The 72,089-nt window shown below is 38.3% G+C and overlaps 2 protein-coding genes and 1 long non-coding RNA gene across 3 annotated transcripts; 2 read left to right on the top strand and 1 right to left on the bottom strand.

The window, feature by feature from the left end:
• Positions 1-47,726: 47,726 nt before the first annotated feature.
• On the top strand, positions 47,727-48,290 carry LOC147475120 (uncharacterized). Its single transcript, XM_086585279.1, has one exon. It carries the CDS (start codon positions 47,727-47,729, stop codon positions 48,288-48,290), a length of 564 nt encoding a protein of 187 aa, XP_086441405.1.
• Positions 48,291-48,323: 33 nt separating this feature from the next.
• On the top strand, positions 48,324-49,055 carry LOC147475119 (uncharacterized). Its single transcript, XM_086585278.1, has one exon. It carries the CDS (start codon positions 48,324-48,326, stop codon positions 49,053-49,055), a length of 732 nt encoding a protein of 243 aa, XP_086441404.1.
• A 9,200-nt stretch (positions 49,056-58,255) lies between these two features.
• Positions 58,256-58,763, bottom strand: LOC147475118 (uncharacterized). The gene is made up of 2 exons (XR_015207166.1): positions 58,603-58,763; positions 58,256-58,503 (listed from the first exon to the last, which is right to left on the bottom strand). It is a non-coding gene; the product is annotated as an uncharacterized LOC147475118 (long non-coding RNA).
• Positions 58,764-72,089: the final 13,326 nt, after the last annotated feature.

Here is a 72,089-nt window from a genome sequence, read left to right as displayed (position 1 = left end):
AGATAAACCTTACATGTAGAAACTTTGTTACTATATGAATTTAGAAAATGCAAGTGGAAATTTGTTAGTAGTATAATATTATTAGTTAACTTACTCTTCATTTAGGAGTTCAATTTCTTTGATTACGGTATCACGCCCGTTATTTTTCTTGATCAATCTTGCTTGGTTCCACGTGTAGATTCGTCCAACTATATCTGTAAAGAAAACATCAAATTTTTTTTATTATATTTTGATGTATAAAAAAATATAAAAATTTGGCTGAAATCAATTATATATGATGTCTGGTATTGAACTGGTTTGGTACATCAGAGCATATTCTGGAAATGGAAGATTATCTGTATTTTGAGGTTTAATTTTTGTAGTCCATTTGAAGTATATAATCCATTCTCCAGCTATTAAATTATGGGAATTAACTGCTTTGTAAAGAGTGAACCCTTCGATATAGTAAATGTGATTTTCTTCAATTTGATGTCTGAACTTTGTGTCAACAGTTAACGGGATTTTTGCATGAATTCTGTGGCCCTGATATTGGTAAGAAAAACAACAAATGGGTTAGAGTCAGATATTAATGTTAATCATAATTAAGTTGTTTAATAAGTTTAATGTAAATAAATAACAAAACGAATTATATACGTATATGTTCATCAAATAGTAGCATGTCTAAACTTTTGAATTGATCTATTGTATAGTCTGTTGTTTCCCAAATTCTAGCAATTCGTACAATTATTTTCCAGTTGCCATTACCAATAATATCATTAGCACAGTGATGGTGAGGATTAGACATTTTGTTAATAATGAGAAAGATTGAAAGGTGGGAAATTTGGGATGAAGATGTAACTGTGATTTTATTTAGAGTGAGTTATACTGTTATGTTTGATATTATATGGTATCATTGAGACTGCTTGAAAGTATACGTGGATATATATAGTATTGACATGGTCAAAGTAAGGTTGATCACCTATGCGATAGTGTTTGCAGAGGATAACTAATTTAATGTGTTTGCATGTGAATTGTTCATGTATAGAATCTCAAGCCATGTGATGAGCAGTGGAAGTAAATATGTTTTAAAAGAAAAGGATAAATTGAGCCGCTCCATTGGAATTGCAAAAAGCCTATGAATATAAGGCAAATAGGTTAGTGGGTAGGATATGTGATCAGGTGGATGAATGTGGTTTTATGGTGATGTGTAGATTTGAAAGGGTAAGAGATAAATTATAGATGAGGTGATGTGGCAATATAATGAATATATGGTGGAGTGGGTACGCATGAAATCTGGGGTAGTGCAAAAAGGGATAAAGTTAATAGATTGTCACGTGGGAGGAGGGAGGGAAAGATATATGGTTACCAACATGATTTCTATCATATGTAGGTAGACAATATGGGAATGAAACAAAGTGACGTGTGGAGCAAGAAGGAGCCCTGAGTGTGTAACAATGTGGTGTATTTACTTGACACGCATTGCGTACATTTCTCTGTGTTTGGATGTTATGGTTTTCAGAATAATTTGTTTGTCTCGTAGCTTTCAATAGTTAGGAGAGTTAACTAAGGAAGGTTTTAACTAATGTTTTATACTTCTGGGTATATATATGAATAGCTATATATAGACATACGATATTAGATGCAAAAAAATAATATAAGTTTACTTATATTGTTACATTTTTATTTCTTGAGTTTGATACCATTTATTTTCAATATAAAAGAGTAGTATAAAATAGAAAACTACTTAACATGGTTAGAGGCCGTTATGGTTTTATTATATATTTAGAATGAAAATATTTTGTTATAATGATTTATCCTTTCATAAAATTTGGATTTTGATGATATAATTGACTTGTGGTGAATTTAATACTGGGTATTACTTTTAAGTGTTTCAATATAGGTGGCTTTTATTTCATCAAAGTCAACTTCATCGAATTGTCAAATGCTTAAGTTTGGGGCATATTTGTTGTTAATGTCCTAATCTGTTCAAAATATCTGGATAATAAGAAACAGGCATTGACAACGTTGTTTCGAGCATTGAAAAGTTAGAATGTAGAAGAGAAAGGCATATGAACAGGAGATGGTTTTATTCATACAATCAAGATGGTTGAAGAGGTATGAAACCATATATAATAATGAAGTTAGTGTTTTTAGAATGAGAAAAATATTGAGAAGCAAAATTTCTTTTTGTTGAAGAGGTGTGTGTTGTTAATTTGCTTTTAAGTATTTAATTATTAGAATGGGTTAGGTTAAGACATGGTTTATTATGTATTAAGTGTGAAGCTATAAGGGGAGGACGCAGACTTTATCAATGTTTTTTGGTTTTTGGAGAGTAGCAATTAGTTGTGGAAGCTCTGTTGTGATTGTTTTGATTTTTTTAAATAACTAAAATGAAGTTTGGTATGTAGAGTTTCATCAACTATTCAGTGATTGTTTTAGTTGGTAGCTGTACTATTATAAATGAAGGTACCATTCGACCTTCTCAATCTTTGACTAACTGACGTAGAAGCAAGAGATGGGAGTTAATGACAATTTCCTTTGGAGTTGAGAAACCATAGGCTCTTCATTTGTTTGGTATGAATTTACTCCATAGGATTTTAAATATTAAATGTTAAACCGTGGTTACTAATAGAGAATTTCAAGAATTTCAAGGTTCATTTTTCAGATAGGTTTCATGAGCTCAACCTGGTTTGTTGTCTCGTCGAAGCTATGATGTTGGCACCAGCACATATGCACCAGAAAGGAAGGTCATTATGAATATCTAAAAAACCTACTTGACCATAAACATGTTTCAAAGTTAAGTAAAGGTAAATTTGAACAACATGTCTGGGAGTGTCTAAAGTTGAATAAATTGCGCATATGGAAACCTATTTTTGACATTCTAATATCGTGGAGGTCGTCTTAAGCATGTGAAGCCAAAATAGGAGAAGTGAATCGAACTGAAGTTATAGTAAAGTAACAAAAGTTAAGCGAAAACAACACTGATGCATTACCTATTAGTTGCCTCCTGGAGTTGACATACTGAAAAGGAAATCTAACGGAAGTTACTAAAGTAATAAAATTTTATTGAAAACAATAATGATGCACTACTTAGTAGTTCCCTGGTGAAGTTTACATATTGAAAGAGAAGGAACAAAATAACAAAAAATATCAATGTCATAGACATGGCTGCAGGAGTGAGCAGATGATTGTGATTACTTTCATAGGTTGCTATTCATCCACTTTCATTATTTGGACTTGTTTGCGTACAGGGCATTTGGTGACCATCATAGCCCAAGAATAAGATCAAGGGCATGAGTTCCCTTTCGCTATCTTTCACCTATACTTTCTTCACGTACATCTATTAATCAGTCATTTGAATGCTGAAATCCATTACGCGGCCTAAGTAGACAAAATCACAATTAAATAGGAATGAAAGTTTTCAAATAGAAGCAATATCCATATATTACTTACTATTTCAGCTCCAAATCCAACTCCAACGAAGACTCGCAAAGTGGTGGTGGCAGGCCGGCTGTAGATATAGAATTAAGAAATTCTTGATGATATAAATGCCTTCAGTCATTGGCAACATATTGAAATAAGTAATATGTTTGTTCTTCTCCTGGGAATAGACGGATGACTGAGCAATGTAATCGGACTCGTGATCATTATCGGACAAAGCATGATATCTACTTTTACTTTTCAGTAACATATAAATTTTCTACCCCAGATAACCATTTAAGTTTGATAGAGTTACCTCTGTAAGTCTGTTCCTCAGTTGCTGAGCAATCACAGGGCTTCATATTCAAAGCATACTAGCATTTTTTAAAATACGTAGCAATTAATTTCAGGAAATATGTTGCACTATTTGGTTTAAAGAAAATGATGCATACCTAGTTGGTAGTAGTCACATGTCATCGTTGACCATCATCACCTTTGTAGTCACATGTCATTCTAATCATCAAACAACAACGATAATGATTGTGAAAAAAAATACCAAATAGATCAAGATAATAAAGAATGAAAGAAGGGAATTGAAGAGTTTCAGTTAATTCATCACTGAACTTGTTTGGATTTAATTAAAGAATGCATGCTCTTAAAAACTCGGAATTAAGAAACAAAATTGTTTTCTTTAAAACTCCTAAAGTCTACCCTCCTCTTGTTATATTGAAAATGACAAAAAAGAAGTCTGTAACAATATATGTGAGACATTTTTATCAGCAAAGTGACGACTCTTTAAACAGTCGATGTCTTTGAATTAGACCACCCCCCTGGTCGGTTAGTGTAATTAAGCTTCATGGTATAAGCTCAGTGATTGTCCTTTGTTAGTAGCCCCCTTCCCTGCTCGCTTGTGGCCATTATCAGAAGGAAGGCCGACTTGTTCCCCAAAAAATGAAGGAAGCAAGAAAATGAAGCATAATTTGTTACTAAAAGGGATGAAGTGTGTAAAAACATATTATGTAGCCCTGTCTAGTGCCTACTATATTCACCATGCAGTGCCTAGATTGTTAGTGAACAATAAGCTAATGCGGAACTTGGAATAGTTAGGGAAAAAAATAGTTGGAATTTGGACATAATGCATCATTAAAAAAGAACAATCCAGTCACTGAAAACATAAAAAACCATAACTTCGATTTTGAACATTCGAGGTAATACTATATATTGCAATCAAATTTTAATCCCATTAATTAAACAATTTCTAAACCCATTACTGTAGAATGCTTTTTTACATACCTCGTATTTGTGTTTGTTTAATACCTTTCAGGTTTGTACCCATTCTCCCTCTTCTTCCGTTTTACAATAGGTAGCACCCTATAAAACATACCATAAGGTCGACAATCATTTCCCTATTCAACACATCATATCCTTTAACAAACAAACAATAAAAAACTATGATCATCCCAGAAAAATTCATAAACAAGGATTGAGTTATCTATACCTAGTAGCTACTCATCAAGCACAATATAGATGAAGTCTCAGTCGGCGGATCACTATATGTTAAACTTGCGTGCATGCTTCCAAAATGACTGAGTTGAATGGGAAGGTCTTATACAAAGAGTTAGAACTAAAGTCTAGTAAAGATGTATAGCCCTACTATCATAGAAAAGAAAGGCAAACAAAGCTTAAGTGTTGTAGCATAAAATAGTCATAACCATTCCATTATATTCTTTTTCAAAGTTATGCAACATAATGTCTACCATCTCAATCTAAGTCGACAGCCATCGCATATATTTAACACTATTTAACAAACTATAGATAATATATTTGTTTAGTTATGTCACTTTTCATGTGTTTTCCTTAGGCCCGAGTGGTTCCTAATATTGTCATAGCCATTGTGCAAGTCTTGTCGCTAGTTCTACAGCATAAAACTTTTTCTGCATGTTTCTAGAAAGTGTGCATGGAAGTTTCAACTCTTTCCATCTTTACTTGGTTTATGTGATTGCAAAGTTCAAAGAGAAAAAACTACACAAAAAAACAGACGCCTAAGGTGTGTATCATCATAGGCAAGAGTTTAAACTAAGAGTCCCTAGTTGGTAAGGTTCCCAAGTTTGTTTAAAACATAAGTAAAGTAACCTCTAATAAAGTAATAAGCAATTACTTGGGAATGTATAGTGCTAAAATTATGAAGCAAAAACTTCACTATATCATTAACATTTAGATCTACATGCATTCAATCTACGTTAAAATTCATAAATTCCTTTCAAATGGAATTGTTATTACCTTGAACTTCTTACTCTATTCCAATAACGGGAAACCACGGTCAATAGCTAAGATAAAATAACATACAAACATACCTTTTATAAAGAGCAGGGAAGTCCTCTTCAGAAGTAATATCGTATATACTAAACCTCAACTACGAAACAAACCAACAAAAACACATGAAGTTCACATTCTCAAATCTCCCGCAGTCATCACAAAATAGAATTAAAAAACAAAAGTTGGGAAAAAAAAAGAAGATAAAACACTTTTAGATACTACAATTTGCAAGAAAAACCCGAAACCTAATTTCACGCTTCTAAAGAAAGTAATAAATCTTCAAAAGGCTCGCCTTCAAATTATGATCCTTTAGGCTTCATAAGAAAAAACAAACCAAACCCAATTCCTCTAATAGATAAATTGTTGAATGGGTTAAATGAAATTTGGTGTGATCAATGCAAAATTGTAAGAAACTAAAAAAGAAAAGAATAAGACGAAATATCTAAAGAGAAATAATCGGAAGCAGAGAGAGAATTAGGGATCTCTATTTTTTTTTTTTGGCATGTAGCTTTTAGGAGAAAGCGAATGAGGGGAGAGTTGAGAGAGATAAAAGGGTGCATAAGAAGAAAGATGTCTGGTTTCCTAGCCTTTTAATTTGGTACAAATGGTAACAAATTTGGTGTTAATGTGAAGAAGTACCTCGTGAACAATTGAATAGTGCCGTAGCTGATTTTTGACTTTAATTTACACAAAAGTGGAGTGGTAAAAGTAAATGTTTTAAGAAAATAATAGGGAAAACAATAACAATAAGGTTTTTAGTGAGCATAGTAGCCGCAACAATTTCCTGTATATTGGAGAAGACACTTTCTTGAGAATGAATTGAGAATACGTAGGCATATAGTATGACATAATTTGCATTTTGGGTAAAATATTGATAGGATGGACATGCCACACACACCACCTGATTTCAACACGGAAAATAGAAACGAAAACGGCATAGCAAAAGTAAAAACACAATTACCACATTTGTGCAGCTTTGACAGCTTGCACTGCAACAACTGCATCTTCAATAACAACACAATGGAAAATAATTATGTAGATTAGAAAATTGATATCGTTAGAAGTGTAAGGTTAAACTATAACATCCAGAACAGACCATTAGAGCTTGAAATTTCATACTAAAAAATGTGGTTAAAGTTGAGCAATCATTTGGACTTGTTTGCGTACATGGCATATGATAAACGTAAAAATAATGTTTTACCAACGAATAAAAGATTAAACTCTTAAATGAAAGTAAAACTAAAACTAATTGAAGACTGTGTTTCTCAAAGATTTATATACTCTCGAATCTATCGAAATTTAGTGGAGTAAAAGATTCGTTCCACTCCTAGTTCTTTAGCATTCAATGTATTCTAATATTGGGAGTCTATCCAAAGTCTAATGAGAGTAATGGTGGGATTATACTACGATGCAAATTCAAATAACAAGATACTAACTAAAATGATTCAACTACGAAATGCTACGGAATACTAAAGTTTGAATCTAGATAAATAATTAGGGGGGATTGAATCCATCTTGAATCCAACTTAATAAACTAGCATAGATTGTTGTAATCCAATTCTTATGTTCTTACGATAAGAATTGGTCATTATAATCCCTAATCAATCATGGCAATCTCTACTAAATAATGACTAGCATGTGAGGAAGTCCAATCCATTCTCATGGCGAATCAACAACCGTCTAGAGTGGAATAGACTCTTACAACAATTTTATACTACACAATCAAGTTTTCATCAAGGCTTCATCAAACCCCTCTAATGGAGGTTTAGCCTTGATTCATCAAACTATCATTTCCATATGAAATTGAATAAGACATAATATAAAGATTTTAACTTTATTAAATTCAACTAAACAATAATTGAAATCTAAATTAACAACTAAGAAATCATTAACAAACAAGAATTGAAAGTAGATCTAAGCAATTTTAAATAACAAAAATTGAAATTATCAAGAACTAACTATTTTATTTATCTAATGAATGATAAACAATGATTCAAATAACTAATCTAAAACAAAGTATGAAAAACTAATTAATTAACTAATTAAAAATCTTCAAAACTAGATCTAGATTATTCTCTAATAGCTACCTTCTATCTAAAACTAACCATATTATTCTAAAATTCAAAACTTGTTCAAACAACTAATAAAATTGACAACTAACTAGATTAATCTATATAAACTAATTTAATGAATTAAAACTAATTCTATATTATAAAAACTAAATTTTATGAACTAGAACTAGGGTTAGATCTAAATAGCTTAAGAGCTAAGCTTTTGTCTCTTGATATAGAAGATCTAGATCCCCAAATTCGTGCATGGGCTGAGGAGCCATGTTTTGGGCCGAAAAATCAAGCCTAAAACCCAATTTGTTGAATCCAAGACTTCCAATTCTGGTTGTGTTAATGTAGCACAAGGTTTTGCCAACTTATACTGCTCTGATCGAGTCAAGGTCTGAACCTTTGGAAAGAGCTTTCTGATCCGGTCATTTTGATATAAAATGGGCCCAAATCTGAGGTCTGAGCCCAAAGATATGACCTTTTGAAGTTCTATTGATTTTTCTTCAGCTTTCTAATCCGGTTTGACTTTCATTTAACATCTTGACTTGGGCTTTTTAAGGGCTTTTCCTCCATGAAACTTGGGCCTCTTCATAGAACTTTCATAGCAATCACTTTAGCTCCTTTTATCACCTAATTAGTAATAAATTTACATTTATTCAACTCCGAAGCCTGGAATACTCAAAAGCACGTAATTAGTGATAAATCCATATTATTAATCACATAATTGGTCTAACAGCTATATTGTTAAGGGGTTAAAACTATAGTTTTGGGCTCTTATCAGCATGTGGTGACCATGATAGCCCAAGAATAAGATCAAGGGCAGGAGTTCCCTTTCGCTATCTTTCACCTATACTTTGTTCACTAACATCTATGAATCAGTCCTTTGAATTCTGAAATCCATTACGCTAACTAGTTAGATGATAAACGTAAAAATAGTAGAATCAATTCTTCTTACTCTCAAAACATAATCATGCAATATAATGAGTAAGGATTCGTTCCACTCTTAACTGTCTAGACTGAAATTGAATTCAACTAATCAAACCTAAAAGGAACAATGGTGAGAGTAATGATTTGATGTGAAATTTCTATACTACCATTCCCAACACAAGAACAATAATAAGAACATGTCATTATGGAATAAGTAATTAACTTTATAAATCTAATAGAACAATAAGAACAAGATATGATTTAATGAATAACAACTACTTATTAATCTAATGAACAATAAAATAATGATTCAATACTCCAGGAATAAACTAATCAATTAATGTAAAACTAAATAATGTAAAACTAGATCTGGATCTAAAAACTAATCTCTAATAGCTACTTTCTACCTAACCTAATTTAACTACCTAACCCCCAACAAAGAGTCAAACTTTTGTTTTTATACTTTCAGATCCAAAAATCGTGCATGGGCTTGGAGCCATGTTTTCAGTCGGAAAATCGGGCCCAAAACCCAATTTCTTTAGTCCAAAATGGGCTCTTCAGCTGCAGTTGGCTTCGACAGATATTTCGTCTACTTTTGTTCCTCCGATTGGGTCAAGGCTTGGACCATTGGAAATCTCTTTCCGAGCCGGTCGTTTTGACATAAGATACTCCCAATTCCGAGGTCTGAGTCCAAAGATACGCCTTCGAAGTTCTCTTGACTGTCGCCTTTGTTTACGCCCGTGTTGACTTTTCAGCTTTTGACCGGGCTTTACAAAGGCTTTGTCTCCTTGAATCTTGGCCTTTATTCACAAAACTCCTTAGCAACCGACCTTTGCTCCTTTATCTCGCTAAAGTGGCACATTTCTGCACATAATGGACTTTGAAACCTGAAATGCATAAAAACACATAATCAGTATTAACTCTTAATTATTACTCACATAATTGGTCTAAAAGTATGATGGTTAAGGGGTTAAAAATATAGTTTTGGGCTCTTATCAAACCACCCCCAAACAGCATTTTGCTTGTCCTCAAGCAAAGATGAGAAATTAGAATAAGTGACCAAAAATGGAGTTTTAACTACCCTCGTTTCGCCGAGTGCGATTACATTGACCATATGCAACAAGGCCTTAAACCACTAGGAATTCCCTAGTGGGCGAATTATTGCCTCATGAGAGTTTTCCAGTGAAGGTACTCACAAACTTCATCTATACTACAATGACTAAGAAATAAAACTATTGTTTCCTTATTTATGTCTCAATTATCTATACATCTCACTAGCAATGAATACAGAATAATCATGTCGAAACCTAAGCTAATATATGCATAATAATCAATCATCTACGAATAAACATATATACAATGAGTAATGCTATGAAATGCGAAGAAGTCCGTTTTCAAACTTTGGAATAACGCCCTTAAGTAGGTTCTCACATAAAAGTCAAGACAAAAATCACTCTAATTTTTTCACTCAAGTTTTGCTACTCCAGTGTGCAGTAGGCATACTTTACCTTACAATCTCAATGACACACAAGGAAGCCGAATTTGATCAAACACATCTGCCACTTACTATCCCACTAACCTATTCTTGAGCTAGAGGTCTTTATTAGGTGTTGCGGGGATTAGGAGATCGTTTAAGAATAAAGGAAACGGATATTCAAAAAGACAAGTCTGAGATAATAGGGTCTTCATATTACGTAACTAGAGAAAACCTTGTTCTTTTGCTTCTACACTTTGTTTCCATCCTTAGCCTTTTTCTTTTGGCTTTTCGACTCCTTTTATTCTATTTTTGGAGTTTTTATTTTATTTCTATTTTTCTTTTTCTTTTCTTTTCTTTGGATGGAAACTTCTTTTCTTTTTCCTTTCTGAAGCAACTAACTAATTTCTATTTACACAGGTTTTTCTCTTCTCTTTTCTTCACTCATCCTATTCTCAGACTTATTCTAAAATGGGTAGGTTGATTTTTTTTTTTTTTTTTATTTTGTTTTGTTTTTGTAACAGGGTAAAGGAATTGTGGTTTATGGAAGGGCTAATGAAAGGCTCGATTAAGGCTTAATTAGCTGAAAATATACTTAGGTCAGAATTTCTAGCTATATCGATCCAAAAGGGCCTAAATTCTCTCTTAGGACATGGTATAGTGGTCAAGCAAGTGGACGCGTGTGATTTCTCTATTCGAATATACTTCTCCCTTTGTGTCATTTCTCAAATGTTTCACTCATATAAGGCTTTGGGCTATATTCTCACAGATTTGTAGAATAAGTACTCTAGCCTAGATTTCATAAACTTTCTTGCCTAACAATCATAGATACTCATGTAATATATTTATAGATAGATGCAAAGATTATTACCTACATATTAACCTAAGTTTCTAAAAACTATTCTAATGCAAAAGCTACATGAGACTTCTAGATTATTAAGAGCATAGAGAAAGAAACAATACCAATATTCCTAAGTGTATAGCATAAACTTTTTATTTTTATTTTTATTATTTTTAAGACAAATAATACGTAATATACAACCTAATATGTGCTTAACATTTACATCGTGTTTCTATACCACCCCCAAACAATTTGGGAGAAGGGGTTCATGAAACAATTCAATAGCACAATTAAATTATGTAACTAACTAATTTTTATAATTTTAACATTTTATAAATAAAAGTGGCGTAATTTACATCCTAAAAGTGTCTAATTTTTGCAAATGTTTCTATCCCACCCCCAAACAATCGAACGCTTTGTCCTCAAAAGTGTAAAGAGATAAGGAAAGAATTTACCATAGAAACGTGGCAAAAAAATTGGCGACTGTGAATGTAAATATTGTAAAGATGATATGGAAATATGAAGCACAATTAAACCGGTATCGCATTTAACTAACACAAACTCTACTGGAGTAAACATGATAGGCTTAGGGTGGCAACAAGATTTGAAATGAATACCAAAATACGCCACCCCCAAACAAAATTGGAAAACTCTTTTTAAGTTTGAAATTTTTTGTTTGGCCTATACTCCAGAAAGTTGGTATTGTACGAAAACTTGGGTCTTTTAAAGTCAGATTCCCTAGACTTACTAATATATGTTTATGTTTTTATTTTATTTAGTTTTTATATGTTTGATTTTTAGAAAAACAAAACAAAATTACGATAAAGAAATAAAAATGGAACTCACTCCATAGAGAAGCACTACTCAATCCACGAGAAAAAGTGCAAGAGATAAATGCGTGAGTCACATGAAACGTAGACTAAGAATCCGACACTTACAACCACTCACACCCAAAAGGAGGGTCCGGTTTGCCTTAATGGTGCACTCCCATAACATAAGATTGGAATGGAGTACAACAAGAATAAAATGAGTCTTTTATAGTCGATACTCGAGACTTTATCTAATATATATGTATTAAAATGCAGTTTACCATATATCAACAATCGAAAAAGTTGTGGGTCTTTCCACAAATAATTAACATGGAATGCACCATCAAAACGTAATTAAGCACCAAGATTTCCTATGACGTAGCTTAGTGGAATGAGAGCAAAGCATTATAGATCTAAAACCTAAACGAGCATACAGTTTTCTTCTTTGTCCTCCTACGAAGGGGATGCCAAGTAAATGAAGCGTGAGAAAATTGATGGTTGTGGAAGATAATGAGGATGTGGATAATTTTGAGAAGGAAAAAATGGAAAAATGAAAAAGTGTCGGTGGCTTGTCCTTGGGTGTTACTTCTTCACCAGTTGGTTTTAGATAGTTATGAAGCATAGGAGAAACGCCAAGGTCAAGTACAAACTCAATGGTTCTTTGAAAAGGTAGAGAGGCGAGGAACATTAAGTGATGATGGAAGGTGAATGAGTGACATGAGAATGTGAGGTGGGTGAATGGTGTTCAACTAGTGTTCTTAGGTCTATATCATCGAGGCCTTGAGATATGCAAGACATTCCTCAATAGGTGGGTAAGAAGAATCACTGGGATAGAGGGCTTAAAAATTCTTCTTCCGTCATGGCGCCAAGAGATGAATGGATGTCAATAGGAGAGAACTCGCGAGGCAGCAAAGAAGGGTTGCAAAAGAGTCGAAGGAAATCCTCCTTGATGTTATCTACGACTAGGGAGTAGAAATTATGATCCTTGTCTTCTTCCATAAGAGGGGTATCTACTAGTGTGGGGACTAAAGTGTCAGCCGCACTAATGTGAGGTACAAAACTCTCAATGGACTTCACTTCCCCTTCTACAGGCAAGCCTAGTTGTCCCTGTTTTTGTCTAAACATGTTAACTTCTATAGAAAGATTTCCAAAAGAAAGAGTCATTGAGCCATCCCGACAATTGATTTGGGCATTGGTGGTTGCCAAGAAAGGACGCCCTAAGATGATGGGAATGGAATCATGAGCAACTTCTGTGTCAAGAATAACAAAGTAATTTTGGATAGTAAAAATCCTGAACTTTGACGAGAATATTTTCAACTACACCCTTGGGATACTTAATAGAACGATCGGCTAACTGCAAAGTCATTTTGGTTGGTTGAAGTTTTGTTAGACCTAGTTGTTTATATAAATAAAAAGGGAGTAAGTTAACACTCACCCCCAGGTCTAATAAAGCAGTTGTTATGAAGGTATCACCTAAGGTGCATTAGACTGATAGGATCGAATTGTGGTCCTTGTACTTAACAATTCTGTTATGTTCAGATAAAGAGGGATATTGTTTAGTTAAGAATGCTTCGTGGGGTATGTTGGTTTTCCTCTTCTTGGTGCATAACTCTTTTAGAAATTTAGCGTGTCTAGGTAGACTTTTTATAGCTTCTAGAAAAGGTAGGTTTATAGTCAAATTTTTAAACACTTCCCTAATCTCATCAAAATTTTCGTCCTTTTTAAACACAACTAGTCTTTGGGGATATGGTGCTTTACCACTATTTTTAGCAGAAGGGATAAAAGTATTATTAGTCTTTGCTTTATCTCTAGCCGTTTTCCATTTAGGTGTCCATATTGGAACCTCTACAGTTGTAGGGTCTTCACTTTCTATTATTGGGTCTTGTAATGTTTTCCCTTTTGGTTGTGGTTTAACTGGTACTTCTACAGTTGTAGGGTCTTCAGTTTCTATTATAGTATTTGGTATGGTATCATTTTTAGCTTGCGGGTAATCTTTAGGCATAGTCACTTGGTTATCAACTACTCGCCCTGAACGAAAGGTAGTGATTGCATGTAGGTCCCCTTGGTTTATATTACCATTACAGTAAATATTGTTTATTTCAAAGGCGGTGTTTGTTGACTTAGGATTAGGCACTGCTTGACTTGGAAACACGCCGGTTTGGTTATTATTTTGGTTAGAAGACATGTCAATAACCTTTTGGCACAAAGACTACATCATTTGCATCGTTTGTTTCATCATATTAGAGTTTTGATCATGCTGATCTTTCATCAAGTTGGAGTTTTGTTGCATAATTTGATTTTGTTTCTCCAACAAGGTCACTACTACTTTGTCTGTAGATGGTTGTACAATTAAAGCTTGTTGAGCGTTCATGTCTTGATGTTGATAGTTATGGGTTATGGGTACTAAACCTCTATTCTGGTCACCGAAGTTCCCGTGTCCTTGATGTTGAGTTAACTGGTTAAAGTGTGATGGTTGTGGTGGTGTTTGTGCATAGACAAGAGGACAATAGAAGTCGGAATGCTCAAGACTACAACATACATTACAACGAGTAGAGTTAATGTTCATGACTGGAGTGGGTTGTTGTTGAACAGAGATGGCATCTACCTTTTTAGTGAGGGCATCGATAAGAGTTTTAAGCTCGGGATCATATTTAACCTCAAGAGAAGAAGGAGAGGAGAGGGAGGAATCGTTACCTCCCCAATTGTTGTTCTTCTTAGATTGATCTTCTAAGAATTTATAAGCTTCCAAGGCTCCTTTACTAAGAAAACTACCCCCAGTCATGATATCTAGAACCTCCTTATGATAATGTGAAAGCCCCTTGAAGAAAGTATGAACAAGCGTGTCTTTCGCAAGATTATGATGCGGGCATTCAATGAGAAGATTAGTGAAACGATTCCAGGCCTCTGAAAAGGATTCATGAGGATTCTGGCTGAAGAAATGAATCTTGTGAAGCATTTCATCTGTCTTCAGTGGTGGGTAAAACTGTTCCATGAATAATTAAACAAGTTAAGCCCATGAGTCCACAGAGTTTGGCGTTTGGGCAGTTAACCAAGATGTCGCCTTATCGGCTAAGGTGAAAGGGAATACCCTCAGTTTAATTTGTTCCGCACCAACCGTGGGATGGTGGAATGTTGTTAGGACTTGTTCAATCCTACGCGATAATGCCGATAAGGTTTTTCATGGTCTAAACCATGAAAAGCGGGTAACAAATTAAAAATATTTGGGGGGATTCGGAAATCCCCCCCTGGGTCTGCTAGAACGATGCAAGATTTGGGGCTATCGCTCAAGGCTTTGTAAAAGTCAGAGAGAGGAGTCTCTCTTTCTTCAACCATTATATCAGGTGGTGTGTGTGGAATAGTAGCTAGAGGTGTAATGGGTGGTATACTAGATAGACGTGTTTGTCGACATTGCCGTGTAATTACGTTAGTTGTTTTTCTTCAACCAGACCTTAATCTCATGCAAGACTAAGTCAAACTTAACTAAACATACAACACTCCAAACAATTCTGATATACTAGTAGAAACCTCTAACTGGAGATGCGAGGTGTGGAAGAAAGGAATACCTGATTGCGTCCTTGCTTCGCTTATGAATAGCGTCTTGTTTACGCGTGTTCAGTGTATATAACAAGTTAGAACACGGAAAAACTTGAAAAATTGACGTTCGAAACAAACCTGTGGAAATCCGGCAAAATCAGCTGAGGGCGCAGGTGCGCTTCACTTGGGCGTAGGTGCGTTAAGTGCAAATTCGAGTTCCAGTGTTTTTGGCGCGGTCGCGCTTCGGTATGAAGCGCGCAGTCGCTCAACTTCGGTGTTTTTTGAGCGGAATGCGCCCGTGTATTTTTTTCGAGGAACTTTCACTTGCTAAAATGGACGACCACAGTTAGAATCAAACAAGGGTGGGTGGGTAGAGAATGGGGGATTGCCCCTTGAATTCAAGCAATTGAATTCTTGTCTTGAACGAGATTAAGATGGCAGCGGCGCCATTTGATAAACGTAAAAAGATAAAGTTTCCTAAATATTAGAATATCCCCGGCAGCGACGCCATTTGATATCCGTAAAAATAGTAGAATCCTAAATATTAATGTTAACAACACTAATACGTAATTCTACCGTTCTTACGTTTAAATTAATTCTTCTTACTCTCAAAACATAATCATGCAATATAATGAGTAAGGATTCGTTCCACTCTTAACTGTCTAGACTTAAATTGAATTCAACTAATCAAACCCAAAAGGAACAATGGTGAGAGTAATGATTTGATGTGAAATTTTTATACTACCATTCCTAACACAAGAACAATAATAATAACATGTCATTATGGAATAAGTAATTAACTTTATAAATCTAATAGAACAATAAGAACAAGATATGATTGAATGAACAACAACTACTTATTAATCTAATGAACAATAAAAACAATGATTCAATACTCCAGAAATAAACTAATCAATTAATGTAAAACTAGATCTGGATCTAAAAACTAATCTCTAATGGCTACTTTCTACCTAACCTAATTTAACTACTTAACCCCCCCCCCCCCCCCCCAATAAAGAGTCAAACTTTTGTTTTTAAACTTTCAGATCCAAAAATCGTGCATGGGCTTGGAGCCATGTTTTCGGCCGGAAAATCGGGCCCAAAACCCAATTTCTTTAGTCCAAAATGGGCTCTTTAGCTGCAGTTGGCTTCGACAGATATTTTGTCCACTTTTGCTCCTTTGATTAGGTCAAGGCTTGGACCATTGGAAGGCTCTTTCCGATCCGGTCGTTTTGACATAAGATACTCCCAATTCCGAGGTATGAGTCCAAAGATACGGCCTTCGGAAGTTCACGACTTGTGCAATCAAGTTGTTTACGCCGTGTTGACTTTTTAGCTTTTGACCGGGCTTTACAAAGGCTTTGTCTCCTTGAATCTTGGCCTTTATTCATAGAACTCCTTAGCAACCGACCTTTGCTCCTTTATCTCGCTAAAGTGGCACATTTCTGCACATAATGGACTTTGAAGCCTGAAATGCATAAAAACACGTAATCAGTATTAACTCTTAATTATTACTCACATAATTGGTCTAAAAGTATGATGGTTAGGGGTTAAAACTACAGATTTGGGCTCTTATCATTAGACAACACCAAAATTAAATAGGAATGAAAGTTTTCAAATAAAAGCAATATCTATATATTACTTACCATTTCATCTTCAAATCCAACTCCAAGGGAGACTCGCAAAGTGGTTATGGTAGACCGGCTGTAGAGATAGAATTTAGAAATTCTTGATGATATAAATGCCTTAAGCCATTAGCAACAAAGTGAAATAAGTAGTATGTTTGTTTTTATCCTGGGAACACACAGACGACTGAGCGATGTAATCCAACTCATGACCATTATCAGACAAAGTAGGAAACATCAGAGATATTAAACCTTGGACAGTGAATGGTCAGCTTCCTATGGAATTAGAATGTGATATGGTACCTTATTTTGTGATATGACTTTTGAGAATAATGAAATAATGCATTTTGTGACCCACAACACACTATCCATTTATTTTCTTGATATTTGTACAGGTATTGTGAGGTGAATTCAATATTTTAGGATCAGACTCAAAATCTTTTACACCCTGTGAACCATCTACGTGACACTTTTTTATTTAGTAGTCTAGATAGTTGGAGTCATGACTGGAAAAGTAAGAGATGCATTTGTTCCAAACCCAAGCACTTTGGAAATGATTGGACCATAGAAGATAATGACATTGATCTAGGGGTGCGGATAGGTCCGGATTTGGATATGCCTGCATCCGAATCCGAATCCAAAATTTGTCACTCATATCCGAATCCAAATCCGTACCCGACAGATGTATGAAATAGTATCCGAATCCGATATCTGATCTGATAACTAAACTGTCAAAACATATTTGTTCTCTCTGATGTTATTGCTTCAACTGAAGAAACTGATTCAACTACAGTTGTTGCTGAGCAAGTGCTTGATTTGAGTGATTTGGGTAGAACCCAACATTAGTCGTAGAGTTCTTTGGAGTTGGGTTTTGAGGAACATTAAGAAATCCTCTCCCAAAGTTGGACCATTCTTCATTCAACCTCATCTTTACAACTTTAGTAGCAACAGCATATAGAAGATCCCAAGCATCTTCTCCACCATTCAAAGGTGTTGAAGGTGGAAAAGACACCATAGATGGCCCATTAGGACTACCTCGACTCGAACCAGCCCAACTTCCAAGTCCACACAGTGTTGATTCAGGCGAACCAGCCATAACCCTTGTCTTTGTGTTTTCTTGGTGAAACAAAGACCTAGCCATTTCCCTGGTGAAACCAGTCAAATAATCATCCTCATCACTTTCAGTTTCATGGGCATTCATGATTTCATGATTTGATAGAGGAAAAAGAATAGTTGTGGTGGTGGCGTTAGTCTCTGGCTCTGGAGAAAGGAGAAAGGAAAAAAGCCCTTCCACGTTTTTCTTTTTATAGTTCATTAATTACTGTTGTTTTGTATTTAATTAATTATTTAATAATTTACTTATAATAATTAAATCGGATCGGATATTATCTGACGGATATCACCAGACTCCGCATATGCATCCGCATCCGAAATGGTTTCGGATTGCAAAATTTATCCGATCTGAATCTGAAATCCAAAATTTTCAAATAATATCCGATTTTTCTAATACAAATTCGAATCGGATTCGAATATTTGGATATCCACTTGAACCCCTACATTGATCCCTGTAAATTGCTAGAATATCGGAAAAACCAATGAGATGATCAAGTGAGGTCTGTATCTCTTCTTCAAGATGGTTTTCCATGTCTGGCCGCTCTCCAAAATCAGTCTATTTACTCCCAACAAATCATTGAACTTTTCAACAATGTTATCTGTGGCACGAATATAATGTGAAACAGCAGGGCTAAGAAGAATGGATCTCTCTTAGGTCCCATGTTTTTAGTGAGATGAAACACTTTAACAGTTTACTAGGGCTTAGAATATGCTATATAGGCATCAATATTTTGTGCAAAAGTAAGAGGAGATTCTTTATGCACCTTGCAAGTTGATTATGCAAACGTCAGTAGGGAAGTTAAAGGTTGAGTGAGCTCTACGACCTCTAGATAACATAGTTGTTGCAAGACCTAAAGTTGACATTACAATGGCAATGCACCCATGATTTCTTAAGCATGGTCAACCTGAAGGATATAAAAATGTCTTCCTTGTTAGGAAAAAAAGAAACACTGGAAGTCCCCAGGCATGGTTTTGTTTTGAAAATTGATTCTTCAAGGTTACTAGGGATATCAATATTAAAATGAGGCTGGCTTAAAAATGAGACAAAAGTATTGGGATTAACGAATAAAATTGAAATAGAAATATCCATTGTGTATCGTATTATATTGTTCGTTAACTAAAAATTTGAGGATTATAAAGAACAAATACCTTCTCTTAATTCATGGAGCAATTTAAGAAGTGACTTCAGATGCAATACTCTCCCTTTCTTGCTCAGTTGTGTTATGGAAAGCCACATAATCCTTTCGATGCTTAATAATGAATTGTTCCAAAGCTTCAATGCTTTCAAGTTACCAATATACAATAAAAATTAGAGATATGAGCAACAAATAAACCAATCGAATCCAATTAAATGGAAGTAGATATATAATGTATGTATCGGATTGAGTGTAGATTAAGTGAAGGGTAACTTGTGTGGAGGCTTGTGCATGGTTAAAGATGCCAATATGGATGGAAGTTTGGACTGTCGAGACAAAACCAATTAAGATATATATACAATCGTGACAGGAGTCAAATGTTTTTACTAACCTCAGGGTACCACCCTAGTGAAATAGCCCCGGAATGTACAATGTCCTTAAAATCGTGAGTTGTTCCCCTGCTTTTTAAGATTGCTTGGCCATGATTAAAAAAGACAACTGTGAGTATTTGCAATGATAACTTTTTAAATTTGATGAAAAATAAAGCATATGGGATCATACCAAAATTAAAAGACAATTTGTAATTGCCGCGGTAATGACTTTTAGGTGGCTTCTTATCGGGTGTGATTGGCTTAAGGACTTGTTACATGTATAATGTTGAGTAAATTCTCTATAGAGATACTGGTTTGCATCCGCGTTAATACAATTAATTGGGAGAAACTGAGTAAACATAGGGCAGGAGTGTTTTTCATCAGCTAGAAGTTCTAGAAGCTCTTGATGTTTAGCGAAGAGCAAATGGTCCATATTCTCAACATGGATTTGTAGAGCAGATAAGCTGGGGTACAATTTTTTAAGAGCGAAGTTCAAGATTCTTGAAAGAGATTCTTGTAGATACAGCCAACGCGCAGGCTGAAACTTGAAGATTTCAGCTTGATTATGTCGTTCATCAGAGTTGGCTTCTAAAGAAACATGATCAGATGTCTTGTACACATATTTGTAGAAATAGCACACACCTCTAGGTTGGTGTCAGAGTCATACTTTATGAACAGCAGGGGTTATATAGGACAACACATATATATATTGTGACCAGAAACTTCATTGTGTAGATAAACAACTCATCCGTCATCATGGGTTGGGTATATAGCATATGTATGATGTAAAGGATGTTTTTAGTGATCCTTACAAATGTAGGTTTGATCAAGGGATTGGGATGATTGGATTGAATTGATCGAGTTTGTATGGACGAACTGCCTACGTATCAAGTTCTCTCTTTAGGTGGGGGGGGGGAGAACTTGAATCAGGTCAGATGTAGTTCCTCCTCTTCTTATATAGGCAAAGATGCCCACGCTTCCTTCTCTCCTGCATCAGGTCAAGTTCTGGACTTGATGACATTCAATAAGCCATGAAGGCGTCCTGCGGTGGAGTAATGGCGTGCGTATCTGAAGCTCCGGTCTTTAAGGTGATAGTTAGGCCATACGTTACTAGCCATTGTGGTGCTGGATGATGTGATCGTTCTGGTCGTCTAACATTCTGGACATGGGAATTCTGGGAGCAAAGTGTTCTAGTGCTGATGAGGTAGCTTCACTTGTATGAGCTGATCATAAGGGACTTGGACGCATAGATGAGTGTTACCGTCCTGGTGTGCTGGACACGTGCTTAATATTGCTGGAAGTGTATATTACTCCTTCACACAGCCCCCTCTCACCAGGTCGTTTGTTATTGTGTAGCAATCTGGTGAGAGATTTAAGTTGTCGTGGATGGCGTGGGACGGTTGATTTGAAAAGTTACAACTGAAATGCCTCGTAATGTGGAGAGATGTGGCATGTTAGGGTTAAATAAAATGATTGCGCTGCTTTGGAAAATGAAGTGGTGGCTTGTGATATATGCCTGGAAAACTGAAGCGTTCGTCATTTGCATCCTTGAATTTAAATGGTACAGGTTAGTTTCTACCATTTTTGCTTTGCGTTTCCTTTTCTTTGCTGCTTTTTTCTTTTGTTAGGTTCGCTAAGCTTTAGAGTCATATATTTGTTGTTGGTGAGTTGTACAAGAAGAGGAAGTATATCTTATTCTAATGATACTCGATCTGAGGAGATTCAAGATGTGTCATTAAGTGAGGAGATAGAGGAGGTTGGTTATGAATCTATGGTCATGGTGGCAAGTAGTTCTAGTGCATCATCCTCTAGTGGGTTGCCTCCTAAGGTTGTAGACAAGTGAGCTCTAAAAAGCTTTGGTGATTTGAGGCATGCGTATGATATTCGTGTAAGCGATCTGGAGATTCATGGACTGGGTGAGGACGCTGACGTTTTTAGTAACGCGTTCGTCCCCCGTGACTATGGTGTGGTTATCTGTGAGGGGCAACTGAGAGCGGGGTTGAGGTTACCGTTGTCTAGGCTGACATGTGAGTTTTTAAATATTTGTAAGAAAGCGCCCTACCAGTTCGTTAGGAACACATGGCGTTTGCTTAGGGTATTCGATCTTTTGAATGAGTGGAGAATACAACATTGGTGTTGCGGATATTGCTGAGCATTTTGTTGTGAAACGATCTAGAGCTAACAAATTTAGCTTATAGACTTTGACTGGAAAGTCTAGCGTTCTGGACGCGGTTAGTAACGAGAAAAGGCCATTTTTTATAGTTGGGAATTATTGCACCTCTGGGTTTAGTGTGGAGACTAGGGTTTGTAATTTTACTGGTACATACTAGGTTGTTTGGTTAAACCATGCCTCTATTTTGTATGTTGATAAGTATGTACTATAACTAACTGACCTTTGACTTTTTTATGTTACAGAGGTCGCTATTTCCAAGAAGAAAGGACGTAGTGTGATAGAGAAGTTTGCTTGTCTGAGTCGTGCTGAGAAACGGGAGAAGTTGCCTGAAGTGGCTAGCTACTTTGTTGAAAGAGGAGGACGCGGGATCAAGGCAAAGAGGAGCCAATAGAAGAAGAGGTCCAGAGGTCAGGACGTCATCAGGTCATCTAGTGGTTTGAGTATGGAGCGTGAAGATAGTGGGATTGTGAGTCGAGAGGCTAGGAAGAATAGCAGGTATACTCAGGAGCGACCTAGCGGTGGGGACGATGGTCATAGGTAGGTGAGGTGACCTGAAGGCGAAAAGTCTGAGGTCGCTGCTAGGGGGAGAGGGCAGGAGGACGCCCCCTTCGACCTGGATGACATCGCCGCCAGCCTTCATGAGGGGAAGAATACTCTGAAGAGGAAAGCTGAGGAGTCTGAAGGGCGAGCTGTGAAGGTCTCTAAAGGGTATGGGCACGTTGTTGGGAGCAGCTCGGGTGCTGGTAGTGTTGACACTACAAGAGATGAGGCTTTTAGCTATGCTTGTAAGAGTAGCAAAAACTAGCTAATCCATAGCAAAAGGTCTTTTGCCACGCTTATTGTAACATTGCAAGGGCGTTGCAGCTTTTGGCGAAACAAAAGATAATTGGCAACACTTAAACCGTTGCTAATACTCTTACTATTTGGTACACACAAAAGCGTTGCCAAAAGCTCCTAAAAGCATAGCAAATAATATTTTCATTTTCTCATTTTTATAATGTATAATAATTTATAAAAATTATTAGCAACATTTTAAGCGTAGTTAAAAGAGAATATTGGCCACCCTTTTTTATGCGTTGCAAATAGTGTTGCATTAGCTATGCTTGAAGGCGTAGCAAAAAATTACTTTTGTTTCACATTCAATTGAGTTTTGGCAACACATTAGCTATAGCAAAAGATGGTTTGTAATCCAATACAGTAACAAGCTTTGGCAACACTTTGAAGTGTGATTAAAATCGGGTATTCATTTGTTGTTGACCACACTTCTAAGCATATCCAAAATTTCTACAATTTACCCTAGTTTTCCATTTCTTCCATGCTTTCCTTGTTTTGTCTTCAGTAACAATTATATACAGAGATATTAAACCATCAAACAAATCTAATCAAACTTTCTTTCATAAGTTCAATAAATAGAAGTTATAGACTTAACCAATTTTAAGTACCATAAATAATAGAACATCACAATATTAATAGTTATCCATCATTACATCCAAAATGTTCATGTCTACTTAAACTCCTCGTAGATATTTTGTCAAACTTCATAACGCATTCGCCCCGCCAAGGGAACCTCAAAATCTCCCTCATAACTTGAACAAATTCTCCCCACAACTTGAATTCTGCATGCAATTGGAAAAAGGGTAGTGAGATTCATATATACCTTGATATGAAATAGCAACTAGATGCACATTTAATGGTCAAGTAAATTAGGCATGAACAAACTATATATAAGACTTTCCTTAAGGATTTTGAATAAGTGTTGTATCGGTTAAACATGCTACAAGATCAGAAAATTTCTCATCAACCAGCCTGAGCGAAAATAGACATATCTTTCTCAATATAGTTTGGAAAGAAACAAATCCAATTAGGTTCTAGACTCATAGAACTACAACTTATCTTAAGACCTTGAAAGCTAAATCTTATTCCGAAAATCGCAGACGTTGACTGAACCTACTGAACTATCAGCATACATAGTAATTCGCTACTCTGGACTAAAACAGTCATAACTTTCACTATATAACTTAGAATGGAACAAACCAAAATGGATATAAAACTGCACTTGAAAGTTTACAGCTTCCTTTCAGACCAATCAAGCAAATTCCACATAAACATTTTTAAGGAAATCGACTAAACACAGAACATGGGCTGGAAAATCTTAGTTAACATAGTTGTACTAAAACAGTTGTATCTTTTTCTATATATATTGGATTGAAACAAATCCAATTGGATATCAAAGTTAAGTAAGAGTTATACAACTTCTATTTGAACCTCAAAACCTAGTTCTTACTCACAAATCCACACAAGTCAGCACAATAGACCACTAAAAGAAAAGACAAACAAAACTAAGTTTATTCTATTTGTCATAACTTCAAACTCTACAAACCCAAGTTTCTAAGTTTTAGAAACATATCAACTCCAAATCAATTTTAGTAGAGAAAACACGAGAATCAACTCACCTAAATCAAGTCTAGTCGAAATTGATTTGAAATCCGCCAATAATCAACTTGAGTTACTTTTCTTCTTCAATTAAAAATTTAGCAATACAACTCCCTTGATGCTTGAATTCCACCTTGGTACTGATTACATGAAGAAGAAGACCCCATCAATGAAAAATGTCCCCTAAAAATGTTTTTCTTTTAATTAGTAATACCCGATAGATTTTCTAGAAAGAGAAAGAACCGAACAGAGAGTTCTCGAGAAAGAGAGAAAGAACGTATGTTTTCTTTTCCAGCACAATCTCATTAGTTATTTCACTTGCCATGCATTAGTGCACCATAGACCCATTATTAAAAGTAGGGGCCCAACTCAATCCGACCCAAACAAATCCCAAAATTTGGGGTTTTACAGAACACCCTAAGATAAAACAAAGCACCCACATACAGATCCAGTATCCATCCTTATTTAACCCCATATTGCAACTTCTACCAAGTCCAAACATTTCCACACAAGGTAATTACACTTCCCCATCAATGTTTAATATGATTAGATAATATATACTACATTAGTGCAAGCTATGCAAAGTACCTTCATTACAACTTTGGTTTTCTTGTTTGATCCAATTCTGAACCTAGTTACTTCCATTACCATCACATTTATTTGGACTTACAATTAAGCTATCGTTCCACATTATACACACAATGATATATAATGTAACATTGAGTAGTACTAGAATAATGTGAATTAGAATATGAGAGAACAAGATCCCAGGCATAGCATATTTCTATTAGAATTACATGACCTAAATCGCATATACTATGAAACTATACCACAAAAACAACCTGACCGAAAAACTAAGTAATTGCAAAAATATTTTGAATCTTGACGTGCTTCTAAATGGTCTTCCAAGCAAGTTTACGAATCTTGATCCAAAAATTAACATCTTATTTAACCTACTCACAACATAACTAACACCTCCAAAATGTTTACAAGATCTATCCTTCAACTGACAGACCTATAGGAAAACACTAACAGCTATGCATAGCCAGCAGAAGAATATATTACTAATTAGAACATGTACAATCATGTCATAGATTCAGAGTGTCGGTGATAGTGCATCCAATCTTCATAGAACTATGTCACATTACTTAAAAGCAGTTATAATGATAGTGCATCCAATTCCAATCTTCATATATGTTGCATTACATCAAGCCTTTTTTAGCAAAACATAAACAATAGCAAGTCATAGCACAAAAATATATTTCCAAACTGAAAATAACAAACATAGCCTAAAATTTAATTAGTTCAAGAGAACACATACAATTGAATAGTTGTTTCCTTTAGTTGGTTTAACTACTAACATCCGTTGAACAATACCAAGTATGTGCAAACAGCCTAAAAAACAATATAGTTAGATATATATTAGCATCTAAATAAAATGGAATGCTAGTGTCAAGTACCTTCCTAGTTTGATCCCAAAGATTTCTCGAAGCATTCTCAATTTATAAGGTGCCCTTAATAGCTCCTGCATCCTACTTGAAGAAAACAAAAACAGTGAGGTGGCAGTAAAAAGTCTAATAGCATAGACAAACAATGAAATATGGCTATACCATATAATTTGTATGAATTATACAAAATATGAGCTTTTAAAACAAAACAAATCAATTTGATGCTATTAAAACAAAACAAAAGGGGAGCTTTTGTAACAAAACAAATCAGCAAACAAACCCACAGGCAAACCCCTATAAGAAAACTAGCAATCCAACCCCAAATCAGCTTGTAATTGAATTTAATAAAAAATTTAAGGAAACAACTAACCATCCTTGTAACTTCTCGAGCCACAATCAAATCCCCAAATTTGCTAACATAAGTCAACATCAATCCAATTCCTAAATCCAAACCCCAACAATGTAAACAAAACAAAATTCATCTAACAAAGCCCCACACAACAATGAGAGAAGTAGGGAAATTTAGAGAAAAGAGAAAGGGAGATACTTCACTTACTGAGAGAGATGTGCGCGTGGGAGGATTTGGGTTTTGATTTCGGGTAGAGAAAGAGAAAGAGAGATAAGGGAGTCGGTGTTAAAGGTAGAACAAAGGGCTTTCCCTTTTTCTGGGTTTGTTTGTTTTATTGCTTTGCTTTGTTTTTTAATTTTTCATGAAAGTTTGGGCGGTTGATTCTAATTTTTCATGAAAAATATGGGAGGGTCACTGAAAAATCAGCGGCAAGTATAATAGGGCGCGGTAGAAAATGGGTTCCAAGTTCCAACTTGCAGCATGAAATGGTGGCTCATAAAATGCATAGTCACATTTTCCTCAAAGTATCAGCAATGCTCAATTCTGTAGCAAAAACTAGTCAGTATTTGCTACACTAGAAAGCGTGGGTGGTGACAGTATTAGCAACACTTGAAAGAGTAGTAAAAAAAATAAGTATTTGCTATGCTCAAAGGCGTAGCTGATGAGATTTAATGGAATATAAAATCAATTTTTGTTTTTTTTTAAATGTAAAATAACTTTAGCAACGCCAGTAAGTGTAGCCAAAACTAGCAAATAATTTGTACTTCTAGACAAGATTAGCAACACTATGTAGTGTAGCAGAAGGTTAACATTTGCTACAAATATTAGGCATAGCAAAAAGTTTTGTAGCAAAAGGTCCATTTCTTGTAGTGTGAGCAAACTAGAGGGAAAATTGTGCGTAGTTCAAGGTCGAGGGCCCAGGTTAGGTGGTGGTACTGAAATTGTTCCAATGGGAAGAGTTCTTCTGGTAAAGGTAAGTACATTTTGGAACACAATCTGGAGTATGTGAATGAGCAGTCGAGCCAAAAATTGTTCGTGAAGAGGTCAGACATTAGTTACATGTCTGCACCTATAGCATCTTGTTTATTGGAGGGGATGCCTCTAGATGGAGATAGGAAGGATCTTGATTCTAAAGGTCAAGAACAGACTTGAGGGCTATGGACCTGGCACATTGTTTGGTAAGTGCTCAAGTTTTTTTGCTGTTTGACCAATTTTGTTACCTGTACATGCTGTGTGTTGGGGTTGTAACCTTGTGTGATTGGGTGCAGCTTATAGTTGGCTACCAAAACCTGAAGACTGCGGCCCAGATCACGGAGATGGAAAAATGCGAGCTTGAAAGGGTGAAAGATGAGCTAGAAATAGTTCGGGTGGTGTAACAGTCTGAGCAGAAGGAGCTCAGCGATCTGAAAGCTCAACTCGCTTCCATGATGCTGGAGAAAATGGTCGGAGTTAATGAGCTGAGCGATCTAAAGGGGAAGTTGGCCACAATTAATGACTTTGTTGAAAAGTGTAAAACGGTCACCCTCTAGGCTAAAGAGGCATACGATTCGATGCGCGCTGACCTAGACGAGTTAAAGCAGAAGCATGAGTAGCTCAAGGAGGAATATGCTCGTGTGGTTATACATGGGATGGAGGCACCCTCAGTCGTAGATGCCAATGTCACTATTTCCCTTGTACCTGTTGCTGCTACTCCCGTTGAGAACCTTCCTGGTGATAATGAACTGGACACTAGCATTGTGGACCCTCTTGTTGTGACTCCGACCAAACATGCCTCCTCCACTGAACTGGACCCTCTTCAGGTTGATACTTTTGAGCATGTTATTTGAGAAAGTTATATGAGTTGTCTCTTCCTTTCATTGCTCTTCCTTTCATTGGCTTGGGCCTGAAATATTAGAGCTGGTTTCCCGGGCTTGCCTGGGCAGTTCGCCTTATTCTTGGTTGTATGGCATGGGCCAGATACATTAAGAGCTTATAACCTTGGGAAACCTGAGCAGTTTGCTTCTATAATGGGTATTTGTTTAATAATAGAACGAACTGGTTTCCCGGATTGTTCTGGGCAGTTCATTATATGATGAATGCTTACTAACCGAGTTGGTTTTTTAGGATGTCCCAGCCACTCAGTTAGTAGATGAACTGGTTTCCTGAGTCTGTTCAGGCAGTTCGTTCTTTTACATTTATGAAATGCATGTTTATTCTCCTTGCTTTTTTTCTTGATGTCTTGAATGCAATTTTCCTGATGTTGTTGCACTTGTCTAGTGTTGTAGGTCCCAACTGGTAAGAAGTGTCCAGTTTATGTAGCCTTTGAGCTCGATTGAGCATCTTGCTCTTGTAGATCATTCTTCACTGAGTCACATTTAGCGTTGTAGGTTTCAACTAGTGAGGAGTGTTAAGGCTATGTAGCCTACGAGCTTGACTGAGCGTCTTGCTCTAAGAGAGCATTTTCACTGGGTTGCGTCTAGCATTGTAGGCTTCAACTAGTGAGAAGTGTGAAGGCTATGTAGCCTGTGGGCTCGAGTGAGAGTTTTGCTCGTAGAGAGCGTTTTCCCCTGAGTCGATCCTAGCATTATAGGTTTCCACTAGTGAGAAGTGTTGATGCTATGTAGCATGTGAGCTCGAGTGAGTGTCTTGCTCGTAAAGAGCGTTCTCCATGTTAGAGCGTTATACTGACATAGGACTTGAGCACGTGTTTCGCATGTTTGAGGAGGCGAAACGTTTGTGAGCAGAAATAGTAACCGCCTTGTGTTGTGGAATTTGAAAAGATGGTGGGTTGTACGGCACGTCGATTAGGGTTTCGATGTATTAATGGTATGTTTTGGGAAGTGAAATGGTTTACCCTAAAAAACTTTTCGTGAGAGGTTTAGGGGTACTGGTTCGTTATTTCCCTCAAGCTATTTTCCAAAGTTCTAGAGTGCTTCAAGTTAGTTTCCATCTTCTTTTCCTTTCTATTCTTTTCTGACATGTAAGTTTTGTATGCTTCTTTGCTAAATGTTGTGTTGTCAATGGAGTGTAGGTTGGCTAGGCTAAATGGTGATGACGATGGAATTTTGGTCTCTCCAATGGGTAGGGTGAGGGAGGGCTCTCCCCTCATTTTGAATGAGATCGATTTCTTGTCGTGTCATAGGCATGATCTGGGTAAGCGGAAGGCTATCGCTTCTGACTTGAGGACCACTAAGCGGTCCAAAATTGTGGGTCACTCTAATTCTGGTTCACGTAAGCGAACTGGAGGTGTGGTGTTCAAGTGCCCGAGTTCTAAGGGTGGGGTCGACCTGAGTGCTTACAATCGTGGTGTGGCAGGCAAGGGAAAAGTTGTTGCTGGAGAAAGTTCTGAGACTGGTTCGTTAGGGAGGCGGGGTGGCGACCTGGGAAGAGACTTCATCTATACTGGGAAGACAGGGAAGAAGCATGTAGTGAAATGATCTGACTGCAGCTTCGGGTCAGCACCCATAGCTAATTGTCTTTTGGAAGGGATTGTCTTGGAAGGTGATAAAGAAGAGCTGGAAGGCCAAGATTTGGACAAGACTTTGGAGACCATAGATATGGCTTGCTGTTTGGTAAGCTTTTAATCTTCTCTGGTCCCTTTATGTCTTATTGGTGAGAGTAACATTGATGTTTCTATTTGTAGTTTCTTGCTGGGTATCAGAAATTGAAGCATACGGCCCAATTTATGGAAGCTGAGGAAAACGACGTGGGCAAGGTAAAGAAGGAACTGTTGAGCTTGCAGCTCTCTCGAGAGGCTGACAAGAAGGAACAGGAGGATTTGAGGAAAATGCATCAGGATATTGTATCTAGGAGGTTGTCGATGGTCAGTTTGACACTTGACTTGCAGGAAAGACTAGGTGCAGTAACTGAGTACGACAAGCACTGTAAGTCGGTTGCACAAAAGGCTCAGCGGCCATATGATCGAGTGTGCCAAGATTATGTGTTGGTGGAGGAGACGTACTTTCAATTTAAAGAAGAGCGTGAACATGGGGTTCTAGGTACAAGTGTGCTTGTCGTACCTGGAGATGCTAGTATCGCTCCGTCTACCAGTATTATTCCTGCTGAGCGAGCAGACGTGCCTGCTGATGATAAGCATGTTATTACTAGTGCTTCTTATGGATTTCTTCTTCCTTTGTGTAAGTTGTGAGGTTTTGAATACTTCTCTCTAATTTCATATTTGTAAGTAGTTGTAAAATGATAGAACTAGTTTCCTGGGCTTGCCTGGGCAGTTCGCTTTTGAAATGGTTGGGGCGTGGCCCAGATACATTAAGAGCTAATACCCTGGGGAAACCTGGGCAGTTCATGTTATTGATAATGTAGCGAACTGGTGTCCACATAAGTGGTTGTTCGGTTATTTTGAAGAACTGGTTTCTTGAGTGTGTTCAGGCAGTTCGTTTGGTTTGCGTGTTATGGAATGCATGATGTTTACTTTCATCTGAATGCTTGCTGCATGTTGTTTTGATATCCCAGTAGGTAGTTAACCTAGAGATGTACGTCCCATTGTCTAGGAAGACTTAGGATTCTTGTGAAGTATTTGATTCGATTCGAGGGGTAGTTTGGGTTCTGTATTCGTTGAACTCGGGTGAGCTCGAGTGGGCGTGTCGCTCTAAGAGAGCGCTCGTCAGTGAGTTGAGCATAACATTATAGGTCTTTAACTATTAAGAAATGTGAAGGCTATAAGCCTGTTAGCTCGAGTGAACGTGTTAGCTTAAGTAAGCGTGTTGCTCTTGGAGAGCGTTCTCGCTGAGTTGAGCCTAGAGTTGTAGGTCTTCGACTAGTAAGAAATGTATATGATATGAAGCATGTGAGCTCGAGTGAGTGTGTTAGCTTAAGTAAGCATGTTGCTCTCGGAGAGCGTTCTCGCTGAGTTAAGCCTAGAGTTGTAGGTCTTCAACTAGTAAGAAATGTATAGGCTATGGAGCCTGTGAGCTCGAGTGAGTGTGTTAGCTTAAGTAAGTGTGTTGCTCTCAAAGAACATTCTCGCTAAGTTGAGCCTAGAGTTGTAGGTATTCAACTAATAAGAAATGTATAGGCTATGGAGCCTGTGAGCTAGAGTGAGTGTGTTAGCTTAAGTAAGCGTATTGCACTCGGAGAGCATTCTCGCTGAGTTGAGCCTAGACTTGTAGGTCTTCAACTAGTAAGAAATGTAGAGGCTATGGAGCCTGCAAGCTCGAGTGAGCGTGTTTAGTGGAGGATGTATGAGCTCCTGGGGAGCATTTTAGTTCGCATATGCATTTTGGGATGCAGAACGTTTGAGCTCTTGGAGAGACTGATATGCATTGATGCAAACATGAACTATTTGTATAGTGTTAAGAGTATGAAGTTGTGCAAATGGATCTTTTATTGATAAAATTTCTTTAACAAGAAAGTATTCCAAGGACGTGGTAATAATTGGCCATCCTGGGTCTTGATCCAATATGCTCCGTTGCCAATGACTCGTTCGACTATGTAGGGTCCTTCCCATGTTGGTGCGAGTTTGGAATCATCTTTAGTCTTTTTCAGGACTAGGTCACCAGGTTGGAAACTTCGAGCGTTGACTCACTTATTGTACGTCTTCCTCAGAGTTTGCTTGTAGGATGCCACTCGAATGGCTACTAGGTCACGGCGTTCTTCTAGTAGGTTGATTTCTCTTGTGAGAATGGCATTGCTCTGACCTGTTTCAACGATCTCTGAGCAGGTCGTCTTAACTGTCAGCTCAGAAAGAATGATGATCTCAGTGTCATAGCATAGTGAGAGTGGTGACTCGCCTATGCTAGAACAAGTTTTCGTTTTGTAGGCCCATAGAATGTTTTCAAGCTGCATTGACCACTGGCTTTTATTCTTTTTGATCTTTTTCTTCAGGTTCTCTAAAATTGCCTTGTTACTAGCTTCTGCTTGACCATTGCTCTGTGCCTACTGCGGGGTGGAAAATGCATGAACGATCTTCCACTTAGCCAAGAACTCCTTGACTATTTTGCCCTTGAACTGGGAGCCATTGTCCATCACTAAAGTGTAGGGTAGTCCAAATCTGGTGATGATGTTTGTCCAGATGAAGTTTCTGACATTAGCTTCTCTGACGTGAGCTAAGGGGATCGCTTCCAGCCATTTGGTGAAGTAATTGGTTGCCGCTAGAACAAATCGGAAGCCAGTGCTTTTCTGTAGGATGAATGGACCTATGATGTCCAAGCCCCATATGTGAAATGGCCAAGGGCTAGCAATGTTGAGTAGTTCTCGAGCTGGCTAGATGATATTGTGGCCAAATGTTTGGCACTTGATGTATTTGACTACATACATTTTTGCATCGTTCTGCATTCTTAGCCAGAAGTAGCCTTGTAAGATCGCTTTGAGAGCCGAAGAGCGACCTCCTGCGTGATTGCCACATTCTACCTCATGGATCTCTGCGAAAATCATCTGACCTTGTTCTGGGCTTATACACCTCAGATGAGGTCCTCCGGCGGATTTTTGAACAGTTTGTCATTTACTAGCTAGGCAGTAGCGAACTTGTCTGGCCTTGAGTCGATCTTCTGGTGATTTGCCTAGTTTAACATAGTCTATGATAGGTTGCATCCATATTTAGCTCATCTGAGTTTCAGAGAGTGGGCATAGGTCATTGATTTCCAGGACGTGCTTATTTTGGTAAGCAGGTATATCAATAACTTCGATGAGTAGTTTCCTAGGGTCACAGTTCGGTGTTTGGGTCACTAGGTGCGCCAAGCTGTCAGCGTGGCGATTCTCTTCCCGTAGGAAATGGTGTATTGTGACTTTCTAGAAATAGGTAGTAATTGCTTTACAACTTGAAGGTACTTATAAAGGTAACCTTCATTGGTGGTATACTCATTGGCGACCTGGTGAACGACCAGTTGTGAGTCGCTAAAGACCTTGAGCTCCTGAACATTGAGTTCTAATGTCATGCGAAGTCTCATGATCAGGGCTTCGTACTCAGCTTCATTGTTGGAGGTCGCAAAATAGATGCGAACTGATTTTTCCACCATAGATCCATCTGGTGATGCTAGGACTACTCCGACTCCACTGCCACCTTGATTGCTGGCTCCATCTACGAAGAGCGACCATACTAATGTGTCATGTTGTTTTGAGGTTGGGGTGTCGACCTCAGGTTCCCAGTTCAGGTTGTCAACTGGGAAATCTGCTAAGAAATTAGCAACGACGTGGCCCTTTTGAGAGGTTCTAGGGGTGAATTCAATGTGGTGTTCACTGAGTTCTTCTGCCCATACTGCCATGCGAGTTATCTTGTTGACTTTAAGAAGTATCTTCTTTAGTGGCAGGTCGGTGAGCACTTTGATTGGGTGTGCTTGGAAGTAGGGCTTGAACTTTCTTACTGAATAAATTAGTGCCAATACTGCCTTTTCAATATGGGAGTAGTTCTTCTCAGCTGGTAACAAAGTCTTGCTTGTGAAGTAGATCGGTTTCTCTGTGTTTTGTTCCTCTTTGAAGAGAACTGAACTGATAGCAAAGTTAGACACAGCTAAGTACAGCCCCAGCGTTTCACCATCAATTGGTTTTGCCAGCACAGGTGGTGTTGTCAAATAGTCCTTGAGAGTAGAGAACGCTTGTTGGCATTACTCGTTCCATGAGAACTGTTCACCTTTCTTGAAAATTTGTAGGAAAGGTCGGCATTTGTCTGATGCTCTCGATATGAATCGATTTAGAGCTGCCACCATTCCTAACAACTTCTGTATTTGCTTCTTTGTTTTTGGGTCGGGCATGTCCAGAAACGCTTGAATCTGATCTGGGTTTGCTTCTATTCCATGTTGTGAGACCTGATAACCCAGAAATTTCCCAGAGGACGCTCCAAAGAGGCATTTCTCAGGGTTAAGTTTCATCTGAGTTCGCGGAAGTCTGGAGAATGCTTGAGTGAGATGATCTAAGTGATCTCCAACTTTCTTACTTTTGACGACCATATCATCTATGTAGACTTCCATGGTGTCACCTAACATGTCTTGGAACATATCGGTGACGAGTCACTAGTAGGTCGCTTTAGCGTTCTTGATGCCGAACGGGAAGACGTTGTAACAGTAAATTCCTTGCTCTGTTACGAATGAGGTTTTCTCTTGGTCTTCTTTTGCTAATGGAATTTGGTTGTAGCCACTGTAAGCATCCATAAATGACAGGAGCTCGTGGCCACAGGTTTGGTCCACAAGTCGGTTGATTCTTGGAAAGGAAAAGCTATCCTTAGGAGTTTCTAGATTTAGGTTGGTAAAGTCCACGCAAAGATGAACTATGCCATTATTTTTTGGGATTGCTATAATGTTAGCGACCCATTCAGGGTAATCAACCTTCCTAATGAAACTAACCTTTTTGAGATTTTTTACTTCTTCATTGATTGCTTTTTGGAACCTAAAAGATAACTTTCGAGGTCGTTGGCAAACTGGTTTAGCATTTGGGTTAACATTTAATTTATAGCATGCAATATTGGGGTCAATTCCAGGCACATCAATGTACGACCAAGCAAAAACATCTTTATTTAATGATAAACAGCTTACAAGTTGTGCCTTGAGAGTAGGATCAAGGTTAACTCCTACATAAACGAACTTGGAGTCATCCTCAGTTCCTAGGTTGACCTTTTCCTTCAGCTCGGTCTGAGCAGCCACCTCAGTGGGCTGAGCGACCTCTGGGGTCTTAGTCTCTGGCAGTGTCTCCTTGACCGGAAGGGGTGGGGCGAACTCTGGGATCTGAGCTTCTAGAGGGGCATTTTGGACTGAGCCGCCAGTGTTCTCCTTTGTAAGTTCGCTTGGGGGGCCTTGGTCAGGGTCTTGACCTCAAAGATGAAGTCTTCTGCCAGCTTAGCTTTAGCGATCTCTCCTTTGTTTTTGAGTGAAGCCCCAGTAGGCTTGTTGACTGAGAAGATCTGTTTGCAATTGTGGGCATCGAGCTGGTTGCTTCTGAGTTCCATCATGCCTCTGGGGCTAGGGAAGAGTAAAACCTGATGGAGTGTTGATGGAACTGCTTGCATCTTGTGGATCCAACATCGTCCTAAAATAGTGGCATAGGACGAGTTGACATCCAGAACGCTGAAGCGCGTGTTGATGCTAACCTTGTCTTCGTGCGACCCCACTAAGATAGGTAGAATGATGTCTCCTATTGGGTCAGCTCGTGATCCGTTGAAGCCATAGAGGGGGGCTATTGGATCCATCATGACTGACCTGGGCATGTTTGTAACGCCCGTATTTATAATATGTATTTATTTATTTATTTATTTAAAATTGGTTGGATTGGATTTGGGATATGTGGGCCTGATTTCTGGGCCCGAGTCTGTGTTGGGCTTAGGTTTCAAACCCCAGTATATATTCATATTTTTCTAGAGAATAGGGTTTTTAGAAAAAAATAAAATAAAATGGATGCAGAGATAAGGAAACTTGATTGCTAGGGAGTGGGAGCGTAACGATTCGGACTATGAGGGATTCGTGGAGCTTTTGATTAAGGTGAGTAGTTTAGTTTTTATTTCACGTCGGTACACAGAGATAACTTTAACTTTACTGAAGTACAATGTTTCCATTCAATTTATACTCATTTCTCTTTAGTCATTATTCGTCTCGTTATTGTTTAAAACTGGTTAGATGGTAGGACTGTCGAAACGAAGAAGGGGTTGATAATGAAGGCGCGAGCCCTAAACATCCCTCTCTGTCCTATACTGTCAAACTGCGAGACGATGGGGGTGCTGATATTTTACTTTTACTGTTATTTTGTGTTATTTTTGGTGGTTGATATCGGGGGTTAAGTATTTGATGTTGGTTTGGGTGATCGAGTGTTGGAGATGGGTGCTGTCAAAGCTCTGTAAATGTATTTATGGCGGCACTAGGAAATCACCAGAAAAATTTATGTAACTGTTATTGTTATTTTTTTTGGTGATTGAAGATGGGTTGTTGGTGATGGGGTAGCTAGTGTAGTGTGTGTGAGGGCTGTAAATGGGAGCTGTTAAAGCTTGAAGACGCACCAATCGTGTCAAGAATCCAAATCTATGGTTGGGGGAAAGTTTTCGAAACTTAAAATTTGGAGTTTCTTGGTGAATTAAAGTTATAGGGTTTTTGTTTAGGAGTGAAACCGTGGGGTTGAGAGGGGAGGACGAGTGGAGGTTGTGGTGGCCGATTTGGTGGCTGGTGGAGGGAGTTGCTGGAGCTGAGGGAGATGACCGGTTGGACCTTGGGCCGAAATCTATTTGGGTTGGGCCGGTTTCAGTTTTTGGGCTTTACTTTTAGTTGTTGGGCCAGACCAGTTTAGTTTAAGTTTTGGACCACTTTAGTGTGTTAGGCCAATTTCAGATTAAGTTTTGGGCCATTTTCAGTTTAGTCTTTGGGTCAATTTCTTTTATTTCTTTGGGCCGAACCAATTAAAGTTTTGGGCTAATTTAAGTTTCATTTTTTTAGTTGGCTTGGGCCGAAATCAATTAGCTTTCTTTGGGCCAGTTACAAGTTTGTTTTGTGGCCGGTTCATATAACTTAATATAGATCCAAATGAGGTCTTTAAATATTTAGACTTTTGGGTTTTGGTTTTAAGCATTGATTATAGACTTTTGACTGTGTAAATTGTGCTACATTTTATGTTATAAATTTTATGGACAAATGTAATAATAAAATGTTGTCAAAAATTGTATAACCTTGTTTGTCATTATCTAATTAAGATTTGACGTGAGAAGTGTGTAAAACATATAAATATTGAGTTCACATAACTATATTGAACGAATACATTACATAATTGATTACTTATTACTATTATGAGTTGCTACTTAAATGAATTGTAGTATTTATGAAGTCTGGAGATATTCCATATGGTGTAGTGCAATATATGATTGGCACGTGAAATAATAAGTTTGAGATTTGAAATAGAGATGCTTGGATATCGTGCAATGAATAGTATTGGGCCGTGATAAGGTGGATTGTATTATAACGAGAAACGTTGAGCTTCAGTACAATTAAGTATACTGGCATGAGATAGAACAAGAATTATTCTGAGATATAAATGTATGACACTTGAATAAATTACGTAACGAAAATCCTATAACCTAGCTACCACAACTCATGTGATTTGGCCCTTGTGATGGGCGTATGTGCTATGATTGGCCCTTCCGGCGTTTCAATGAATCTGAATGGCCCTTCGGGCATAAGTAATTTGATTGGCCCTTCTGGCATTTCAGTGAATCTGAATGGCCCTTCTAGCGTAGCCGAATAGTGGCTTGATTATTCCGTTCGCAAAAATTAGAACGAGACGCGCGATATTTTAAGCCGAATAGTGGCAGTACCTACATAATGACGGTCGTATGAGGCTTACCTGGTATGCGATATCCTGCTTAGGGTAATTACGCACGGAGTAGTGCATTATGTGAGGGGAGGCATGTGGATGTACATGTTCGGCATTGGGTAGCGATTGTGGTAGCCAGGGAAACTAGGTAAAACATGGATACGACGTGATTTTAGAGACACGCAAAGAAAGCCTTGAATAATATAATTATGATAATATGTTGGTTAATGATATATCTTTAAATGGGTGGGTCAAACTAATTACTTGTGCATGATGACCTACTCTGTAATTGAGCATGAAATATGGTAAGTATAGAATATGCTTGGCTGGTTATTAGTTTAGTTAGAACCTATGGCGCCTCGGTGGAGGAACTAAATGCTTTTTTATTATGCATATGGTTTGTTGTGTGGTTAGTGGGAAGTTAAAGTGCCTCAGTGGAGGAACTAACTGCCTTATATGTTGTATGTACATATCGATATGATTATTTTTATTATTGGGAGCTAAGGAGCCTCGGTGGAGGAAATAACTGCCTTATTTATTGGATATATATATGTATTAGTATGATTTGTATTTTAGGGCTACTCACACCAGCATTGTTTATAATGCTGACCCGATTTGCATGTTTGCTTATCGGGTGTGTTCATTAAATGAACATAGTTGATAAGTCTTGACAGGTTTAGTGTTGAAGAAGGTTGGTTGCTGCTTGTGGTTTGCATTAGCGTTGCATTCAGGATATGTTTTGTTTTCCATTAAAGTGTAATAGATTTTAGTGAAGACAATGTGGTTTTGTATTTTCAGTTGTAATTATAATTAAAGAGTTGTTGAAAGGAGGTTTGTAATTTAATCTTATTTGTGATTTTTTGGTTATGAAAATGACTTTTGTTTATTTAAAATTTTTATTCATTTTGAAATATCCGCGTAATTAAATAGATGATGGGTTTTTGGAAGTGGAGAGTGCATCACACCTCGAAAATCGAAGAGTCGGGAACAAATATTGTTTTTCCGATTTTGTCGAAATTTGGGGTGTGACAATGTTCATCTCCTTCAGAGTTTGGTAGAATAAGATGTCACACGAGCCGCCTGGGTTGATCAGGACACGCTTGACAGTCTAGTCACTGATCTTGACGTGGACTACTAGGGCGTCATTGTGTAGGAGACACACCTTGTTGAGATCGGCCTCAGTGAAAGTGATGTCTCCTGAGTTGCGAGCCGTTGCGTATGGGGCAGGAGCCGCTTGCGAGGAGAACTGGTAGACTTCTTGAAGGGCGCCTACTCGTCTCCTTTTCTCCCTTGTGGACGTGACAGAGTCATCTTGGAAGGTGATTGATAACCCGTAAAAAGTAAAACTATAAACTGTTGCTTATACTAGACTTAATAAAGATATTTGTTTTCTACTCTCGAATCTATTGACGTAGAGTTGGAATAGAAGATTCATTCCACTCCTAGTCCTTTAGCATTAAAGTTTTCTACAATTGATTGTCTATCCAAGGTAAATGAGAGAATTACGAAGGGAATTTATACTATGATGTGAATTCAAATAACAAGATACGAATAACAGAATGACAGAATGCTAAGAGTTGAATCTAGATAAAGAATTAAGGGAATTTGATTTCACCTTGAATCCAACTTAATAAACTAGCATAGATTTGTTAGAAACCGAGAACGTAAGAATTGGTCGTTTTAATCCCTAATTATACATGACATTTCTACCAATTCATAACTAGCATGTGAAGTCGTCAACCCATTCTCATGGTGAATCAACGACCTTCTAGAGTGGAATAGATTATTACAATGATTCTATACTACACAATCAAGTTTTCATCAAGGCTTCATCAAACCCCTCTAATGGAGGTTTACCCTTGATTCATCAAACTATCATTTCCAATTGAATTAAAACTAGACATAATATAAAGATTTGAACTTTACTAATTTAACTACTCAAGAATTGAAATCCAAATTAATAACTAGGAATTGAATAACAACCACTAATTGAAATTAGATCTAAACAAATTTAAATGACAAAATCGAAATTAACAAGAACTACTATTTTATTTATCTAATGAATGAAGAACAATGATTCAAATACTTAATCTAAAACAAGGAATGAAACTAATTAATTATTCATTGAAATTCAAAAACTAGATCTACAAGCTATTCTAATGGCTACATTCTATTCTAAGCTATCTAACTATATCTTTCTTAAGAGCTAAGTCTTGTTTTGTGTAAAGGAGGAGACCAGATCCACAATTTCGTGCATGGGCAGAGGAGCCATGTTTTGGGCCGGAAAATCGAGCCCAAAACCCAATTTCTTTAGTCCACATAGCCTGTTTCAGCTGGTTTGGACTTCAGTAGACTTTTCGTCAACTTTTACGATTTGGATTGGGTCAAGGCTTCGACCATTGGAAAGCTCTTTCCAAGCCGGTTGTTTTGACGTAAGGTAGGCCCAAATCCGAAGCCTAAGTCCAAAGATATGGTCTTCGGAAGTTCTGCTAACTTGCACTATTTCTACCGTGTTGACTTTTCAGCTTTTGACCGGGCTTTATAAAGGCTTTGTCTCCTTGAATCTTGGCCTTTATCATAGAACTTCTTAGCAACTAACCCTTTGCTCTTTTATATCGCCAAAATGGCACATTTCTACACATAATTGAGTTCCATGCCTGAAATACATAAAAACACGTAATTAGCATTAACTATTATTTATTACTCGCATAATTGGTCTCAAAGTAGTATTATTAAGGGGTTAAAACTACAGTTTTGGGCTCTTATTAGTGATCATGTTGATCGTTTTGTTGTTATCTCTATCAGATGAATGTTGGCGATGATCATGATGAGATCGGTCCATAGAGCGTCCTTGAGGGCGGGAGCAATCTCTGTTATGGTTATGTTGAGGAGTTCGGCTTCGTTCTCTGCGAGCCATGAGCTTATGGCGTAGGTCGCCATCGGCTATATCAGTATAGTGCTTGATATGGCCTACGTCAATGAGGTCTTGGAAGTAGTGCCTGAGTCTGCCGCAGGCGTTGGTCTCATGGCACTTTGCTTTGTGTAAAGCACAGTATGGTTTTCCTCGTGTATCTTTTGGCCGCTTTACCTCAGGTCGGTACTAGGCCGCTAATTTTATTTTCTCCAGTATGTAGCTTGGAGATCTTGTCAGGACAGCAAACTCGTGCTTCTAGTGTGTCCTGGTACCAGACTTCTATCCCAGTGGTCTGGGTCGCTTTTTTTAGGACGGGGCAGCGTCTGAGATTGTGGCGACTTCTTCATGTTCACCATCTTTATCTAAAGCCTCCTGTAGGTTTATATATTTGTACACGCGAGTGTACAAGTCTTCCAGTTTTTCAGGACGCTCCTTCATGAGCGATCTGTATAGCCAGATGTTTTTGCGGATCTCCTTGGTGAATGCCAAGGTTGCAAAGGACTCTTGGAGGTCGCTCTCTATAGACAGCAAGTCTGTCTTGAATCGCCCTAAGAAGTAGTGGATTGACTCGTCTTTCTTCTGAGACAACATGAAGAGTGAGTCGATGTCGCTTTTCTTACGTCTGTTGTAAACATAATGATTAGTGAACTGGTCGGTCAGCTTCTCGAACCTATCGACGGAGTTCGGTTCTAGTGAGTAGAACCAGTCGAGGGCTCATTCTTTCAGACTTGTAGGAAACAAGTGGCACTACAAGTACTCAAACTCTTGCGCACTATAGAGTGCGAGGCTCTAGATGTCGCGAGCTACGTGTTGGCCAGGACAAGAACTGCCATCATACATTGCGAAGCACGGCTGTATGAAATCATGCAGGGAGGGTTTACTGAGTATCTCCGATGTGAATGGGGATGCTCGATAAGTTTTCAACATCTTCTAGACGATCTGAGTGGCGTCTTTCTTCACAGCACTCTGGTTAATTCGCTGGGACAACTCGTTGATTTGTTGATTCACTTCGTTAATGTCGTCTTCAGCTGTGACTCCGTTGGGGTTCTGGGTTGCCACTTGATTTTTTAGTAAGGCATTCTCCTGTCGTAAGAGGATGACGCTGTCACTCATGGTTCCCATCTTAGCGGCCATGACCTTCATTTGATCCTGGAGGCTTTCCATGGTTCGTGGGCTTGAAAATTGACTATTCTATGAAGATGGTTGGAAGAAATGGAGATTTTGAGTAGATGAATTTTCAAGTAATTCGATCCATAGACGGCGCCAATGTAAAGGATGTTTTTAGTGATCCTTACAAATGTAGGTTTGATCAAGGGATTGGGATGATTGGATTGAATTGACCGAGTTCGTATGGATGAACTACCAACGTATCAAGTTCTTTCTCTGGGGGTGGAATTTGAATAAGGTCAGACGTAGTTCCTCCTCTTATTTATATAGGCAAATATGCGCATGCTTCCTTCTCTCCCACGTCAGGTCAAGTTCTGGACTTGATGACATTCAACGAGCCATGTAGGCGTCCTGCGGTGGAGTAATGGCTTGCGCTTAAGCTCCGGTCTTTAAGGTGATATCCAGACCATACGTTACTAGCCGTTGTGGTGTTGGCTGATGTGAGCGTTCCGGACATGGGCATTCTAGGAGCAGAGTGTTCTGGTGCTGATGAGGTCGCTTGACTTGTATGAGCTGATCATAAGCGACTTGGACGCATAGATGAGTGTTACAGTACTAGTGTGCTGGACACATGCTTAATATTATTGGAAGTGTATATTACTCCCTCACATATGAGTCATGTCTAGATTAACCGGTGCAAACCCTTTTGGAAACCTTACATATATTCAATTAGGCAAATCAGTTGAGACAAAGTTGGTTAGAGATAGATTATCAAGTTGCAAATATAAACTATAATCCCTTATAAAAATACGTTAACTTTTTGGAAAACATAAATCCTGATGCAATTGGTAAGAATTCAGAGTAATAATTAATGAAAGCAAGTTATGTTTCCACTACCTTAGTGCAAAACAACATCGCTGGTTCAATTAATATATAGTTGAATTTATTGTCTTATTGCTACCACCCTGCAATGTTGGGCATTGAGAAAATATATAATAGATTTCATAAACATTTCAACTACACAATTTAGCTATGGTAATTAGGAGAAACACCCAAGAATGAAACTCCTTATGAGACTAATTTGGGGGTATGCATACAACATATATGTATGAAACTCATCCCATAAATCACGGAAGATGACAAAGAATTATCTTCTATCATATATGTATGAAACTCAATCCCATAAATCACGGACATGAGGCAAATTGCAGTGCAACAAGATGGCGACAAATAACTTTCGTAATGCATAAGGCATATGTATAGCTATTGCTTCCTGAAGACTTTCACAAATGTCGTTGCCACCTTCGATTAAGCCGAGCTTTTCTGTAGCCTCTTTAAATGTGGAGCATACATGAGACTCAACTGTACGCAGGTTTTTCATATGATGTTGGTCCACGGATGTGATTTAACAGTATCCTCAGGTAATATCTTTCACTATCAGAAGGAGACACATTATATGATCTGCCAATCACCCGATTATGGGCTCTTCTCAATTGCCAGAACTTACGTGCCTTGATCCATGTATAATGTTCAGGAATCTCCTGATATAAGTATTGCCTTGCATTCTCATCAACGACATTAAGTTAGAAAAACTGAGTTAACATGGTGCGTGATATGTTATCATCATTTACCAAGTTAGCTATGGATTCACCTTCACGAAATTTTACGTGCTACATATTCTCAAGATGAACTTGCAAAGAATAGACTGAAGGATACATACGGTTCAAAGGAAATTTAAAAATCCTCCACACTGCTTCTTGAGGACTGATCCAGCGCGCATCTACAAACTGCTTGATTTCATCTTGAGTAATAGATCCAAAAGACTCAGAAGATGATAGTTGTAAAGAAACTCGATCAACCCCCTTGTATACATATTTATATAAATACTTGACCGACTGTATAGTAGAGCAAATTTCTACATTGAGATGACAGTAATACTTCTTGAGAAGCCACGGATTATATGGAACGACCCATTAATTATCCACATGAAAATCACCAAGATGAGTATGAATTAGGTATTTGCTTGCATTTCTTCTCATGTAAATTGGAAAAGAATCATCACCTTGAAGAGTCGAGAGGGAGAATTGTTTGGGGAATTTTTCTTACACTTGTCATTTTTCATGCAAGCACAATTTGCGTTTAGAATTCCACAGGGGCCATGTATCATATGACGTAAGACAATGGCATGGAGTTTAGGTTCTATGAGGGGATCTGGAATTTCAGCTCGAACAACTTGATCATAATCTTCTGGACCTCTCAGCTTATTAGCTTGATCAAGAATAAGAAGAAAATGAGCATGTGGTAAACCCTGTTTCTGGAACTCAATAACATGAACATGAGCAATGACTTTCCCAAAACACCCCTTTTAAATAAGTCTTTTTTTAACTCCTCACACTTCGAATGAAAAATTCTCGTAGTAAGATATGGTCTATCACTTGCCACTTGTCCACTAAGAAGCTCTCTTCTAATTTCGGGCCAGTTTGGGTTACATGTCATTGTTATAAATAAATCTGGTTTACCAAATTCTTGGACAATAGCCATTGCATCATGATATCTCTCATGCATATCACGGGGACTACCAATGTATGAAGCAGGTAGAACAACTCTTATTCCAACTATATCTATATTCATAAATAAGTAATAAACATAACAATAAAAGTATAAATGATATAAAAGAAGAAACACTGATAGTGGAGTTGTAGAGAAGTAATTAAAGAATTTAATTGTAGTTATACATGAACATAATTGTCCTATAACGAAAGCATCCTTTAAACCTTGATACAAATTAGCTCTCAACTCTTCTTGGTGATCACTTATGTATCTTAATTGTTGCGTAGAGATTTTCACATAGTTGTCAACCAAAGCCGAAAGTTTCGGGATTTGAAGATAAATCGAACCCTCCCAAAACCGATATATATCAGAAAAATTGAAAAATCGGATTGATATATCGTTTTTGCCCATTTTGGTGATAATATTCAAAAAAATCGAAAAATCGGGATATATCATAAATATCACCGATATATAACGATATATATCGGGATATATCGTTCAACAGTCAACAAAATTGGTCAAAAGTCAAACTGTCCAACCAAGTCAAACGATATATATCGAATATATCGGAAAATGTCAGAATATATCACGGTTTAAAATTAATTTAAAGATATATATATCGGTTTAAAATTAATTTAATTTTCGGAGCCGATATTTCGAATGTTTCGAAGCCAGTAGGCTAAAAAAACGATAAATATCGGCGAAAAATCAATTTTTGGACCGATATTTTCGGACCTGTTGTCAACCACATATTGTTGCAATAAACGCCCAGCACGAAGCAACAATGATTCACATGCGTCTCGAATCTATAAAAACTTATAGATTACAATGAATAAAAAAAAACAACCTATTATTTATTATTTGGAAAGGCAAGATAGAATAATTTAAAAAAAAAAACTAGCTGATAATACAATTCTACCAATAATTCATGCAAATATAATAGCATTAGGGCATCTCCAATGGGGTATGTAAATCTACACCTCCACATAGGCTCCATGTAGGCGCCACTAGGATTTTACACTTATTTTTAAAGTAATAAAGACACACCTCATGGCTTTTCCAATGGTGGTGTGGAAATAAAGAGTAAAATGACAAACGTTAACCGTTGCAAGTTTGCAAAAGTAAAATTTAAGTAGAGAAACACACGTCACTTCAACTATCGTCCGTATTTCAAAAATCTGGAAACAAGAGTAGCGACGGTCATGGCCCGTCGCAAATGAAATATTTTAACTTCCCACGTCTATTGAAGTGACGTCTGGACTTAAAAAACCCACCAATGACATTTAAAGCTACGTCCATGTTTCTTATTAGCTAATAACATAAGAGGGGAATTTCCACCAAATTTTAACAATTAATAGCTATTGTATATGGTTTACACCCTCCATTGGAAGAGGGTTTTTCAAAATGGGGGTGTAAATTTCACACATTATACGCTTTACACCCTCCATTGGAGATGCCCTTATAGATACATAAGTACAAAAATTATACATATGATTCTTCCAAAGGCAATAAAAAACAAAAAGAAAAAACATGCCAGAATACCAAAAACTATAGCAAGTGCAATCCCAATGTCTACTAGTAAGATATTATCCTAGTAAAAAATTAAATTTGGGAAGGTGTGATTTGGTGGTCTTCTATGTATGAAAGCCGACCCCATAAATATTACTTAACTTCAATACATGATTAATCAAATGAGATAAGCCTAGGTATAAAAGAGATAGTTTACATTTCAATACATGATTAATCAAATGAGATAAGCCTAGGTATAAAGAGATAGTTTGAAGACAGTTGGCCGCATCGATGAAAATTACACAAAAAAACATAGAACTTTTTTAAAATTGAGAAAATCGGGTTTCCATATAAAGTAAAACTTCGACAGGAGCAGGACCATGCACTTAGAACAATGAATCAACTTAACAGTAACTTTGATTTAATGTTATTCAGGGAAGATAATATATTTTGGATAGTTAGCTCAAAAAAGAATACTAATATCAATTTATATAAATGAGTATGACATAGAAAGTAATCAAGAATATAAACTTGTCATTTAACAAAATAAAATAAGTAATTACCTGAAGCTTGTAAGAGTAGAATGCTCTACAACTAACCCATTTCAAATTCGAAGTGAAAATGGTCAAGTCCCAACCAAATGTTCCATAAGGAAATAATAAAGGATATTGTAAGGGATCATAAAACCCAACAATGTCTGGAAGATGATATAGATGTCCATATGCCGTCTCAATGATGATATCCCTATCATTCCTATCAAAAGGGTCTTCCCCTCCATCTAGTATTGCTGCAACTTGTGATGTTGTTGGCAAATTATATTGTGGCAAATCTTCTGGATGGTCCTTTATATGCAGCTTCACATTGTGGTAGTCATCATGTTGAGCTATTCGTCACAGAATACCAACGAAAGGATTGCACGAATCTAAAGTTCTTTTTAAAATTGCAAGAACTTCTCGATCTAGTGAGTTATTTTCAACCAAACGGTTATCAATTTCATGATCAGTATCATAAACATACATTTGAAGATATCTTGGTCTCTGTCCCTCTTGTGGTAATAGATCTCCAATTCTGTGATATATAGATCCTTTAGCACGATATGTGTAGATACCATTTTGACCACTTGCCAAGTTTTCATCTATATGAACACCAATAGAAGTAAAGGAATAGACATGATTATAGGATCGAATTTTCTGCCTAAACTCAACTGCTTGTTGGTAATTGTTTTTTGAACAAGTCTAATAACTCAGCTGGAATAGGTGGAGAAGCTAAATAAACTTTACCATTTAAGTAACACAGTTCTGATGTTTCATGAGCAAATAGTTTTGCATAACAATGAGGACATATTCTTGAAGGTGGCAATTGAAATGACTGCATAGCAGTGGAATAATCTACATAATTCCTTGCACGGTTATGATAACCACGACGTCGAGAACTTGAAGGAAGTGAACAATATAATATCTGATCTGCAAATGTATAAATAATATGAAATTGAAATACAGTATTACATACAAACAAACACAAATATGATATAAATATGTCAACCAAATGTGGGGACAAACCTGGCTAAGTAGATATAGTCTCTGTAGTGGCATAATGTTGGAAGTTGGACTAAGTCAGCGGTACAGAGGATAGGATGCAACATAAGGAAGGAAAGGGAGCAGTATGGAATTGTAACCGCGAAACCCTAGACCGCGATGTGGCATTCGTACGGCAGGAAGGAGACCCATGAATTAACAATAAAGGTGGACGGCCCAGAGAGGGGGGGAGAGATATAAAAATAAGAGTATAGGAAGAGAAAAGGAGGCCGCTTGAGAGAAAAAGAGTGGAACAGTGAGAAAGAGAGAAAAAAGAAGAGAATTATTAGGTGAGAGATCTTAGGTCTATACATTTGGCGCCATCTGTGGGGAGAGATAAAAGCAAGTTAGAAATGGAACCAAAGAGAGCAGAAGATAGACCAAAGAAGGTTGTGGTTCAGAAGCCGACGCCAGAGGCGGTAATTGATGATGAGGGAGAACGAGAAGAGGAGCAAGTAGCAGAAGAAACATGACTGATGCGAGAAGAGATTGAGAGGCTGAGAGAGGAGGACGACGAGCTGAGAAGAGAGAAAGAGAAGGTGGAGGAAGAGGTCGGGGAGGAAGTGAGTAAGGAATCTGAAGATGAGGGATCTGGAGAGGAGGAGCCCGGGCCGAATCTTTTTGAAAACCCGGTAGCTGGCTTGACAATGGAACCAGTTCAAGAAATGATAGACAACAACAGGAAGCGAAGGGCCACGGAGGAGTGGCCAGTCAGGTGGTGGTGGGGTTGAATCGCAACCCACTAGCAGATGGCATATAAGCCTCGGAGGTCCCAAAGTGGTTCGCTTAGCCGAGGTTCGAGAGATATGATGGCAAAGGAGATGTAGGGGATCATATCCATCATTTCCGGCAACAAATGCCTCTTTGGCAGGAGGCTCGGTATGATGGTCTGCGATGTATGATGTTCCTGGCTAGGCTGAAAGGAGGGGCGTCGGACTGGTACTATAGATTACCAGCGGGGAGCATAAAAAATTTCGAGGAGTTGGAGCAGGCGTTCATAGATCACTTCATACGTCAAAAGAGGCGGGTGGTAGATATCGCGGCTTTATTCAACGTGCGGCAAAGATCCGCGGAATCAGTTAGAGAATTTCTGTGTCGGTTTAAGGCAAGGACTCTGAAAGTCGAAAATCTGGATGAAAGGACAGCAGTAATAACATTTGAGAGAGGCTTGCACCTGGGAACAGGAGTGCACCAGTCCATGGCAAAGAATGAAATCGTGACCTTACACGAGCTGTATTCGCGAGTAAAAAAGTATATAAGATATGAAGATACCATACAGAAAGATTCCAGGAGATTAGGGAAGGCAGTGTTGTCTTTGGAGAAGGAATGGAAACACCGGAGAGCAAAGACATCAGAGAAAGAAAGCGGGGGCTATCACGGATACAGAGCACGGGCTGAAGGAAGTCGGGAAGACGCCTGAAGGGAGCACAAGGAGAGGAAGCCATACTGCGAGATGGAACAGACACCGCTGAATAAACCGTTGAGTGAGATCTTGCCCCTAATCAAGAACCTTTCGGGGTATGAGGGATGGCGAAGCACACCAATAGAGATACCAGAAAAGCTTTTCTGTGCATATCATCAGATAGAGAATCATGAGATGAATAACTGTTACGCACTAAAATGGTTGATTCAAAGGATGGTGGAGAAAGGGAGGATGGGAGAGTTTGTAAGAAGCGCCCAGAATGAAGAGCGCATGCCACCTCAGGGAAGAATACTGGGAACCATCAATGTGATTTACAGCGGTGAGGTTCTTAGTCACAACGCTCATAAAGAAAAGATAAGGCGGACCGCGAGTATCCAGCAGATCAATGAGAGAACGGATAGACCGCGGCAAAAAGCGGCGTCTGTAGTAGAAAAGGACAGAATTGTGATTAGTAGCGTGGACCTCCGGGCAGTGGACTCACCACATGAAGATGCGCTGGTCATTACAGTTGCAATGGGAAATTATATGGTGAAAAGGGTGTTGATTAATTGTGAAAGTGCAGTGGATTTGCTATTCAAAGGTGCTTTGGAGGAAATGGGAGTCGATCCTAAGCAGCTGCGGCCTTCGCGAACCAATTTGTATGGATTCAATGGGAGTATGACAGAGCCCATGGGGGAACTCTTATTGCCCGTGACAGTTTTTGCCCAATTCATGGTGGTAGATTCTACTTCGCAATATAATGTAATTTTAGGAAGGCGGTAGATTCACGAGATGAAGGCGGTCCCATCAACGTACTATCAAGTGATACGATTTCCCATACCTACCGGCATGTACGAGGTCTACGGTGATCAGCTAACTACCAAGAATAGCAATCGAGGAACAGTGAAGTGGTTGATCCGCGGACCAGAAGGAGAGACTTCCAGTCCTAGGAAGAGGCAGGCATAGCAATTACAGTGCGCCTCAGCGAAGAAGGAGGCGGATTCATCGGTGGGACCAAAGACGCTCAATGAGATTAAGGTGGTAAGTATTGGAAAGGAGGAAGAAGATAAGTTCACATTGATAGGATCCAGTTTGCCAGAGGAGTGGAAAGGTAAGTTGGTACAGTTCTTGTCTGAAAATAAAGATGTTTTCGCTTGGGCGATAGAAGATGTTATTGGGTTAGCCCCTAAGTTTGCTTGTCACCACTTGCACATGAAGGAAGACGCTAAACCCATGAAGCAAAGGATGAGTGGCATTAGGCCTAAATATGCCGAAGGAATCCATGAGGAAGTCGCGAGGTTGAAAGGGGCAGGGATAATCCAAGAAGTTGAGTTCACAGACTGGTTGTCTAATATAGTCGTGGTACCGAAAAAGAATGGCAAGTTTCGTATGTGCGTTAACTTTACGAATGTAAATCTCGAGTGCCCAAAAGACAGTTATCCCATGCCGCGAGTAGATGAGTTGGTGGATAGGACGGCGGGATTCAAGATATTCTCCTTCATGGATGCATCGATGGGGTACAACCAGGTCGCGATGTACGAGCCATATCAGGAAAAGACAGCGTTTGTGGTGGAGGGCGGTACATACTGCTATACAAGGATGCCGTTTGGTTTAAAGAATGTGGGGGCTACATTCCAGCGGTTGGATGAGAAAATGTTTGAAAGAAAGATTCGAAAGGGGATTGAGATCTATATAGATGACATGATGGAAAAGAGTATGTCAGAAGAGGAACATATAGAAGGATTGAGAGAGACCTTTGGGATATTACGGAGATACAACTTGAAACTGAACCCTGAAAAGTGCACATTCGGGGTGACTACTGGAAGGTTTTTGGGTTATATCGTTACTCATAGGGGAATCGAGGCTAACCCCAAACAAATAAGGTCTTTGGTGGAGATGTTGTCTCCGCAGAATGTCAAGGAAGTACAGCGGCTAGCAGGAAGGGTTGCGGCTTTAAATAGATTCATTTCCAAGTCATTCGATAAATGCAGGCCACTGCCCATGGCTAGTGGCAAATGGAGGTTCATGCTCGTAGCCACTGATTACTTCACGAAATGGATTGAGGCAGTACCCTTGCAGCAGGTGAAAGAGAAGCAAGTAGTCAAGTTCTTGTGGGAGAATATTATCTGCAGATTTGGACTGCCGTATGCCATTATAGTAGACAATGGGACTCAATTCACGGGAGCAAAGGTGGCTGGTTTTTTGCAAGCCTATAAGGTGAAGCAGGGGTTCTCGGCCCCTTACAATCTCGAGGGCAATGGACAGGCGGAATCATCTAACAAGACTATTATGAACAACCTTAAGAGGAAGTTGGAAGATAAGAAGGGGGCATGGGCAGACGAGTTGAATCATGTACTCTGGGCATATCGGACCACACCTCGGTCGTCCACCTAAGAGACCCCATTCTTGTTGGTTTACGGTGTGGAGGTCGTGATCCCTTCTGAGATGGTGGTAGCTACGACACGAACAAGGGCTGTGGAGGAGGGCTCAAACTGGAGATTATTAGTAGCGTATCTGAATCTTGGAGAGGAGAGAAGAGACACGGCCTGTATAAAGTTGGAGGAGTACCACCGGAGATTGCAAAGACAGTACAACAAGAGGGTCAAGCCGCGGGAATTCCAAATAGGTGATCTTATGCTCCGTCATGTGACACCTAGTACCAGCAAGGAGAAAGCTGGAAAGCTGGGTCCGAATTGAAAGGGACCTTACACCGTGGTGGATATAGGAGGGTTTGGCACCTACAAATTGCGAACACAGGAAGGCAAATTGGTAGAGAAGTCGTGGAACGTGAGAATGTTAAAAAAAAAATCACTTGAATGTAATGGAGATCTAGAGCAAGAGTTTCTAGCTGTATGTAAATATATAATACGACGACACTTTTGAGAAGAGAATATCATTTGTATGGGCAGGGGCCCAACATGAACATAGGGCATGGAATCCAAGCATGGAGAGAGACATTGGAGGGGATGAGCCCTTTGCTGACACAAGGCCAGAGTTGAGCCTGGGGCAAGATGAGTTGCCCAAATTAGCTTCCTGAGACAATAGAGCCCGCAGAGTGGGATGAGCCCTTCGCAGATGAGAAATACAAACTACACATGGGACATGGAATCCTAGCGTGGATAGAGACAGCGGAAGGGATGAGCCCTTCACTGACACAAGGCCAGAGTTGAGCCTGGGGCAAGCTGAGTTACCCCAATTAGCTTCCTGAGACTATTGAGCCCGTGGAGTGGGATAAGCCCTTTGCGGATGAGAAAACAAACTACACATGGGACATGGAATCCTAGCTTGGATAGAGACAGTAGAGGGGATGAGCCCTTCACTGACACAAGGCCAGAGTTGAGCCTGGGGCAAGCTAAGTTGCCCCAACTCGTTTCTTGAGACTATAGAGCCCGCGGAGTGGGATGAGCCCTTTGCGGATGAGAGATATAAACTATACGTGGGGCATGGAATCCAAACGTGGAGAGAGACAGCGGAGGGGATGATCCTTTCACTGACACAAGACCAGAGTTGAGCCTGGGGCAAGATGAGTTGCCTCAACTCACTTTGTGAGACTATAGAGCCCATGGAGTGGGATGAGCGCTTCTCGGATAAAAGATACAACTTACACATGGGTCATGGAATCCAATCATCACGAGGTACAACAGAAGGAATGAGCCTTACGCTAGTACAGTGCACAAATTGAACATGAGGCAAGATGAGGACCCCAATGGGCTTCCAGACAAAATAGTAAAGCAAAATAAGAGATGCAATTTACACGTGGGGCATGGATAGTGGCCTTCATATGGCTAAATAGTCAAACAAGGAGAAGATGACAGGGCAAGGGCAATATCTGATTAAGTCAAAGAAACAGGATCTCAGAACTCAGAAGAGAGGTAGAGTCATGGAAAACCTGAAGATATAGCTACATCGCAATTTAAACAAGTAGCAAAATCAAGAGATTAGGAGACAACAAACATACCGGGCAAAATCAAACATCACATCAAAGGGAATAATAACAAAATAGTAGCAAAACAAAGAATGTAGCAAACAATAAATCAAGAGATGATAAAAGTATATTATTACATAAAAGAGATCTCTAGTGCATCTCAGAGTGAGAATCATTGGCAGGCGTAGCATCAGTAACCGCTTCGGTCGGTGTGGTGGCATTCTCTGTGGTGATGTCGTCCATGGTGGCAGCGGTGCTCTCCTCAGTGGTCGTCGCATGGGTGGAAGTTTCTTCTAGCACAGGGGGGCGAGTGGGGTCTCTGTGGCCGCTACCTCTTCTCTCGCGATCTCAAGGGAGTCGATCACAGGGGTAGTAGGCCTTTTAGGGAGAAGCCGCCCTTCCTTTGTGAGTCTTGCATACTCCTCTTGGATTTTCCGGGCCACCATCTTGTCGGCTAGGAGCTTGAAGTGTTCACGAAGGATGGTCATGTCTGCTTGTTGTTATTGCAGTAGATCGGTGGCAGCATCTTTATGTTTCTGATTGAGGGCGTCAACGGCTTCCTGATGTTGTTGAGTGAGGGCATCTAGGTTGAGCTGGTGTTGTTGGAGGAGCGCTTCCCTTTGACGACTCAGGCGTTTGTTGACCGAATCCATGTATTTTTGGTGAGATGACTCTGCAGACTTGAGCTCGTCTTGGGCCTGAAGTTTGGCCAAGTTAGCAGCGGCTAGATCTGATTGGAGGCTGGCATAGGCAACTTTTATGCCAAAAAGACTGTTAAGTTCTTTCTCCAGGGAGTCCACCTTGGTCTAGGCGCTGAAAAGGCCACGGATCATGAAGGAGATGTCCAAGCTTACCTAAGATCAGAAAAAAAAAAAAAAAAAAGTACCCTCTCCCATTTGGTATATAGAGGAGGTACGGTGCTAATCGAATGACCCCCCTTCGGCGTATGCTATGTCCTTGGGCAAGTGAGCGTTATAGAATAGAGAGGAGGCTACAGTTGCATTATCCAGAGCGGAGTCCCTATGGTTCACCCTGTGGTTGCGCACCTTGAAAATAGGACAGAAGTCCTCTGTAAGAGCCGAATCAGAAACCAGAGCTGCAGGTGGAATTGATTCTTTGCCAGGCCAGCGTGTGCGGGGGGGGGGGAGAGACTGTGGGTGGAAGTGGTGAAGTGATGGGGGCAGGTTCCTCAGATGTGGAGGTCCGCTGAGTGATAGGGACAGATTCTTCAAATGCTAAGGTCCGCTGCCTTTTGGCGGGGGGCACCATTGGAGGGAACCTCCCTCACATCATTATCATCTGATTCACTGTCGAATAGTTTTTGTTTGTAGACATCCATATCGTCGGGTGGGGAATGGGGAGAGGTGTATTGATCGTCCCAATTCGAGATGGAGCAGTAAGAAGGGATGTCTTCGGGAGTGAAGGAAGGAGCGAGAGGAGGTTCGGGGATGACGGCGGCGGGAGGTAGGGTCGCGATGCCTTTTTCTTGGAGGAGGAGATGCTTGGGGTTTCCGCTCCTTGGGAGGGGGAGGACGATAAAATGGAGCTGAGAAGCCACGAAAATGGTGTAGATCAGGGATTTGCAACGATGGAGTAGTGGTGGTGGGCTGGATGCCCAAGCGGTCGGCTTGAGCAGGGCCTAGTTCGAGGAGCCTTTGGAACATAGGACAAGAGATGCCGGAGTAGAGTTGAGACTTGGAGTCCAGCCGCCAACCTGCAAAATAGAGAGGAATAGCGAGTTAGAGCATAATGGAAACGGTACAGCTAGAGAGAAGGGAAGGACCAAGATACTCACCACGGGTGATGAAGGCGAGACGGTTAAGAGTTAAATCTGAAGGAAGGTCCGCAGACAGAAACTGCCCCTATACGTATAAAGGATAATGATGCCACACTTTATCTGAGGTGGTGACACGGAGCAAGAGTGATGGCTTCTGAGGGCGTACACAAAAAGGCTGGTACCCCACACCAACATCTTTGGTACTTTTCTGAATGAAATAGTGAGAGAAGATATCGCGGCTTGTAATCTTAGGTTCGCCGGTCTTATTGTATGAGTTTGCGGCATACATGATTCTCCAAAAATTCCCTATGCCTTGACAGGGGGGAATGTTGAAATGATTACACACCTCGACGTCCAAGAGAGTGAGTGGCAATCGTAGACTGGCGACAATTTAACCTACCGTGATTACAAGGTACCCCGGACGTCGGGAAACCAAGTGGGGGTAGTGTGTGATAGATGGCACGTGTTCTAAGGCTATGTTGGCAAGAAAATAAGCAGCCCTAATTGCGTCCAAATTAGGGCAGCGACACCGAGAAGGTGGTGGCAGCAAAGGGACTTGGCGCCCTGAGGTGGAGGGGACCGTAGTAGGGGCTATAGGAGTCGAAGAGGCTATTCTACAGGACTGAGAAAAGGAAAAGTCACCGGATTCTGAGCTCGACATCGGAAAAGTAGAGGAACAGACGCGAGATATGAACAGACCCAAATATTCAGCTCAAACAAGAACAAGTAAAGCCGAGAAAACATACTGACTGAAGCAAGGAGAGAGAGGTTATGCCTGTTTAGAGTGCCAGAAAGATGAAGGAACCGCTGGAAGACTGAGGAAGCACACGCAAACCGTAAACTGATCGGAAAGGGGAAAATGGCATAGCAGTGGAAAAGCAAAAGGAGAGGGGAAAAATAAAATGAGAAAGAGGGAGAAGGAGAGGAGTTTAAATAGATGAAGGGTAAAAAGGTAATTACCAGAAGTTGAGGAACTCGAGGAGTCGGGTAGACAGTCCAGCCAAAGTGAGACATGTTGAAGCGCGAGGTATGAGGGGCTGCTGAAAATGCGCATGATGAGTGTAGTCCCATCACACACAAATCGAGGAAAGAAAGTGTGGGCGGTGGAAAGAGAATAACAATGAGAGTTCTAGACCCCAGATCCATTAACCGCAGAGTCGAGAAGGGGCATTTGTAGTGGCATAATATTGGAAGTTGGACTAAGTCAGCGGTACAGAGGATAGGATGCAACATAAGGAAGGAAAGGGACGAGTACGGAATCATGACCGCGACGTGGCATTCGTATGGCAAGAAGGAGAGCAATGAGTTGACAAGACATGTGGACGGCCCAGAGAGGGGGGGGGGGAGAGATATAAAAATAATAGTATAGGAAGAGAAAAGGAGGCCGCTTGAGAGAAAAAGAGTGGAACAGTGAGAAAGAGAGAAAAAAGAAGAGAATTGTTCGGTGAGAGATCTTAGGTTCATACAGTCTCATCAGACCGTTCACTTGATACCTGAAGATGCCTATCTATATTCATATAAACATAGTCTCATCAAACTGATCACTCGATAACTAAATATGCCTATCTATATTCATATGTGATAACATAGTGATACACATAATTAGTATAGCAAAAAAGGAAGAAGTGTCAAATATCGAGGTAAATATATATATATATATATATATATATATTTACATGAATAATTCAAAAGCAAAACAACAAAATGTAACATCATCCAAGTTGATGTTTTATGAGGAACATACATTTTTTTTTTATTTATTTGTTTGTTTTTTTACGATAAACAGGAACATACATCAATGGAAAGTTATAGATACAAATCTCATACATGCATATTGATATCAACAAAAAAACAGAAAGACGTAAATAAAAAGTTAAACATTATATAACTAATGAAAGTTGATTTAATATGGACGGATCAATATGATTGTACCTTACTTTACCATTTGACTTAAAATTTAAATTAACATAACATTTAGTATTAAGAACAGACTAAAAAAACTTTATATGATTAGTATTAAATTTAGGAAAATGAATCTAAATCATAGTAAAAGTAGTAGATAACATAAATAAAGAATACAGGGATGTATACCTGTCTGAGTCGAATGCAATGTTGATGAAAAAGGAGTCATATCATCAATAAATTCACTGTCATCTTCATCAACACTATTAATCTCTTCATTAGAAGCATCCATGTTAAGATATGGATCAAAATCTAAATCCGTGCGAGCATCCAAATTAGAGAACGAAGTGGACGTTCCTTAGAAGAAATGATATATAAAGTGAGTTAAAAAAAAACATCATACAGCAGGAAAGAGATCATAAATTAAATAAAAGAAATACTTGTACATCCAAAAGCAACTTCTATAATGTCGTTGTCAATATGTACTAACGGAGCCGTCAAAGTTGCAGTTAAATGTGATGCTTCTGACTGAAGATGTTGCTGCATATTTGGAAGAAATGGGTCTACACCTGGCGTATCCTTGGTCATACGTATTCTTTCTCAATACTTTCTTTTTGTAAGACATTCACGCTCCCTTTCTTGAGAACGTTGTTCATCTGACATACGCTGATGACGTTCTCTTGTTCGCATGCGGTCACGCTCTCGTTGAAGGTCTCTTTATTCAGCAGTCATATCTCGTACATGATGAGATGAGTGATATCGAGGTTGTTGTGGCATCTCAGAAGTTGTAGGTTGATTATTGGTAGAAGACATGGGAGTATCTAATAAGAAAGGAAAACACAGGTTAAAACACAAACACATTATTCATAATCAGAACAATAAATAGTCAATTTAGAAAACAATCAATATAGTTGACTAATATGTAAGGAGATTGGAGGAGATAGCAACATAATTAGGTGGATATAGCTGAAGTTGTAACGAAACTAATACGTAACTATTTTGATTTATTTGTTACATTTGTAGCCTTGTAATATGAATTTAGCTATTACAAACAAAGAGTACCCAGTCGCAAAACAAACTAAATAATTGTTGAATAGTACAAATAACACAAAATATATTAATATTACCAATACATAAGATCAATTAAAGGAAAATCATTACAACCGGAGGATAAAACAATAAGCAGCAAAGCACATCCATCATCCCTAAGCACCTCTCTTTGACGACCATATTGACAACCTTAAAAAATGGTTGTCATACTAATAGGTTATAATGATATATCCTCTTATCTAGTCAAAGTCAATACTATACCATCAATACAATCATCATATGTTTAGTCTATGCAAGAGTTGACTATTGTTAATTGATCAGAAAGAATTGCGATTTAGACTATGAAGTAAAGCTTTAAGTAAGAGAGAAGGACAGAAAAGTTGCAGGAACAAATTAGAGTAGTGGGTATTCGAAAGACGAAACAGGTTTGTTGATGACGAAATGTACCAGGTAATGCATCCAATTCGAATCCATATTTTCTATTAAAATAATTTATATTATCAGGAGTAAATTTCAAAAGAATTAAATCTTGTGCTAACCTAATATTGAGGAAACTTGTTAAAGTAAAAAAAAAAATAGCATATTTCCCACGTCTAAGGCAATCTAGATTTGTCACTATTATCATTTTAAAACTTAAATCAATAGATTGATTAAGGTAGCCTATTGTCAAGAGTTAAAAAAAACACAAAAAAAAAAACTCTAAAATACCACCAAAGTTTGATGAGGGCTTGTACTTTGTTATAGCACTCCCAATTACACTGGATAACCAATTGCAATCTCCATATGGGACCCTAACATAGTTTCGTATAAGTGCAATAATAAGAGAGGATAATATTTTAAGCACTGAACCATCACTACAACAGAATGACACTTATACCACTGTTTTTAAGTGTGGTATAAATATATTTACCATTGTTATACAACCGTGACAATAGGTGGTGTGGTATATAATAATAGCAAAACTGTGGTATATATATTTAACGGATGCCACGGTTTTTCAAAGAACCATGGTTTGTATGCCCATTATATACCACGGTTGTCAACAGAACCGTGGCATATAAGCTATTGAAACCGTGGTTTATATTAGTGTATGTGTTATAACACTGTGGTATATAGTTATACTAAACACTACAGTTTATGCCAAACCGTTATATATATATATATATATATATATATTTTAGTAATAATGCTAATAACAGTCTTCCACTTAAAAACCGAACCTGCATAACAAAATTTACACAGCCGGCCTACATACAATATTTCCATCTTCCCAACAAATTCCAAAATGTACAATAAACTATCAAACATTGCAAAAAAAGATAATAATAATAATAAAAAAAAAAAAAACTTCCATTAATTTTTTGAGTGCACTAAGAAAACAAACTTCAAATTCCTTTTCATAAATTAAAAAGGTAAGACTCATAAATTAAACTGGAGGGGTCCGAACATAGCTAAAACTCATCCTCATTCGCTTCCGACTGAAACACCCCATTTTCCTGGATGAACTGAATAATATCAAGCCAAACCCCATCAAGTTCATCTTGCGTGTATGTCTCCTTCAGTTCTAAATTTGTTATCTGGATGAGTCAAAGCACAACATGTGGAGTTACTATATAAGAATAAGGCGAAGTCGTTGAATTGAGCCAAATAAAGTGTTTGTCAAAACTTTCGAATACCTTATTTTCAAATGATCCAGTTGAACAAGCTTCTACTATTTCCCTCATAAACTTTATTGTATAATACCCACACTCTGTGCCACCTGGTTGATATGGGCCCTAACATATAGACTCACAACATATGTAAACATATACTTTTCAAAGAAAAAGACAATAATGTGTAGGATTTGTTTACCTTGATCTTGTTCCACTTCAGCGGAACTCGTTTCCCATGAACCCTTTGCAATGTGAGGACCGCAATTCACAATAAGATAAATGAAAAACATTTAATTCACAATCGCTAGTGGGAAGTCTAATTGGAGACGTTTTTAGTACTTCATTTAATTTAATCCTTTATGTACCTTCACTATGGTAGTACCTCAAAATGTTAAAATATGTCAAAAAATATAGCTATGCTCACCTCCTAAAATATATTGCTATATCTGAGCTTGGTTCACCATGCTTCAAATCCAACCAAATGAAAGACATACGTGATAGATCAATGACAATTAAAATCCAATGGTCGCTATGAAAGAAAAGAAGGGGGAAAAAAAAGAATGGAAAACAATCAGTATAATTGATAGTTTTATCAATTTAAACAATACACTGTGATAGGATCGTTTATGTCCTTACCCTGGATTGTAAGGAATGAGAACAATTTTCTTTCCACTTGCATTCCGCAATGTTTCTACAATGATTTCAGTTTTAGCAGTTCCATCTGCTTTTGTAAAGGATAAAGGATTAACAAATCCAACGATATCACGGCAGCAGCTCACAAATTCACTGTAAAGGATTCTAAAAGGAAAAAATCACTGTCATAAATTAATTTAAATAACTAATATTTGATTAAAATCACCAATAATAAAACCTTCAAGATATGCTTACCTCATGTATGCAATTAAACAAACAAATTCTAAGCTATCCATATTACACACATCCAACAAATCACATTTCTCGATAACAAATTTTTCTATATCTTCTCCAAACAACTCTTTTCCAACTGGAAAAAATACCACACCATGGGTTCCGGGAAGCATGATATTGAGTAGTCCCTTGAAAGAATCAATTGGACCTTGATGATGACTAGCACTACTTTTACTTGTCACTTCCTAAATTATTGAAAATTCAAACCAACTAGGCGTTAAAATCATAGCGAATCGGAAATTAAAAAATTGCATATAAAAGGCTCTTTTACCTCAATGTTGTCTTTAAAAAGAACAAGGTCTTTTGGCCATGGAACTTGTGTGCCAACTGCATCTTCCACATGCACGAACTCGTAATTCACTTGTATAGGAAGATAGTAACGACCAACATCCTTAGAAACAAGTGACTTAACCGCCACACGAAAATTCCCAGATCCCAAAAGATGACCGTGAACTTTATCGTTTGGTCCACACTCCTCGTAGACCAATCCTTTAGCAACAGTATTTGTTCTAGAATTCACAGCTAAACTACACTCTTGCTCCTGTAACCGGCCAAGCAAATCCTATTGGAACCAAAGCAAATTATTTCTATATTGCAAAAAGTTAATTAAAATTTACCTTCCCTAGACCAGATTTGGGACCCAAAGGAGGTGATTGGCCTGTTCCTTTCTTATTTACTCTCTTTACTTGATCAGATTTCAGCTTTGATGATGGTTGTGTTGTTTTGGCCTTGTCTTTGGACTACATGTAAAAAAAAACAAATTATTATGCATGGAAAAATGAATAATTGCATATAAAAGACTCTCTCAATTTACCTCAATGTCGTCCTAAAGCGAACAAAGTCTTTTGGCCACGGAACTTGTGTACCAACTGCATCTTCCACATACATGATCTCATCATTCACTTGTATAGGAAGATGGTAATGACCAGCATCCTTAGAAACAAGTGATTTAACCGCCACAGAAAAATTCCCAGATCCCAAAAGATGACCGTGAATTTTATCGTTTGGTCCACACTCATCATAGACCAATCCTTTAGCAACAATATTTGTTGTACAATTCACAGCTAAACTACACTCTTGCTCATGTAACCAGCCAAGCAAATCATATTGGAACCAAAGCAAATTGTTTCTATATTGCAAAAAGTTAATTAAAATTTACCTTCCCTAGACCAGATTTGGTACCCAAAGAAGGTGATTGGCCTGTTCCTTTCTTATTTACTCTCTTTACATGATCAGATTTCAGCTTTGATGATGGTTGTGTTGTTTTGGCCTTGTCTTTGGACTACATGTAAAAAAAACACAAATTATTATGCATGGAAAAATGAATAATTGCATTTAAAAGGCTCTCTCAATTTACCTCAATGTCATCCTTAAGCAGAACAAAGTCTTTTGGCCACAGAACTTGTGTGCCAACTGCATCTTCCACATACATGATCTCATCATTCACTTGTATATGAAGATGGTAACGACCAGCATCCTTAGAAACAAGTGACTTAACTGCCACACGAAAATTCCCAGCTCCCAAAAGATGACCGTGAATTTTATCGTTTGGTCCACACTCCTCATAGACCAATCCTTTAGTAACAATATTTGTTTTAGAATTCACAGCTAAACTACACTCTTGCTCCTGTAACCAGCCAAGCAAATTATTTCTATATTGCAAAAAGTTAATTAAAATTTACCTTCCCTAGACCAGATTTGGGACCCAAAGAAAGTGATTGACTTGTTCCTTTCTTATCTACTCTCTTTACATGACTAGGTTTCATCTTTGATGACGGTTGGGTTGTTTTGGCCTTGTCTTTGGACTACATGTCAAAAAAAGAAAATTATTACGCATGGAACAAAAAAGAAAGTTGTGGATCATGATAAACAAAAATATTTACTTGCTGAAATTTTCTCACTACTTTATGCCCTTGATGTTCAGTAGAAGAGCGTACCATATGATCTCTAATGACACTAGTAACGCTGTTTGAAGAGATCTTTTCGGAACCTCCATTCTCTAACCTTTGGACTCTTTCTAACACCATCCTTAATTCTTTTTGAAGTCCTGAGTTCTGGTTTTGTTCGAACAAATTTTGGGTCTGTAATTCTTGTATTCTTTCTTGGTCATCTTGAATTGTTGACTCAAGGTTAGCGATGTGTTTCCGTGAGCCACGTTTCATGAGGCTGAAGTACATGGTCGGTATAACCCCCTTCCCTACAGATCTCACATGACCAGAATGTTCGGGTGTGCCTAATGCTAAAGCTAAGACGTCTTTGCTTCCTTAAGTAGATACCTTCCCCTCTGTAACTTGCTTTTTCAGCACATCCTTAATATATATTTTTTCAAATAAAAAAGGAATTGGAATATATTAGAACACAAGCATTGATAAGGACCATAAAAAGTATTGACAAAAAGTTAATAGGATCTTACGAGTTTTTCATCTACTTACTTTAGCAAAGATCGTCTTTGTATGTTCCTTTTTTTTTCGTTTGGTGCGATCTTTTCCATATTATAGTCCTATCAAATGGATCAAAAGCTGGTCCCAACTCTTTTTTCTATGGTTAAGCAATAATCATGCAAACAACTTAGTCAGAACATATTTGCATGGTGTATACGTGTCTGTGGAATCTAGACAAATGTTAACAATGCACGTACTAAATTTTCACCAAGATTAGCCAAACTCATCTTTCCCGTCTAGTGGTTATATTTTTTTGCTGCCCGCCACTGTGAATTGAGCTTGCTAATTTCCTGCAAAACAATTCTACACTTATCATCTCATTTAGGTGAGGACAGAAGCCTGCTAAAACTGACAATACAATCCCCACACGCAACTAGACTCGAATCATCTATCAGTAGTATCATCTAGATGGAAAAAATAAAACAGTAGAATAAGAGTGCTGAAATTATGATACTCTAATGTGCTGAAAAACAAGCTACTCTTAGCACTCTTATGCTACTCTAATGTGCTGAAAAACAAGATGCTCTTATGCTACTCTTAGCACTCTTATGCTACTCTAATGTGCTAACCGCACTAAAATTATGCTAACTCTAATGTCCTGAAGTTCTTTTAATTCTTTCATTATAAAAAGAAAAACATCAATCAGTTAGAGGCTTAATTAGAGCTATTGATTTCATAGTATTCAGCAGGGTTGTATGATGAGAATGATAACAAAATTTCATTCTAAGCTACTTGGATGTTAGTTTTATGGACTGGTAATAGTCTAGCCAAACCCACCTTATTCTACGGTGGTGCCCTTTGTGTTTCTTTAGAAAGGCCCTCAAGAAAGAGAGCAGCGCAACATCCTATTGTCCAAGTGAATCAGTGATGTATTTAGAAAGGAAAAGGGACACATATAGCTGCACAGTAAAATTGATAGCGAAATATTAAGTATTTTCTATGAATACCATATTTTGAGAAATGCTAGCAGAAAACTCACGTTGTGAGTTGCATACATACTCTTCAGTCTACACATTTTCTTGGGATCAAACTCTAATTACAATATTACATCCTTATGCAAAAAGTGAATCCCAACATAAAATAGGTCATACAGAGCTTACACCAACTTACTAACACATGTTGATTACTGACAATGCCTGAAACCTTATAAATCAACTGATAAAACTCAAAATACAGTAATATGACCCCAAAAAAAATGTAATATACCTATTTCTCATCTATCAGCCACTAGAATTAGAGTGAAATGAAAATCAGAAGACAGATTACAATTCAACAGTAGAGTCCTGGAGACGACTCATGACTCATGACGCATGACAGACCATGTTTCTTGTTCTTCCAACATGCATTTTTATGTAGTTCATTCTTATTAATTCTCCTGATAGCTAGCTAGCTAGTTTTCATGAATAGAAATATCCTTGGAAAATTGTCTGTTAATATTTTGTAAGGATGATTGCTCGAGGATCGTGTCACTTTGATAAAAAACAGTTCATAAGTCGTAGCATGTACATCTTAGGGAGACAAAATTTCATGTTGGGCAGGTGATATTGATCAGCCAATGAATTCAATTTCGGATAACTATAAACCATACCTAAAGGTTAAATTCCATTATGTTAGCTAGCATTCTAGCAAGTTGTTAAATGGAAATAATTGTGACAGACTAGTAAGTTTGAAAATCTATTCTAAATTTCCTAATATAGAAATCTATAGTTTTAGTGATGCCGACTGGGTTACCACACATTCCAATTAACAAAACACTCTGAAGCAACACTTTAAAGTTGCACTGAGCTACCTCAACATAAATCACAACAGGACATCCCTAGATGGACCTTCAAAAACAAAGGTTCAGGTTGTTCTTACTCAAAAATCAAGTCCTGAACAGGAAAAGGGAATATAGTAAATCCTTACCCATGGTGTGCAGGTCTATCAAAAGATGGTTCAAATTACCTGTATCTACTACCAAGCATTTAACTGGGTACATCTTTGCCTAGTTAAAGGTAATCCTAAAAGGCTCGGTTTGAACAAGAATATAGACTAAGAAACCCACTGAGCAATTATGAGCTCCCTGGCTGTCAGCTCAGTCGTTCAGTTATACAACCTGTAGCCTTATATAGCCCATGAGTACACGCATGCTAATCTCGATATTTCACTAAGCACGTACATCCTATCGCCAACCATACACATAATCCTTGGAGCCTATTGTCAACCATATCTAACATAACTTATATGTTTTTAATGAACTATATAGGATAACAATTTACATGGGCCAGGCTAATCACTATGCAATTTCAGTCTTCTTCCACTACACTCTACTTTTCTTTGTGCAAATTTTTCATTATGCTAAATTTTTCAACAGTTCTAATCTTCTTGTACATGCACAAATTTATAATAGGTTAGTCTCACCTAGTAGATAACTAAGACCTATTGTTGTTACGTTCGTTCTCTGATTTAATTTGATTGAATGGCATTAAATTTTTTCTATATAAGGACATATAATGCGTTTATCTAAGATGCATGCTCATACATCAGGCTCTAAAAAAAATACACTTCCTCATCAAACCCTAGCAATTATATATATACAAAAGCTCCGTAGAAAAACTGTATTAGTCAGAACTCTCTTAACTGGAATACTATTAGATAAATAGATAACACAATGAGCCTAAGATACGAACTCCTCTACTCTCCTACACTTGTACTTATGATAATAAAGAATCTTGTAGTAGCCAACGAAGCTTATCTTCTGACATAATTAATTCACAAATGTTAATTGAAATATTTTGATTGGTTCGTTCTGAAATTCCACGAGCTTTTTTCATATTCATATCTATTCAGAATCAGTTTTCTAAGCTCATTGGCTTATTACATTTTATAAAATAAGCAATGGCATGAAAATAGAATTTTAAGTAGATTTGACTTGCATTAACTGATCTAATCACAGCCTTCCAGACAATGGCATGTGTGTAGGACCTCTCTAGTCTCTATTTCCCCTACAATTCCTCCTATTTTTTTTCAATTATTTCCTCTGAAGTTCATCATTTCCCAAAATCCCCTCCTAAAACCGGTTATTTAATCAATTTTTATCTTATCAACACCTACCTTATTTTATTTTATCATTATCGATGAGGCTCTTGAACAAGTTCCTGGCGAAGTTAGCCCTACAAGCTAACCGCCTGCCATGTCTACCCCGAAGGTATCTTTGGTGCTGTTATTCCTAAAAGTCTCTTCTTTCACTTTGTTTCCACACTTCCCCTGCTTTGTTGTTTCAGAATTGAGAGGCACGAGATAGCCCCCAAAAAAGGCTTAAATCCACGAGAAGGCCTATTTGACTAAAGAGAATCGCCCTTTTCCACCTCCCTAATGGTCTGAATAAAGAGAGAGGAAGACCTCGATCGGGAAAGCCCTTGCTATTTTCAAGTTCAAGGTTTGATCAAAGGATCAAGGTACGAGCAGACCAAGAAGCGAGGACTTACAAGATGCTTTAGTAACAACCTAAAAGCGTTAAACTAGTCATAGTTGCGATGTAGAGGAGAACATTCTCTACCAGAACAATACCAGAGATAGAGGAAATGGCACTAATAGTAAGTAGTAAGCCAGCTTTCTACTAATAACAAGACAAGAAAGCGATCTCTTCATGTCGAAAGGAGGATGGCCTTCGTTTTCCTCGGGTCTCCGCTGGGAATACTACTATAAAGATTGATCAGCATTAGCTGGCCTTCTCTTGAATAAAAGCAAGAACCTGGTATTCGGTGATCGACAAGTGTCGTTAGGACGTTTTTGCCTATTACAAGGAAGATCATCTCAATCATCAGACTGAGAGAGCAAGGGCGAGAACTTGAGAACATTCTTTCTCTTTTGAATTCAGGGGCCATTTTTCCAACATATCCAGTATATGTGTACCCACGGCCTCTGTCAATATCTATAAGAACTGGTGGCTCTGCTAGGAGCCGGCAAGCGGATGGATCGGCCTATTGATAAACACTGATCAGGTCGTAACCATATTCTAAAGCTTTGGCGCACTATTTACCCTAGTTGTGATCCTATACCCTTAGTCAAGTAGAAGCCCGCTCCGCTATCATTTTTGCAGCAAGCCAGACTTTCTTTGCTTTAGGACCGTTCGGTCCCCTTTACCTAAGGGTACTCTATTGTTCTTTCTCTATTATATCAACTGAGGTTTTGTTTTCTTTGAATTGAATCTTCTTTTCTTACGCCAATTTGACTTTCACTTTAAGGTCGGAGGTTTCTCTCGGTGAAAGAAGATCAACTGCATTGCCAAGCTCCAACTCGCTTTTAGCTTTAGTCATTTGAAGCGCTCTCCTCCCCGGAGTTCGAATCGCAAGAGATAAGAGGGACGACTTAACAAGCAAGGAAGTGGAATCAATCCCGTTTTGCTACGAGGATTCTTTTTCGATCCGTAAACCTACTAGAAAAAGTAAAATCTCGGTTTGAAACCCCAATACTTCGCCAGAGGTATCTTCCTAGTTTAGAAAAGATCCGCTAGAGATTCCCTCTCAGTCCTAGTCGAGATCTTCTCTTTCTCCAATCTCGGTAGACGGGCGAGCATCTCCTAACCTTAAGAAGTGAGTTTTCAAGAGAAGGAGTACGCTCTTCAACTCCGGCTCCGTTCGATTGATTTTTTAGTTCGCGATAGATAACGTAGCTCGGGGCCTTCTTGCAGGTCTTTCGCACCACTTACTCTCAATCCCGTAATGCCCTTGTTATAGAAGCCGGCACATTTCAAGTCGCGAAGCTAGCCGGCTTTCAAGCCTTTTATTTTAGTACCCTAACGATAAGCTAAGACCAAACTAAACTGATGTGACCCACGACGCCCTTCTTCTTTTTGCCCTTTCATTAGAAAGAAAGCCTCGTAAGGTAAAGGTCATTTGAACGGCCGACTAAGGAATAAGAGCTGGGGAAGAGCAGGAGAGCAAGACCCTCTAAAAGAAAAAGCCCAGAGAGAAGCGGGTGCTATAGCTAATTGTCCACCCTTCCAAGTTTTCTATGTTACTATGTTTTCTGGCACAACTACAGCTGTCAGGGAACATTGTAGATCTTCTATGGGAATGCCGACTACAGAAACTAAAAGACTACGACTACAAGCCAGCCGGAAGCGAGTCGCTTTTATTCTCGTTGGGGCTGATCCTACCCCAGTTAGACTTCCTAAGTAATACATTCTAAAGCACTTGGTATTCCTTCCAGTTCAAAAGCCGACACCCCGCCTAGATCAAAAGCAGATAAGCCCATCATTTCTCTTCTATGACTTAAATGAAACAACTCATCCTAGCTTGAAGCAGAGCATCATATATTCTTATGTAGTGACTCCAATTTCCACACTCATATACAACCAAATGGTATTCATGCAAGTAGAGAAAGAAAAAGAAAAAAAAAAAAAAAAAAAAAAACTATAAGCAGAAATTCAGTGTTAAAATAGTATACCTGAAATTCATCAGTCAATCTCGATTTAACAAACTTGTCCCAATCTTCTTAGCTGATATATTTTTCGTATATTTTGGGAGGTTGCCTAAGCAATTCGAGTTGGTCTTTAAATGGTGTGATGTAGAACCTGGTCAGCCTGCTCTTGAATTCTCTCCATTTCTCACCGATATCTTGCAAAGTACCTTTCATTTCGTGGTCTTCCAAGTTGAATTTTCCCTTAAACACATACAAGAGATTTTGAAACTAGCAAAGAATTAAGATTATCTAATTAAGTAATTTTATTTTCGAACTTTTTACCTTTATAAATTTCCTTAATATGTCTCTCGCTTCTCCTTTGACATCATGCCAATTGTCATAAGTAGCAATGGAAACTCGAGAAGCAGGCAGCAAACCTGAGTAGCTAGCCAAATCTTTCCCACCTTCACCAATACGTTGACCATTTTGATTGAATACAACATCCACATGTTCATTCTCTTTCATCTTTGTAAGACGTGAGCATACAACTGCTCCTCTACCTTTCCTTTTCTCTCCAGTACGTTGTGTCACATTTTCTTCCATGTTTGAGTCGGGAGTCTCGTCAACTTCCGTGTTAGAATTGAAGTTTTATTCTAGATCCATGTCTGAGTCAAGAGTCTCGTCAACTTCCTTGTTAGGATTGAAGTTTTCTTCTGGATCCATGTTAAATTCCTGTAGTGTGTAGACATGAATAAAAGCACATGAAGCCAAATAAGATAACAACTATAACTTCTAAAATGATTACACAATTTTACTTAAGCAGAAGATAACAAATCAAAATAAACCCAAATAAATTTTATTGAGGAAAAAAATTAACGAAACAAACTTTTCTTAGTGATAAACTAAAATGATAAAATATCTAGTACAAGATAAACCAACTCCTTTGGAAGGAAAGAAAATATGTTTTAGGTGGAATCGACCCATATCCCCTCACAATTTGCACGAGCATAAGAACCCAAAGAGTCAACTTCTGGCAAACTTTTACTGTTTGTATGGTCAATAGAGCAACCAACGTTGATCTCATCCTCATTCTCCTCCTCATGGAAATCTTTCAGGAGTCCTCAATGTTATTGACCATCTTGGGTCGAGCTGGTCGGGTACATAAAATACTTGCTTGGCTTGGGAGGCCATAACAAAAGAGTCTGATTTATGGCCTATTCTACCAAGATCTACAGATGTGAAACCCAATTCATCCACTTTGACGCCATTTCTGCTGTCAACCCAATCACACTTGAATACTGGGACCATAAGCGTCATATAGTCAAGCAACCATATTTCTTGAATAACACCGTAATAACACATCTCCGAAATGACTGGGTTTTTATCCTTGGCACTAGTAATTTGCACTGTTGAAGCCACTAAGCTTACACCACTATTCTGGTTTACTAGTGATGCTTCATGAGCCTTTGTATGAAAGTGAAACCCGCCAATAACATAGCCAAAGCATTTTATAACGTCTCAACGAGGTCCTTGAGCTACAACTTTAAAGATGTCTGAGAGATCGTTCCCGGGAATCATTTCCTCTTTCTCAACCTGCTTATGCAATTTTTGGGAACTTGTTAGTCACATTTATAATATGGTATTAAATGTGATGCAAGTTCAATTACTATACCATTTTACGAAGCCAGTAAATAAAGGTGTAGTGCTGCTCATCTTGTAGCCATTTCGCTGACCTAAGGGGATTACTACGTCTTAGGTGCTCCATATGCTTCCTACAAAGACATAATTAGGAAAATACAGTAACCATCAAACTGTCCAAATTAAGCAAGAAACTTTCATAGTTTCTTGTAGACGACATTGTTAGGTATAATTAATGCCGACTTACTCAATATAAAGTTGTACGTCACCTGTGTTTTGCAAAACACACTGATGCGCTTGCTCCCAAGAGTATTGTTCCACTCCAACAACCTTCGTACCACCAAGAGGCTTCCCATTGGATATTGTATCTTTTTTTTTCTTTGTTGTTGGGATCCATGTTTCTTCCTAAAGAAACTACCATGGTTTGCAGACCTGATAATTACTCAGTAAGAAACTCTACAGCTTCCTCAACAAGATAATTTTCTGCAATGCATCCTTCTAGACGATTTCGATTTCGAACGTATCCCTTCAATATCTTCATGAATCTAAAATTTAATATATATAAGAGTTAGAGAAAAAGGGGAAGCTTCGTTGAATTATTGAAAAATATAAGAAATTAGCTTGTACTTGCCTCTCAAATGGATACATCCATCGGAAGAATACTAGACCACAAAGCTCGACCTCATGTACAAGATGAATTGTGAGATGCACCAAAATGTCAAAAAATGATGGTGGAAAGTACATTTCCAGCAAACACAATGTAACTGCCAAATTGTCTTGGATTTCCTGCAACTTAGACACATCCACCACTTTGGCACAAAGAGAACTTAAGAAGAAACACAGCCTAATGATAGCATATCTCACATGTTTTGGCAACACTGATCGTATAGCCACTGGAAGAAGTTGTTGCATCAATGTATGACAGTCATGAGACTTGAGACCGTACAATTTCAAATCTTGCACTGACACGCGATGCATGAAATTCGAACAATATCCATCTGGCACTTTCAGCTCAAGCAAAGTATTGCAGACTTTTGCTTTCTCCTCTCTAGTTAATGTATGGCATGCTAGTGGAAGGTAAGTTCAATTTCCTCTTGCTTCTGGTGCCAATTCCTTCCTAATATTCATCTCAACAAGGTCAAGACGACTTTTAAGGTCATCCTTCGTTTTATATTTCATGTTGAGGAGTGTGCCAATAATACTATCACAAACATTCTTCTCAATATGCATAACATCCAAATTGTACCGTACAAGCAGAAATTCCCAATATTCGAGCTCAAAAAATATGGACTTCTTCTTCCAACAAGTTCTACTTTCGCTTTCATTAGTCGAGGCAAGCCGCTTCCTCTTTCGTGTGTCTGACTTTTCATTGGATGCATTTGACTTCCTTTTTGATGCTTTTGGCTTCAGAATCACCAAAATTTTTTTCCCCATTTGACTTGGATCCCCTTGACCTTTCCCAAAATCTTCTTCCCAGTTAACAGCTCTGGACTTGATTGACATTATTGCTGCCAATTAAACCCCTTTCTTTTTTTCCTAAACCGATGGTTTTTTGGAAGCCACTTTCGATATGCTTGATATATGTTTTTATTCGAATGTTTCAATCTAATGGAATATGTTTCTTCACTGCAAACTGGACAAGCAAAATACCCCTTGACGCTACAACCAGCTAAATTTCCTAACGCGGGAAAATCATTAATTGTTCACATTAGTACAGCCCTCAATGTAAAAGATTGTTGCTTGTAGGCATCAAAAACCTTAACACCAGGACCCCACAGAGTCTGTAAATCTTCAATCAAAGGTCTGAGGTAAATGTCAATATCATTATCCGGTTGTCGTGGACCTGATATCAATATTGTCAACATAAAAATTTTTCTCTTCATACACAACCATGGAGGAAGATTGTAAGTGACCAACATAACGGGCCAACAACTATGCCTACTGCTATGGTTACTATGTGGATTGATTCCATCTGTCGAAAGAGCTAATCTTAGATTCCTTGGATCTGAAGCAAAAGTTGGCCACAACTTATCAATCTCTTTCAATGCAGGAGAATCAGCAGGATGACACATTTGACCATCAATTACTTCTCTCTCATTTGCATGCCATACCAAATCTTTTGCTATCCGAGCCGATTGAAACATCTTTACAAATCTTGGGATAGGTGAAAAGTACCACAATACTTTTGCAGGCGCTTTACCCTTGTTTTCTTGGTATCTTGACACTCCACAAGTCGGACAAGTAGTTCTAGACTTGTACTCCTTACCTCTATAAAGTATACAATCATTGGGACATGCATGTATTTTCTCAGATCGCATTCCAAACGTAGACAAAATATCTCTAGCGTTGGACATGGATTTTGGCAACTCATTAATTTCCGGAAGGGCTTTTCCGAACAACTTCAATAAAAGGCTAAAACTCTTGTTTGACCACCCGCTTCTTGCTTTCAAATTGAACATTTCGACAAGGAATGACAACTTTGTAAATGTTGTGCAACCTTTGTACAGAGGCTTCTCCACATCTTCAAGCAACTTACAAAGTTTTTCAGGATCCCCAGTGAAATGCTCATATGCATCCTCAACCATTCTAGTTGTGTCTGCAAAATCATCAGGGGTCTCAAAATCTTGAGAAAGAGGTTGACATGTACTACCACTTCGCGGCTGATCACTAGGAGAATCTTCCCCATGCAATATCCATGTTGTATAGGTTTCTTCAAAACCATTTTCATATAGATGATTTTTTATCTCCAGCAAAGTCTGGTGTTGATTATTCCCATAAACAGAGCATGGGCATCTTATCCAATGAAGCATCATCGGGCCTAAACTCTTTTCAGCACATTTAAGAAAGTACAGGACCCCCTTGATAAATGATAAAAATAATAGTTTACCTACGAAATGAACGATGCAACTCAAAACGTAAGTAAACTAAAACTTATTACGAGTCTATATTTATCAAGTTTTTTACTCTCAATTCTATCGAAATAGAGTGGAGTAACAAATTCGTTCCACTCCTAGTTCTTTAGCATGTGATGTTTTCTAGTTAACTAATCGGTCTTAAGTCTAATGAGAGTTTTACGAGGGGAATTATACCTACGATGCAACTACCCACAAGATACAAACT

Source organism: Coptis chinensis, chromosome 9, assembly GCF_015680905.1.
Source record: "Coptis chinensis isolate HL-2020 chromosome 9, ASM1568090v1, whole genome shotgun sequence".
Classification (NCBI taxonomy): domain Eukaryota; kingdom Viridiplantae; phylum Streptophyta; class Magnoliopsida; order Ranunculales; family Ranunculaceae; genus Coptis; species Coptis chinensis.
This window is presented reverse-complemented; position numbering and strand designations above follow the sequence as displayed.

What these genes read in the sequence shown, in the direction of transcription:
- LOC147475119 (XM_086585278.1), top strand. Translation starts at nt 48,324, where the DNA reads ATGGAACAGACACCGCTGAATAAACCGTTGAGTGAGATCTTGCCCCTA.
- LOC147475120 (XM_086585279.1), top strand. Translation starts at nt 47,727, where the DNA reads ATGCCTCTTTGGCAGGAGGCTCGGTATGATGGTCTGCGATGTATGATG.